General features: G+C 37.6%; 1 protein-coding gene across 1 annotated transcript; it reads left to right on the top strand.

The window, feature by feature from the left end:
- The first annotated feature begins 2902 nt into the window (after positions 1-2902).
- On the top strand, positions 2903-55708 carry NUDCD1 (NudC domain containing 1). The gene is made up of 11 exons (XM_026842610.1): positions 2903-3413; positions 6079-6202; positions 10767-10921; positions 22166-22351; positions 24484-24667; positions 28471-28656; positions 31227-31434; positions 38322-38466; positions 40633-40758; positions 49566-49725; positions 53977-55708. The coding sequence occupies exons 3-11, from the start codon at positions 10814-10816 to the stop codon at positions 54267-54269; spliced, it is 1596 nt and encodes a 531-aa protein (XP_026698411.1). The 5' UTR covers positions 2903-3413; positions 6079-6202; positions 10767-10813; the 3' UTR covers positions 54270-55708.
- The last annotated feature ends 7081 nt before the right edge of the window (positions 55709-62789 follow it).

The following is a 62789-nucleotide window of genomic DNA, read 5'->3' as shown; positions in this document are numbered from 1 at the left end:
CATTGCATAATGTACTTCTTTCCCTTCGTCCTCTTGCGGTGCTCCACGGCCCGGCCCAGCGGCCCGCGGTCCAAGCGCACCCTGAGCTGGGGGAAGCCCGGCCGCCTTACCGGGAGGCCCGCGCACTTGTCCCCTGTCGGGAACGGCGGGTGTTTGAGAGACTCGACGGTTCGTCTCGGGTTTTCTAGTTATAATTGTTTAAGGCGTTGTTATTGCTCCGCCCCCCCCCAGTCTTATGTGGCTTCATGGTAGAGCAAGGTCTCTGACTGTTGTGAAGTCACTGCCTTACAGCTGTCTGCCCCTGTGAGTTTAAACTTAGTTTCTAAATGGGTAAGAAAATCTGTGTGCTGGATCTGGTCTGGCTTGTGCACACGTGGTAAGGCCAGATGATCAGCTGAGGTAGTTCAGAGCAGTACTGTGTATGAGCGTGATGGTGAACATGCAATTTATAGAAATATATATGGAGTTAGTATATTTTACTTTAGCAAATTAGCGATTTTTCTTCCTTTTTCTGCCCACAGTTCAGAGGTGGATCTTCAGGCTATACATTCCACGCTCTGCTTTTTCTACAAAGTGTTAACATTTGAGGTATGGGCCCATTAATGGGTTTATTCACTTAGAAGAACAGTAAAACAAAGTTATGTTGGGTATGTGCCTACAACCCTAGCCATGCCCCCTGAAATCTCTCAGCATTCTAACTTTTTTATTTGTGCAATTTAGGCCTTTTGTAAGATGGATGAATTAGTTTCTTTTTTGGAACAGTTATACGCAATTTGGGTTGACCTCTCTGTCATAATTTACTGAACAATATACTTATCTACAGAGTTACCTGTTACATGTTTAGTTTCGAGTTAAATACATTGTATTAGCAGTGGGTCAGAAGGGCATGTTTGCCGTCACCAGTAAGATGGAAGTTGTATGTGAATTGTCTATTCAAGGATGAGTGAATGAGATTAAGGTGATCGTGTATGTGTATCTATGATAGGACTGGAAAATTTAATAACATTTTTGTTACATATTTTGACATTTTTAATGTCAGATTGATTTAGGTGTCACCTTTCAAACGGACAGTCCAAATGTGAGTGTATGTGTGTTAGGAGCATACTACAGCTGTGTCAAAGATAGCAACAGTTTGCATAGTGCAGGTAGTCTCTCGGTTTGTCCTTTGTTTGATCCTCTGCTTATGGTCAAGCAAGCTGTGTGGTTCTTGGATAGTCAATTTGCACCTGTTTGAAATAGATGAGGATTACAGATTTTCATTAAAATGTTTGAATGATGGAGTTGCTAATGGAGAGACGGATCTAGTCCTTGTCCATTCAGATATTCTACATAATAGTTACAGTAACTTGTGTGATAGAAGATTGGTATGTGTGCCGATGTTCTTTTCATTCTCCACTTCCCACAGCACAAAGACCCTGACTCCAGTATAACTTACTTGGCTGTCCTACAAAATCATTAAGACCAAGTCACTTACTCTGTTCTCTGTGTGTCTATGTATATATCTATATATATATATCTATATATATATCTATATATATATCAGTCCACTGAAGAGTGGAAAGCTTTTTTGTTGTTTTTTAAAACTAGTAACATGAAATATAAGCCAAACCAGGCCTGATATCCATCTTCTAGATATTTTATGTTCCATATTTCAGCCTGTTCTCAGGTCGTACAGCTGTCTCTGCTTGCTGGCTTTCTTCTGCTTACTTCAAGGCAGTTTCCTCACAGTACAGAGATGTTCTGTACCTGAAGTTTGTATTTCCTGGTGTCAGTGGTCTACATATGCGTTAGACTGAGGGCATCCTCCTGTAACGTAACTTTTATGTTGTGCAGGAATAATGGGTTGAATTGTAGAGACTGTGGATGGTGTGTAGGCTGTGTTTTTTTCAAATTACTGTATGGGTGAAGAAATTAATACTCTGTGAGAAGGCCAAGGACTTACTTCTGCTTTCCAGCACATTTGTGAGCAGATTAAAAGTCTCAGGAATGTGATGAAGAACTCAGTAGCTTGTGGGTTATTTAATTAATATTTGTCACTGAGTGAAGAGTTTGATTTTATTTCCTCAAAGTGAGAGTAAAGTACAATAGTTTTAAAAAAGGTCAAATGTTTAGGAACACTTTCAGCATGACTAATTTATGATTTTGTTCACAACTGTATGCAGAACTGTGATAGCAGAATCTGGAAGATTAGTGTAAAAAAGACTGTTGAATTTTTTGTTTGTTTTCCAGGAAAATATTTCAGCAGTGCTTGTCTCAAATGACTTGGGATTTGAACTTCTGCCTGTGTGGCAACCCAAATTTCATGGCAGTAAGATGAACACATGAGGTTTAGAGTACCTTGAATAAGTGACAATAAATAGAAATAGGTGTTCCTTCTTAAGTAGAACTGAGTTAACTCAGCTGTAGTTGAAGTATTTATGCAGTATTATTACAAACTTGTGTATTAAGCATTAATCTTCTTTGTCAATATTTCTTCTTTGTCTTCAATATGTCTTCTTTGTCAATATGTCAATTTATGTTTTTATAATTATCCATTTTTATGAATTTCACTGCTAGCTATAAAATGAAATGACCGAAAAAAATTGACACATGGAATTGATGCAGGCTACTACTGGAGCAGGTGGATAGCAGCACGTGGTATTGTGGGGCAGCTTCTGGTGGTTGTCATGCTCATGTGGACTATAATGAGCTTAATTTTCTGACCGTTGTGTAAAACTTAGTATTCAGGTCTGATTTGCCTTTAACTGTCAAACTGTGGTTGCCAGGAATTTGCTGTGGTCAGATGTGCAGCTGAAGCAGAAAAAATTGAAAACATTTATTTATTTATTTATTTATTTGTTTGTTTGTTTGTTTATTTATTTATTTATTTGATCTGTGGTAGAGGGGAATTTTCTAGTGAATTTCTTAAATATATGGTCACAGTGAAAAAGAATGGTGAAATTTTGATATCTCATGTTCCCTTTTAAATACTCTGATTTGTATGTTCTTGTATTTCTTCCCTACTCCTACCCATTCTGTTTTAGTTAATCTACACTTTCACAGTCATTCTCTTTTCACATCTCTCATCCTGGTAACATGTTTCAACTAGTAAAGAGTCCCACGCTATTATACATTTAATTCCAAACTCTTAATCCTAAATTGTCTATTTTTCTCCTTATTTTCCTTAGTTTATTCCCATAACTTATTTTCACATTCTTCCTTTGCATTGAGCTTTGTAATGCTTTTCTTTTAGATCACTGAACCTTTGGAGAGAACAAAGAGCGTCTCATTTACTGTCACCTCTTCTGACCTGATCTGATCTCAGCAAAGCCCAACACAGTGATTGTGGGGCAAATCCTTGTCTCCAACAGGGAGCATGTGTAAGATGCACAACATTTTTAAAAGAATGAGAACTGTGTTCTTGACTTTCACTGGTCAGATGTAACAACGACTCCTTTTCGTTTTTTTTTCCCAGAGTCTTAGAATTTAAAATTTTAGAATTTTTAAATTTTTAAAATTTAGAATTTTAAATGTGGATATCTCTCATGCCTTTCCTCTTTATCTTGTCTATTTGGCAGAACCATTATACATATGATGTAGTGTATGCTTTTTGATACAGTAACAGCTGAAACGCATAGTAAGCATTCACTCAAACATGGAGCTCTTATTGCAAACCAGGAGAATATGCAGACGGTGCATTCCTTTCACCATGTGCATTTATTGTTTTTTTTATCACTTCTTTTAAAAAATGGTGTTAATAAATGACTGCCCTATTTGCAGCATGTTTAGACTGGAAAGTCTGTACTTCAGTGAAAAGTAGTTGCCCATTCACATAGCTGCCCATTAGTAATGCTACATGGAAAACATGTGTTTATGTCTTTTTATGGAGCCAAAGGCACTGATGTGTTTCAAACAAATTTCCATTTGCATTTTCCATTTCCATTTGAAAAATTAAATATAGAAAAAAGTCTTTAATGTATGGAAAATACTAAAAAACTGTGAGCCACCTTCAGACATTTTACTCTGGAGAAGAGGAGGCTGAGGGGAGACCTCATCGCCCTCTACAACTACCTGAAAGGAGGTTGCAGAGAGCTGGGGATGAATCTCTTTAACCAAGTAACAAGTGATAGGACAAGAGGTACTGGCCTCAGTTTGCACCAGGGAAGGTTTAGACTGGATATTAGGAAGTATTTCTTTCCAGAAGGGGTTGTTAGGCATTGGAATGGGCTGCCCAGGGCAGTGATGAGTCCCCGTCCCTGGAGGTGTTTAAGAGTCGGGTTAACATAGTGCTGAGAGATCTGGTGTAGTTGGGAACTGTCAGTGTGAGGTCAGTGGTTGGACTGGATGATCTTCATGGTCTTCTCCAACCTAGATGATTCTGTGATTTACAGATGTAGTTCATAAATCTAAGTTTAAGTCTCAGGCACATGTGTATCTGTTCTTGTGTTGTACTTCAATTTCTTAAGAAAGAAAAAGATAATATGGAGGCAGGTTCTGCCTTGGAACTGTTGTTAAAATGGTTCTTGCAGCTGGCACAAGTCAGCTTATAAATCAAGGCATTGTTGTAATGGTACTTTCACAAATGCCTTACTAGTTTTTGGATCTCATTCAATTTTTTTTTTCAGTTTAGTGCATGATAGATGTCATTTACTTTTCACACGTGTGTAAGTATTTTGATCAGGCAGAAAAATACTTCATTGCATGGTATCTGTCTGCCTGTTCTTGTTTTCAGCAAGCTATGTGTTTACTGAACAGTAAATTTTTGTGTTTAGTATACTAACACATAGCAGTAGAATAAACAAACCTTGCACTTTTACTTAACGATTGCAATGAAATGATGCTGCCATTAACAGTAAAAACATATTTGTTAAATAGATTTGTTAGCATTCAGATATCCTTCTATCCCTCATACTAGAAAATAATGTGATCTCTTCTACTAGTAGATAAATGTGTATGAAGTACTAAATTGTGTCCACTGGGTGGCATTGCAAAACAAAGTATGACATACAAGCATGAGATACATAAGTATGATATATAAGTATATATAAGTCATACAAAGTATGACATACAAGACATAACATTCAATGCCCCAAAACAATATGTTGATAAAATTTTTTTACATATTTTTTACATATTTTCCGATATTATAAAGTTGGTTTTATGTATTCAGTAACACATCTAAAAAGAGGGAGAGGGGCAACTCTCATCCTTTGTTCTCTACTTCCCCCCCCCCATTTCAGCTTCTTAGTGTTTGATGGCAGATCTAAGATTTCACTGTTCATTTAAAGTATAAGTCCCTTGATAGTGTTCTTTATTCAGAGGGGATTTTTTTTTCAGTGCGGAGTAATAATTAAAATAAAATCCAGTTAGGTTAGCACGTCTTACTCCTGTTGATTCTTGAGGTTCTTTGTATTTAGTGTTTTTGCTTTTAAGTAAAGGCGGTGTGAGTGAAAATTATCTTTGAACTATTTTGAGTCTCTTTTTTCAAGTATGGAGGTGGAGATAAATACAATCCTAGAAAGGTGGCGCTTTTTTTTTTTTTTTTTTTTTTTTTTTTTTTTTTTTTTGGTACTGGTCTCAAATATACCACCTAAATGGGGTTGCTGGGAAATAATATTGAAAGCTGAGATTTAATTTATACATTCTTTATATTTGCTCTCCTTTCTGGTATGATGGAGTATGAGTAAATATTCCTGGGTTTTAATAGTGCAGATATATTTATCAGAAATTTCAAGGAGGCCATGTATCATTCTGTTGAATTGCTGTTGCTAACTGCTGCTTGTTAATTGAACCTGAAAAACTGAAGCTAGCAAATTAGTCTGACTCTTAAAAAACAAAAGAAAACAAAAAAACCCAACCAAACAAACAAAAAATCCCCACAACCTCAGACCAAATAGCAAAAAAAAAAAATTAGTAAAACATCTGGACCAAACAACCAAACAAAAAACTAAAAGTTTGTAACTGTGACTGAATAAGGTGATAAAATGATTGAAGTATTTCTTCTTTTCCCTTTATATTAACTTCTCTTTTTCTGAATTTACTTTATTAAAAGTCTTCATTTCTTCTCTCTTTTGTTCCTTATTTTTTTTTTGCACTCAGCTCTGTTGGTTTTCTCCTCATTTGTCCAAGGACCATCAAGAAAACTTGAACCTAGAAGACTGTAGAAAGGAAGGAATGAACTTCATCCTAGTGTAAAACCTTCTATAAACTATCTGAGCACATGGTATGTGATAGCAAGTGGCATTTGTGCACAGATTTCACTCAATGACAAAATGGGTTTCAATTAATTGAGGATGGAATATTTTAATTACGTCTTAGCAGAGAGCTATCTGTACAAGATACATTCTGCAAGCAGTTGTTAATCTTATTTAAAGTGTATCATGACATTACAATACACATTTGTTTAATTTCCTGGTTTAAAATCACCTACAGATTGTATAGTTTCTGAGTTCTACTTATGAAGAATTAATTACATACTGCAATTATGCAAGGGATTTGGATGTCCTGTTCCTGACCCTTTGTTATTCAGGGCTTGTCAGGACTACAGGCTAAAGGATAGAGGATTTATTTATGTTCTTCCAGGTTTTAGAAATTTGTCACCTTACAGTCAGCTAATCAATAGTATATTGTTCCAATAATTTTCTTGAAAGCTTATACATTTGCTTTAGGAAGCATCTAGTTTGGACTATTTTCACTATTTGTATGTGTTTTAGTTACAGTTCTGACAGTAGCAATGTTTCGGTGGGGGGGGTAGGCAGAGGAAAAGTGGAAAAGGGCAGCTTTACAAAATAAGACTATTTGAGGTTTTCTAAAAAACCTTCAGGTTTGCTAAAAAAGCTTTACGTGCTTCTGCATGTGTATTCTAATTTCAAAAGATCAGTTAATGTACAGGAAGTAGATGACGTTGGTTTCGCTGGGGAATAATTATCCTGGATTATATTTGGGTTTGGTTTTAATTGTTTACTCACGTCATCTCTTGGTGTTGGGAAGAATATATCTGATAAAGCTTGGTTGAGCAAACAGCTTTAAAACGTGTTTTCACAACACATTCTTCTAATTTCTTTTACAGTGTAATTTACTGTAAAATATTCTAATTAGTTAAAGTAGAAGTTGGAATGGGTAGCAGTCTCTCCCAATATGACAGGTATATTTTCTTCTCACTTCTTTGTTGATATTTTAGCTTTTTTTTTAAGGGCCATGACTTGAGAAACAGTAATTTATTAATTGCAGAGGTATGGAAATCCCTCCTGTGTACTGAATATGAATAATTATTTTTTATACTGAATGGAATTAATGCTGTTGGTTTGCACATATCAACAGTGATTAGGAGACTAATTGCTAATTATACTGTCGTTTTGCAAGCATTTTGTATAGTATGACTGGATTTTTTATTAATCAGACAGTATAATCTTGTACTGTTTCCTATAGCCACTTTTATGTTAATAGTATCTCTAATGGGGTCAGTTCTGAGCCATTTAGTGACTATCTGATTAATGGTATTGTGTTAGCTATTGCACTGGCGCTGATTGCTCTGCAAAATGAACTACTGTTTGCAGTAATTGGTGTTCTGACAGAGTAGAATAAACTACTGCTTCTTCAGTAGATGTTAAGTAGATGCTAAAGAGGAGTGTAAGAAATCTAAGATGAGGACTGCTGCATAGACTTGTGAAGGGCTCCTGTTACAGGGGTGGATGCAAGTGAAATACTGGAAATAGCTTTGCCCTGTTTCTGAGCAGAAAAGAGTGGAAGTTGAAGAAGTAGGAACTAAAATACCTGTTGCCATGAGAAATATCAGCCTTGAGGTGCTTCATCCATACTCCGGGTTTGAAGGCTAATCATGGTGGGCTCATGGAGTTTACTTATAACTTTCTAAAACAGAGATTCTCAACCTTCCCTTCACCACAGACCCCCTTTAAATATCTTCTGTGGCCGTGGACCACCAGGACTTAATTCAAGATTGAAAGCACTAGACTGCATCAAATATTTATTTCAATTTTCTCATGAAGGATCTTCAAATTTGGAGAGAAGGGGAAATAAGTTAATCTGTTAATGCACACACTCTTAATATCTTCATTTCAGTGGTTCCATATGAATTTAAAATAATAGCATCAACACTCTTCTTGCTCAAATGGCCCGTATTATGGTATTTTAACATGCTAATTCTGAATTTGATGCCAGTTTTTACATGAAAATTTGATTAAAACTTTTTACAATTTTTCTCACCTCCCCCCTTGTTTGTCTGTGTTCAATCACCATATATTTTTGTTTATGGGCCCACGGCCACCACTTGGAGGAACAGACTTCAGCCCCGTTGTGGCCCTAAAGAGGGCCGTTGGGTTAAGAAAATGTCTTTAAGAGAAAAACCGCCTAGTGAAAGTGGGTCCCACAAACAATACTAGCACCGAATATATTAGCATGTCAGCGCAGGCAGGGGAAGGGGCTTGAGTATGAGAGGAGCATTGAGGAGAGGAGGCTGTGAGAGAAGGAGGCATAGTGCTTGCTGCGGGCCAAACCAAACGTTTCTGGGCTGGATGTTCTCCACTCCTGCTTTAAGCCTGTGATGACATTGCAGCCCCCCAGGGGTCCACAGACCACAGGTTGAGAATCAGTGTTCTAAAAGATTTTGCTTGCTGTGTGAAGTTCAAGATAAACTTCCTGCGGGGAAGCTGAGGACCCTGGGATGACTGTAGTGGAGAGTTAACTGGAGCTCCAGTCTGTCTGAGACTATTTGTAGAAGGATGGACTAGACCTCTGCTAATATCTTCTCTAAAACTTGAGCATTTTCTGCATTTTGATATGTTGGGACTACAGCTCCTTGGTCTCTATACGGAGTAGGAAGAAATTGCTGCATCTAGTTCAAATAAAACTTAGTTAGTCTTAGAAAGATAACCCCAGTTCTGATTACTGGTAGCTGAGGAGAGGATTTCTATGTGGAAAAATCTTGCTCAAGTGGATGATTGTAGGTAGCATGCTTCTTGCCTTGAAGAAGGTACCATTATAGTGAACAGCTGTTCCTTGTAGCCTCTTTCAGTTAGAAAAAGCTTAGTCTGCAATTTTGATGGTATGGACATTCCTCGAGATTTCAACCTCAGTGGGAGTACTAAAGACTTTTTTTTTTTTTTTTTTTTTTTGTAATGACCATGTATTAATTCTGCTTTGTACTGTTTTAATCTTTTTCCTTGCAAGTGTTGATAGCTTGGTTCAGAATTTAAGCCTATGAAATCCATGCAGTTAGACAGGATATTTCTTTTGCCTGTTTTTTTTCTTGGAGTTACCATAGAGCAGACTTTTTTTCCCCTTACTGTAACATCAGGTATGTATGAGGAATGATGTGTGCTCTTCCAAAGCAGACTTAAAAGGATGTTTTACATGGTTGTTGCATGTGTGTTTCATCTTGTGAGGGTTATTGACAAATTCTATCTCAACACATGATGGGAAGAGACAGTGTAAGTGTATTGGGTTTTGATAGTGGGTGGGCTACAGTGGTGGCTTCTGTGAGAAGATGCCAGAAGCTTCCCCCGTGTCTGACAGAGCCAATGCCAGCCGGCTCCAAGACAGACCCACCGCTGGCCAAGGCTGAGCCCATCAGTGATGGTGGTAGCGCCTCTGGGATAACGTATTTAAGAAGGGGAAAAGCTGTGCAACTGCAGAAGAGGAGAGGGGTGAAAATATATGAGAGAAACAGCTGTGCAGACACCATGGTCAGTGAAGAAGGAGGGGGAGGAGGTGCTCCAGGTGCCGGAGCAGAGATTCCCCTGCAGCCGTGGTGCAGACCATGGTGAGGCAGCTGTGCCCTGAGCCTGTGGAGGTTAATGGTGCAGCAGATCTCCACCTGCAGACTGTGGAGGAGCCCATGCTAGAGTAGGTGGATGCACCTGAAAGAGTCTGGACCCTGTGGGAAGCCCATGCTGGAGCAGGGTCCTAGCAGGACCTGTGAACCCATGGAGAGAGGAGCCCACGCTGGAGCAGGTTTGCTGGCGGGACTGGTGACCCTGTGGGGGACCCACGCTGGAGCAGTCTGTTCCTGAAGGACTACACCCCGTGGGAGGGACCTACACTGGAGCAGTTTGAAGAAGCCTGTGGGAAGGACTCATGTTGGACAAGTTTGCGTAGGACTGTCTGTTATGGGAGGGTCCCCACACCGGAGCAGGGGAAGAGCGTGAGGAGACCTCCCACGAAGAGGAAGAAGCAGCAGAGGCAACGTGCGATGAACTGATCTTAACCCCCATTCTCCATCCCCCTGCACCTCTCGGGGGGAGGAGGTAGAGAAAACCAGGAGTAAATTAAACCCAGGGAGAAGGGACTAGTGGGGGGAAGGTGTTCTAAGATTTGGTTTTATTTCTCATTATCCTACTCTGCTTTGATTTGTAATAAATTAGTTTCCCCAAGTTGAGTCTCTTTTGTCCATGACAGTAATTGCTGAATGATCTCTCCTTGCCCTCATCTTGACCCACAAGACTTTAGTTATATTTTCTCTTCCCTGTCCAGCTGCAGAAGGGAGTGATAATATAACCTGCCTCCAGCCAGGGTCAACCCACCACAATAGGCCACTGTAAATGGTTGTATTTATTACATGATCACAGTGAGTGACTGTAGTGACCATCAGTGTGGGTGACCTTTCCAAGTTTATGATGAAATTTTGAACTATGTATACATAATGTATTTTTATTCAAATAAACAGATCTATGGACTAAAGAAGGATTATTTTTAAATTATTAGTTTGAACTTTAATTTATTAAATAATAAATCAATGTTAAAATGGTATTTTCTTTTTCTTTTCCCCCCAGCTGTAGCAGAAGTGAAACTTCGTGATGATCAGTACACCCTTGACCACATGCGTGCTTTTGGCATGTATAATTATCTTCACCTTGATTCCTGGTACCAGGATAATGTCTACTATATTGATCAGTTTGGAAGGGTTATGAATCTGTCAGTGACGCTGGTAAGAATAAACTTTTTTAAAAAATTATTAAATTTGAAAAGATGGGGGGTAGATAAGGTAGAAAATCTGTCAAGTGGGATCTGAATGCAAAAACTGGGGGGAAACTATTGCCAGGAAGACAGGTAGATTAGCAGAAATGCAGTTCACTGGAAGGATGAAAGGATTTTAACTGAGGTTTCCAACATGTTTTCATTAATAATATTGCAGTAGTGTTGCATCTCCATCCATTATGGGGAAGATAGATACGGTGACAAGCTGAAGAAAAGAGTAGACACTTCTAGTTGCTGGCTTTTTGTCCCCTGCCTTACTTGGTGTTTGTTTGCTAATTTGAAAATACAATCATTGCAGATATAAGGAGAGAAAGAAGCTGTATGCGTTAGAATTAGAAATGCAAGTCTCTATGGACTAATAGGTTAATCTGGGCATCACTTGTTGGAGGCAAAAAGATGCTGGTGGCCCTGGGCAAGCTTGAAATGGAGTGTGAGCAGGCTAGGCCAAGTCTGAAAAACATGACAGTTCTCTGCTTTTATATTTATGCTCTTAAGTAGTCAAACTTTCTTTTTCGTTCGAGCCATTTTGATGCATGGATGCACTAGTTTCCGTTACAAAGCTGTTCCTCATTCTGGAGGGGAAAGACATGGCTCCATGGACACTGTTTCTGGTACATGCAACTGTGCTTGATCATTAAGGAGTAAAAGACTGTGGAAAAGAAGATACCTGTTGTCGGGCTACCAAGAAATCTGGCTTGTAACCTTGTGCGACAAAAGAAAACACAGGGTGATGTGTTTTTTTTTTTTTTTTAGAGAGAGAGAGAGTGTACCTTACTCTGCAGGGTTCTAAGGTTGGAAATTATGAGGCCAAGGCTAAGATGAGAAAAATCCTGAAATGATAGTTCTAGACTTTTTCAGGAAATGCAGGTTTCCAGAGGATGGTAGGCTGAGAACCAAAGCTACAAAATAGTTCCTTTACTTTTCATAGAACATAGAAGCAGTTGGACCCTTTGGCAGACTCTTGCTGAAACAGAATAATCTTCTGGGATTTCTTCCAAATCTTTTGAGATCATCTGGATTCCCAGTAGGAATATCTAAAAGAAAGGAACTTGTCAGGGAAAGACGCCAGTGAACAGTGGCATGTTACAATCTCATTTTTTGTGTCTTTTCCTTATGGTTTGTTAACCTTGGCTGGCTGCCAGACGCCCACCCAGACACTCTCTCACTCCCCCTCTTCAACGGGAAGGGGAGAAAATAAAACAGAAAAGATTGTGGATTGAGATAAAAACAGGAAGTTCACTTACCAGTCACCATCACAGGCAAAGCAGACTTGACTTTGGGAAAATTAATTTAATTTATTGCCAGTTAAAACTAGAGTAGGATGATGAGATACAAAGTCACACAAAGCTCCTGCTAGGCAGCTTGTTCCTGCATGGGTTTTCCATGAGCTGCATTGTCGATATCTGACCCACTGTGGTTTTCCATAGGCTGCTGGGGGACAACCTGCTTCCCCATGATCTTCTCCAAGGGCTGCAGGTAAACCTCTGCTCCACACCATGACATTGGCTGGCAGGCTCAGCTCTGCCCTGTGGCAAGTCCGTTGGAGCCAGTTGGAAGTGGCTGTGCCCAGCATGGGGCAGCCCCTGCAGCTCCCCACTGTCAGCACAACATGGACATCCAATGCATTCCTTTATTAGAAGGGCACTAAAGTGTATAAATTTATTTCTTAGCAGATTAACTAGATAAAGTATTTTACAACAGGCACTAATTTGCATGTTTATGTGCAGTAAATTGGAGTAATAAATATTCTTCCATAGAACTGGTGGGTCTGTTGTAATCTTCAGAAAATAATGCTTGTTTAATACCTTGTCATGAGTTTCAGTTCCACTGGACTGTGAAATAAGCCATCCTCTGTCCTAATACACAATACAGTGCTGTTTTGCAAAGGAAACATGTTTGCATATGTATAAAAAGGAATGTGTATTCAGAAACATCAGCGAGGTGTCTCATTACAGATGTGCCTGGCCATATATTAGTTCAATGTATATTAAAAATAATATTGTTTTCAGCCAAGTGTAGCTTACAAGTCAGCAACAGCCACAATTAAAATTAATATCAGTTGTTTTTAAAACAGAAGGTGGAACCAGGTTAACATGCTTATCCTAAATCCAAAGTGGAAGAACATATAGGCTTTTTAACACATACTTATTTCTAGTTCTGCCTCCTATTTTGGTTGCAACTTTGATTCTAATATGGCAATGTGTTAGTTATCCAGAAATCATGAATTATCCCTGTAACTTAGGTGTTTTACATCATTTGCAAAGGCAAAAAATATTGTCACTTGCTCAAAATCAGATGTTATTGAAAAAGAAAAGTGATCAACATAAGCAGTTTTTCCTAAATCAGTGGATTCAGAGTGGGTTTTTTTATAACAAGTTGAAAAAACTGTTACTGACTTTTCTAGAAATACTATATAAAAGCTTTAACACTCTTCCATTACAGCTATCATACTTCTTTCATTTAATAAGCCATCATCAGTACTTTTTTTTAAAGACCCACTGAGTAGTGTAGAGACAGGACTACTGAGTTAGATTTTTTTTAATCTTTGTGGGGTTTTTTGTGTATTACTCGACTTTTTTAATTGCTTGCTGTTTGTAATACTGGAATATAGCTGGAAAATATTCAAAGTTTACTCCACCAGCAGTTAAATATTGGGCTTGATTTCTAGACCTTCAACTCTTCTTGCAAAGACAACTTTCACAGAATCACAGAATCAACTAGGTTGGAAAAGACCTTGAAGATTATCCAGTCCAACCATTAACCTAAGTTCCCAACAGACAGTTGAAGTTGAAGTTGAAGTTGAACAGACAGTTCCCAACTACACCAGATCCCTCAGCGCTATGTTGACCCTACTCTTTATCACCTCCAGGGATGGGGACGCCACCACCTCCCTGGGCAGCCCATTCCAACACCTAACAACCCGTTCTGTAAAGAAATACTTCCTGACATCTAGTCTAAACCTTCCCTGGTGCAATTTGAGGCCGTTACCTCTTGTCTTGTTGCTTACTTCTTGTTTAAAGAGGCTCATCCCCAATGAAATAGAAACTTTGTTTCTTTTTATATTCCAATAATGGAATATAGAAATTGTGGCAGCAGTAACTCTTCTCACACTTCATTAAAACCCTTAATGGTATCTATATTTTCATCTTTCTGAATTCCAGTAAGAATTAGCTGTGGCATGCTGTTTCCATAACTTTCAGTTAACTTCAATTCAGAACAACTATTAGTGGCACCAGAAACTGCATGGGAATTCTGGATAAGGAAGCAGATGAAGTGAAGAACAATAAATCTTTTAGACATCTATATCAGGGTTTTAAATACTTGTCTCTTTGCTATTCAAAATGCTGGTTGTGGACATTTTTTGCTCAGAGACATGTGTCAAACGCCTAGGTATTTTGATTTTTCCATAAAAATGAAGCTTTGCATTTGTTACGGCTACTTCATGAAAATTGCAGTATAACACTGGCTGCCTTATTCTGAGCAACTAGAGTACACCCTAGCTTGATCTGCCTGGCTTGGCCTGTGAAGGAGCTGTTTGACCAGAATTTTTACACAGAGTTGAAACCTGGGTTGCTTAAAAGGCTGAAAATCAGGGTTAATGTTATAGGCAGCTGAGGCAAAAGAACTGCTTAAAGGAAAGGGGTGGTTGTAATAGTGAAGACACACAGATGGAATCTGAAATAGCAGAACAGAATGACAGGCCAAAAGGAAGCAGAGTATGGTCTCAAGAACTATACAAGTGTGCAGAGGTAGAATTAAACACCAGTGAAAAAGATGAGAGAGACTTTCCAGGAGGTTTCTGGGATGTTTTGATGATGACTTTCTTCTCCAAGGGATAGAGGAAGGAGCCAATGAGGACAGGGGCTTTGCTGGACCTTGTTCTTACTGCAAGGAGAATGTGAAGCTCAAGGGCTCCTTGGCTGCAGTGATCAGGAAGTCCAAGAACCTTAGGGCAGTGAGGAGGGTGCTCGGCAAGCTTGTTAACTTGGACTTCAGGAGAACAGACTTTGGCCTCTTCAGGGTTCTACTCTAGTAAAGTAGCATGGGGTAAAGCCCTGGAGGGAAGAGGAGCCCAAGAAACTGGTTAATATTCAAGGATCACCTCCTCCAAGCTCAGGAGCAATGCATCCCAACAAAGAGGAAGTCAGATAAAAACACCAGGAGGCCTGCATGGATGAACAAGGAGCTCCTGCACAAGCTCAAACAGAGAAAGAAAGCCTACCGAGGGTAGAAGCAAGGATGAATAGCCTGTGAGGAATACAGAGAAACTCTCCCAAGAAGCCAGGGATCAGGTTAGGAAGGCCAAAGCCCTGACAGAATTAAATATGGCTAGAGACATTAAGGGCAACACAAGAAGCTTCTGTACGTATGTAGGTGGTAAAAGGAAGACTAAGGAAAATGTGGGCCCTCTCCAGAAAAGACTACAGGAGACCTGGTTACCTGGGATATGGAGAAGGCTGAGCTACTCCATGAATTTTTGCCTCTGTCTTCACCGACACGTGCTCAGACACACCACCCAAGTTGCAGAAGGCAAAGGCAGGGACTGGGAAAATGAAGAACTGCCTTCTGTAGAAGAAGATCAGGTTTGAGACTGTCAAAGGAGTCTGCAGGTGCACAAGTCCATGGGACCTGATGAGATGCATCCGTGGGTCCTGAGGAACTGGTGGATGAAGTGGCTAAGCCACTATTTATCCCATTTGAGAAATTGTGACAGTCTGGTGAAGTTCCCACTGACTGGAAAAGGCGAAATACAACCCCCATTTTTAAAAAAGGGAAGAAAGAACTCCTGGGGGGAACTACAGGCCTGTCAGTCTCACCTCTTCACTCAGCAAGATCATGAAGAAGATCCTCCTGGAAACTATGCTAAGGCATGTGGAAAATAAGGTGATTGGTGACAGCCAACATGGATTCACTAATGGCAAATCATGTCTGACAAATTCGGTGACCTTCTACAAGGGAGTTATAGCATTGCTGAATAAATGAAGAGCAAATGGTGTAACTTGGACCTGTGCAAAGTATTTGACACTGTCCCATGTGACATCCTTCTCTTTGAATTGGAGAGACATGGATTATGGATTTGATGGATGGACCACTCAGTGGATAAGGAATTGGCTGGATGGTCGCACTCTAGTTGTGGTCAGCAGCTTGATGTCCAGGTGGAGAGCAGTGACAAGTGGCGTTGCTCAAGAGTTGGTATTTGGACCAACACCAATTAACATCCTTGCTGGAGACATGGACAGTGGGATTCAGTGCTCCCTCAGGAAGTTTACTGATGACACCAATCTGTGTGGTGCAGTTGACACGCTGCAGGGAAGGGATGTACCATCCAAAGGGATCTTGACAGGCTTGAGAGATGGGCCTGTGCAAACCTCATTAAGTTAAAAAAGGCCAAGTGCAAGGTCCTGCACATGGGTCAGAGCAATCCCAAGCACAAATACAGGCTGGGCGATGAGTGGATTGAGGCAGCCCTGCAGAGAAGGACTTGGGGGTATTGTTGGATGGAAAACTGACTATGAGCAAACAGTGTGCACTCGCAGGCCAGGAGGCCAACTGTATCCTGGGCCACATCAAAAGAACTGTGAGTGGCAGGTTGAGGGAGGTTGTTCCCCCTCTCTGTTCCACCCCTGTGAGACCCCACTGGGAGTAGTGTGTCAGCTCCGGTGCCCCCAACACAAGAGGGACATGGACCTATTCGAGCAAGTCCAGAGAAGGCCACAAAGATGATCAGGGGGCTGAAGCACATCCCTTATGATGAGGACAGGCTGAGAGAGTTGGGGTTGTTCAGCCCGGAGAAGAGAAGGCTCCAGGGAGACCTTTAAGGCATCCTTCCAGTACTTAAAGGGTGCCTATAGGAAAGATGGGGAGGAACACTTTAACAGGGAGTATAGGGATAGAATGAGGTTTGAATCTTAAAAAAGGATAGATTTAGGTTAGATACAAGGAAGAAATTATTTGCTGTGAGGGTGGTGAGACACTGGACAAGTTTCTCAGAAAAGCTGTATCTGCCCCCTCCCTGGCAGTGTTCAAGGCCAGGTTGGACTTGGCTTTGAGCAACCTTATCCAGTGGAAGGTGTCCCTGACCATGACAGGGGAGGGTGGAACTAGATGATCTTTAAGGTCCTTTCCAACCCAAACCATTCTATGATTCCATGAGTTTGGAGTGAAAGACAGTTAAATAAACTAAGAATTTTTATAGAGAAGTGAAGGAAGATGGAAGAACTGGGTCTGAAGATAAATAGCATCTATTTTTTTCTTAAAGAAACTGCACTGCTGTCATTTAAACCTAATTTTAGTGAGTAAACACAAATTCTGTTAAAATTACTATAGTTGGTTTAGCCAGTTCTTGCTGGTACAATACATGATTATAGTATCTCAGCATGCACTCATACTTCGGAAGTAGAGAGTTATTGTTAAACCCTGTTAACCAGCTGGTGAACAGTGAAATAGTAAGTCAAAACACAAATCTGACAGAAGTGTTTTGAGGGCAGGCTTTGTTTCAGCTTCAAGTAAATCCATCTTTTTCATCGTTGGACTGAGATTAGAGATTTTTCTAATAAATGCCTGAATTTAAATTAGTGAAATTGCCTATTGAGAGGGAGGATTTGTAATGTGTAATTTTTTTTTCCACTTTTTTAGGAGATATATCAAGTCTTGATGTTAGTGCTCAGTACTGATAAATCTGTTATGAGATTTAGAAGATTAAATGGTTGATAGTTGATAAATTTTTTTAATGTTACATCCAAAACTATTTGAAGCTTGCTGTTAAGATTCACTTGAAAGCTAACAAAAGTGTGGTCTTCCATAATGTTGCATAGTATAGCCCTGTAAACCACTGTTAACAGGGATGATGCTGCTTCATTCCATTATAAAATGCATGGGGTTTGGTGTGTTGTGTGTGTTTGTTTGTTTTTTCCTAGGCACAGTAGTCATTGTAACATAGCTGGTTACAATGGAACATTTTTATTGTGGAAAACACTGCCTTTCAGTGAAAGCTTAAAATTAAGTAAAAGATGAGGAAGCCAAACCTCTTTGTACTTAATGTTTGTGGGATTTCTGTTTGGTTTGTTTGGGTTCTGGGTTTGTTTGATTTCTGTTTTGTTTTGTTTTTTAATTCTTTCATGCTCCCCTCCTGAATGCATTATAAATTAGTGGAATAAGGGGCATAGTAATACAACTGAATCTACAAAGTGACCTGAATGCTTCTAATAATTAAAAACCAAATTTGCATTTTCTCCATTGCAGGTTTCATAATAGCCCTTGTGCCTTTTTGTAGTACACAGTAATCTCTAATACGAATTCAAGTAGGCCCAAAAGGCAAGCAGACTATCTGTTCATCATCTGGTCTTTTTTGCAGTTGCTTATTAAAACGGTACTTACCCAAATCCAATTTCTCTTGCTTACCTTTGAACATGTTTTAAATGCACATCTGATTTTAATAACATCTGGAAAATATGAAGGATTTGAAATCCTCTCAAATACAGGATTCTCAACAATGGGGCCACAGAATGCTTTGCATGCACAAATGTGCCCTTTCTGTATTGCATACACGTGCACAAGGGCAAAGAACTGTTTTTAAAGATGATGCCTTGTATGTATATTTTTGGCTGCCTTATTTCATAGATGAGAATGAGTGAGTTTCTTTTACTTCTTTTACTCTAGTAGTTACATAAGCACATATGTATAGAGATAACTTTCTCCCCAAAGCTATCTGTTGCTTGAGTGAAAATTGAGGGACAGGGGATGCTTAGAAAATATTATAATAATTTGTGGCTGAAATTGCAGGGCCTGTAATGAGACATTGTTTTAATCTGATACTTTTTCACTGCTATTTCTTAATCTCATGTCCACCCTCACTATAGTAAGAGTGCATTTTGTGTGGCACAGAATAGATAAATACTTATTTCCCCCCCCTTAGGTTTTCAGCACAAAAATAAGCTTATATTTGTTTGTGCTTCCTTTTACATACTTGTAAATATTTTCAAAACTGTCCCTGTGATGTTTTTCTTTCAAATTCCATTTTTCTATTTTAAAAAATAATTTCTACTGAAATATCTTTTCATTTTAGTGACACTAATGCTGATTTTTAGTAACAAGGGAAGAATTTCCTTATTGTTAAGTAGAGTTTTTTGATTTGTAGAGCTTCTAAAATAATTGTGGATCAACTGACTGGAAATGAGTCTAGTGAAATAAAACTGAAAATAGTTTAATTTGCTCTATGACCATTAGTTATGTCTCAACATAGTCCATTTGTTATTGGATTAAGAAGATAGATTGAGTCTAAAAAGGGAAATGTTGATCTGTGAAGGCTAGTCAGGCACCTTTCTTCCAGAGATGACTGTTTGTTTATTCAAATATATGTAGGTACACTAGCCTACAAAATACCTATGAAACCGGTTGTATCTGATTTTGTTTCATTTATGAGATATATCTATATCTATATCTATATCTATATCTATATCTATATCTATATATATATATATAAAAACCAACTGTCTCCGAGATGAGGGGAAAGGACCGTAACCATGAGAAATGTTTCTTTAAGATACAGGACAGAAACCACAGGAATTGGTTCTCTTTGTTATTACTGGAAGACCTTTTTGGAGACCTCTAATCAGATCCTGAAACCTATGAATCAGTATAAGGAACAAGGTGGTGATTTTTTAAAAAAATTATATTTTTAGTGCCACTATTTGTTTTAGAATCACAGAGCAGCCTGGGTTGGATGGGACCTTTTGAGGACCGTATAGTCCAATATTTCATGGGAAAAGGAACGTAGATGAGATTATCTAACATCCCATACAGTTGTGACTTGCAAACCTCCAGTGGTGAGGACTCTGCCATGTCCCTGGGGAGGTTGTTCCAGTCATTGATTCTTCTTGCTGTAAAAAAATTCTCTTATGTTGAGACAAAGCCTCTCCTGGTGCAACTTTTACCCATTGTCCCTTGTCCTTTCTGTGTAACTTCTTGTAAAGAGAGAGCCTCCATCCTCTTTGTAGCTACCCTTTAAGTACTGTGAGGAGGTCCTTCCTGAATCTTCTCCAGGGAGAAAAGACCTAACTCCTTCAGTCTTCCCCCACAGGGCAGGTTTTCCAGCCCTTTGATTTCATGGCCTTCATTTGGACCCTTTCCAGTCTGTCCACATCTTTTTTTCAGCTGTGGGGACCAGAGCTGGACACAGTACTCCAGGTGCAGCCAGACAAGACTGGGTAGAGTGGTATGATCACATCTGTATCTCTGCTAGTAATACTCCTGCAGATGCAGCCCAGGATCCAACTTGCCTTCATTGCTGCAGCAGCGCACTGCTGACTCATGTTCAGCTTGTTGTCCGCCCGGACTCCCAGGTCCCTTTCAGCAAGGCAGCTCCCCAGTCACACAGATCCTAGCCTGTACTGGGCTCTTTGGATATTCTGTCTCAGGTGTGGGCCCTTGCATTTGTCTTTGTTTATCTTTACAATGTTCTTGCTACCCCACTCTTCCAGGCTACCAGGGACTCTGTGCAAGATGGCTCTCCCTTATGACATGTTTACCTCATTACCTTTAGTGTCATCAGCAAATGGGGTGAGGGTGCTTTCAATTCCATCATACAGGTGATTTATGAAGTTGTGGAACAGTGTGGGGCCTGGTATCAAACCCTGGGGGACCCCACTTGTGACAGACTCCCCGCCCATTTTATTTAGCAGCTACTTAGATCAGTTGAAAAACTTTAAGCAATTCTCTTTCAGTTATTTGAAAGATTATAAAGATGTAACCGTGAAGCTGAATCTCCAGTTTACGTCTTATGTTTTTCTGTAAGAATATTTTGTTTGTGCCCTTAATACTTCAGCCTGATTTACTTTGTAAGTAGCTGATCAAAATGTAGTACTGATAAAGCATGTCCTGACCATTTTTTAAACTGTGATACCAAGTTATTTTTAAATCATAAAGATTTGGTCAGGTCTTTTTTCTAACAAGTGTCTTGGATATGTAGAGATCACTTCAACTCAGAAAAGGGAGGTAAATCGCAGTTAATCAGTAAAGGAAGTGGCATTGCTGGCATTCTGCAAGCCAAATGAACAGAGTTACAAAACCTAATTCAGCAAAGAAAGGGCTGTCTGTGAGAGTGAAGGCACAAGATAAATAATCCCTAAAAGATATTCTAGAAGATATGCCTTTGTATTTAACAACAACAATTGGAAATCCAATTTACAGCACAAAAGCAGTTTCTTCTGTTAGAATTAGCAGGAAATTAAGGCGGCAACACAGAGCTAAATTGGAGAACAATTGCTAGAAATATAGATAAAAATGGTAATATAACATTCATTTTGCACTATTATTCAAGCAGGCTGATTTGTGTGAAGTTTATACAGCAAGAGATAGTGGATTTTTCTTACTTGTTTTGGTAGGGGGGGTGTGGTAAAATTTAGTGATATGTATTATTTTTTTAAAAAATCCAGGTCAATTCTTCACTGGAGAATTACATCATCTGTGCAGTTTGTTCACTATAGCATCTCTGTTTATTCATGCCGAAAAACTATCCATGCTTGTAGTTTGGCTTAAAAGATAAGATTACAGTGTGCCACTGATAGAGTATGCTAAATAAATTTATCCTGATGTGTAATATAATTATGGATGGGAACATTATTTGCAAATATGATATGAATTAGTACAGCTTTTCTTTGCTAGCTAATCACAATTGTTATTTCTCTAACATACTGAATAAAATGACCACTCTAGGAGAGCTGAGAAATGATATGTCAGCTTGAATATACTGGTTGTTTAAGTGAATAGGCTAAAATTCTTTTTAATGTAGAAGTTTTAATGAGCTAGTGGCTTTCATTTCTTTTAAATCTCCACATATTTACTGGGACTAGAATTATTTGAGGTAAGTGATTAATTATATGGGGTTGCTAGGGAAAAAGTGAAAAGCCTTTTTCAGTGCAAAATGTAATTAGTGCTGTAAAATGGAAGGGAAAAATAGAGTGCTGAAATATCAATTATAGAACACTCATGGTTTCAGTAAATAGAAACCAGCGCAATGATGAAATTCTACCACCTTTTCCACATATGTGAGAAAGATGCTTGCTACCTGCTTTTTCCCAGATATTCTCAACTGCACAAAGAAACTGATGAATTGCTGCTGAGATTTGTTACTCTTAATCTTACTGAAATTGATAAATACTTCATAAAGTCTTAGTGTGTGACTGTTTGCTTATAGGACACTGCTCTGCAGAAACCAAGGGAAGTTTTCCGGCTACCTACAGACTTGACAGCTTATGATAATCGCCTTTGTGCCTCCGTACACTTCTCATCTTCCACATGGGTTACCCTTTCTGATGGTACAGGAAGGCTGTATTTGATTAAATCAGGCAAGCGTGGAAACAGTGCATCTGAAAAGTGGGAGGTAGGTCTTGCAATAACATTTAAGAATTGTACATCTACCAAATAATTCTTATTCTTGCATTTCTAATGAGAATTGTATGTATGTAGTGTGAAGAATCAAGCTTTAAATCATAACTCTATCACTGATACTGGATTGTGTTAAAGTATAAAAATAATTGATTTTTATGACAATTATTTCTTTTTGCACAAAATAACGAAAATTCAAGTGTTTGAAAGGGAACAGCCTTTTGGTCGAATAATAATATGTCTTACTGAGTGTTTCTGAATAGGTGGCTAAGTGCTTGTCTAGCTGAACTTTTTCTGAAAACCATTTCCCTTTTCCCTTCCCTATTCATATGTGTCTGTCTAGGATTCCCCCCCAGTCTTTCATGGTTTGCTGTTTCAAATGTCCTGTGGAATAATACATATTTTCTTTAAAAATGTGAAACTATTGTTAATCATGCTAAAGCTACTTTCATATTTAAGTTAGTGTGATGTTTGTCTGTGCAGATGTAATTGTGCTTGAAATATTCACCATTTAATTTGCCCCCTCTTAAAAATAAAACCACAGAAATTAGAATAAAACTTAAACAAAATTTCTGATTAAAAAGCTTTGATAAGTAACACAGAGGGTTACCTGCAGAGCAGGTATAATATAAGTAATACTATTTCCACTTCCACTCCAGTAGCAAAAATTTTCATACTGTGCACTTAGATCTGGAAAATTATTGGTGCTTAATATTTTTGCTTAAAATTGATGGTTGTAACTGAAGTATGTTTTTATGGTTTTTGTTATTAAATTCTTTTCATAATTAATTCTTTTAAAGAGTCTTGATAAGGAACATTTTTTCTATCCACATCAAAGTGATCTTACTACACTAACAATGGTATTGATCATCCTATTTGAACACAACAGATACAATTAGGTTACATTTCTACCTGAGCTACTGTGAGTCTTGTGGTCTGTGGTTAGTTCCTCTTTATTCATGAAAGACGAATGTGGTATAAAGTACCCACATTCTGCATCTGTTTTCTTTATTAGAGGGCAGTTTCCTAAGCAATTCAGGAGGTTTTAGCACTGGCAGGAACTCAGGTGTATGTTCTGAAGTATAAGATTTCAACATCATGAATTAGCTCCTTCTCCTACATCTTTTGAGAGTTCAGTAACTAGGAAATAGGTCATCCTGTTCTTTAGATGGTTGGTAATAAATGCTGTTTAGATTAATTTTGACATTTTTGCTGAATTAGTACTTTTTTGAGAAAAGCTGAAATACATAGTTTCTCGAATAAAATCCTCCAGCTGTAGGTACCAAATGCTAAACATCTCAAGTTACAAGATGTGCAGTCCTTTGTATGAAATTATTTCATGTTTCCAGTGGTGCTTATTAGCCTTTCAATATGACAGTAATATTTACAAACTCTGCCTACCTAGTCCCGTCCAAATATCAAATGGACTTTTCCAAACAATATACATAAAAATTCAAAAACCTCTAACCCTAGCTCTTCCTAAACATGAATATTATACTCCTTCATTTAATTACATGTTTTTGTTTCTTACTCCCCTTCATAAAACTTTATAAAGAAGGAAAAATTGAATCTGTTTGTAAAGATAGTGACCAAATAACCCCCAGCCTCTCAGTACTGGCTGATGATTAAACACTGTCAGCAATACACTGGACCTTTTCATCTTCTTGTTTACACATGTTAAGGTCTAAAAAGATTTTCAGGATGGTAGAGTGTCTATAGAAATAGTGAGGGCCTTAGTGAAATGCCTGCATTTTCATCCTGAGTGTGAGACATTGCCCCGAGTTGATATGCTGTGTTTGTGGATCCTGTTCTGTTCATCAGTTGTTGCACCTCTACTTACTGTAAAAGTCAACAACCATAATGCAGAGTTTTGTGGATCTTTGTGCTTTGTTTAATGGGCCCTTAGAATTATTTTATAACATAAACAATAATAAAAAACATTTCAGAACAGTGGCTTGATAGACAAGGAAGGAGGAAACAGAAATGTATGACATTTGTGGATTTGTATTGGCAGAGGTTTGTGGGAAGCAAACTTTAACTCATTTGACATTCACTGAAGCCTTTCACTGCTGAGAGAGAGCAAGATTTCCAGTTTTAGCTGATTTGTACTACAATTTTGTCTTCTAGATTGTGTTTAATGAAGAACTAGGAAGTCCATTTATTATATCACACAGTGTTTCATTTGTAAAATCTGATATGCATTCAGTAGCTGTGCTACTGCTTAGGGTAGATAAAGATGAATTGGACACAAAAGGAAGTGGATTTCATATTACCTTGGAATGGGTTACAGTTGCAGAGATAAGCAAAGAGGGTAAGTGTTTTACATTTATATTACTGCTGAGTAATTAAAAAAAAATATTAAAAAATAATGTTTTTATTCTTTGTCTTAGAAATTGATTGTTCCTCATGTTCTGATATTTCCTTTCCCCAAAACTTCAGGTTGGATTTTACATACATAATTTTTTCTTACATTTTGAGATCAAGTTATTTGTTTAGACCTATATTCTGGCAAACGTCTGGAAGACACTAAAAAGTAAAGTTTTATACATGTGTGGTTAAGATAATTAGAAAACAAAATAGAACTTTGTGACATTATGAAATGCAATTCCCATTTAAAATGTAAAATGTAAAATTTTGTAAAATCAAGGTCATACAGAACTATTTCTAACTAGTATCTGTTGTACTTTTCAAAATGCTGTACAGCTGGATATGGGGTTTTGTTTGGTTATGTTTTGGGGGTTTTGTGTTTTTTTAGACTCCAATTAATAGTCTCAGGGAATTGGAATTAGTATGAGATAAATTTAAGAACTGTAGCATAAAAAGTAAACAGTGTATTATACCTACTAATTAATGTACTCTTCTAATAAAGTTTGGCAAAGGGTAATTTATCTGTTCAATATGATCATATATACTTTCATTAAATACAGTTATTTCCATAAAGGATACAAGACCATATGCTTCAGCATCTGATTTAAAGATGTGTGGATTAAATTAATTTATCTTTTTGGGAAGACTGTTATACAGTCTTGTTCATTATATTCCAAAAAGTATAGTTTTGATACTGATAGAAACAAGTTCTTTAACTGCTTGAACCAAAGCAGTTGACTGCATACTGTGGTGTTACTATCCAAGTGTTCCTCAGTCTCCTACATACATAGTATGGATAGGAGAACAGAATAGAATAGACTTCAGTTGGAAGGGACCTACAATGATCATCTAGTCCAACTGCCTGACCAGTTCAGGGCTGGCCAAAAGTTAAAGCATGTTGTTAAGTGCATTGACCAAATGCCTCTTAAACACTGACAGGCTTGGGGCATCAACCACCGCTCTAGGGAGCCTGTTCCAGTGTTTGACCACCCTCTTGGTAAAGAAAAGCTTCCTAATGTCCAGTCTGAACCTCCCCTGGTGCAGCTTTGAACCATTCCAGTGCATTCTGTCACTGGATACCAGGGAGAAGAGATCAGCACCTCCTTCTCCACTTCCCCTCCTCAGAAGGCTGTAGAGATCAGTGAGGTCACCCTTCAGCCTCCTTTTCTCCAAAGGAGACAAGCCCAAATTCCTCAGCTGCTCCTCATAGGACATTCTTTCCAGCTCTGTCACCAGCTTTGTCACCCTAACTGACTTTATTCATGTTGTCTGCTGTTGAAACCTTGGGTGATGGAAATATTTCTAAGAGAGCCAGAAGGGCATGGGAGATTGTCTTACGCTTTTGTGGCCAGCTCAACAAGAGAAAGAAACCTCTGAATATTACTGGTTATATCATGTAAGAAAAATTAAATCAGTAATACTGCCAGTCTAGAACTGAAGAATATTTCTTAGAGAGCACTATCACAGTTTTTTATTATATTTTTAATACTGTATGTTTTAATAAACAAATCCTTTTTTACAGTGCATTTTTTATTACTTACAACAAATGTTCATGGATATAAACTTTTTCCATAAAAGTGGATTTAGAAATCTTTCCAAAAATCTTGCCAGTTCTCCAGCATTTCCAAGGAACAGGCAAAATTTTTGTAATTGCAGTAATCAGAGATGTAAATAACAAGATTCAAAGCAAACTTTGATTATGAAGAGAGAAATAAGTTTTCATTTCTTCATTTCTTTTAAATAAGCATCTCACAAATCAGAGCAATGTATAAACCAGTCTTGGAAGGTAAAAGCTGTTTTGAGGAACTGCAATACTTTACATCCTCATTGCCCAGTAGGCAATTGCTATGCTTAACTTTTCTTGAAACTCTGTGGGTGGAGTTTATCAAATCAGATTGTAAAAAAAAAAAAAGTAGTTGATCAACAAACCATTTCCCAAATTACCAAATCTATACTTCATCAAAGTGAAGCCTTAAAACATAGTTATGTGTCTTGACACCAACAACTGTGAGTCTCTGTCACATCTGGCTGTCTAGACAAAGTGATCACACCTACCACTATTGTATTACCAAAGAACAAAAAATGGAAGCGTGAAAATAAATATGAATGGAAGCAGTGGTTAGCTCTGTTCCCATCTTGTGTGGTACTTCAGAGGGTTGTGACAAAGGTGTACCCTTTGAAAGGTAGTTGTTTTCTTTAGTTAACTAAAGTTTTAGGAATCCGTACTATAAAAGCTTGATACAAAGAACCACTATGCTACTGTATTAGACTCAGAAAATGTTACATGCTTAGCTTTCTTGTGACCTTCTTTACAAGAAAAATCATGTAGTGTAAAGTGACTGAAAAGATCACGAAGACTCAAATGTAAAAGTGTTGAGGATTGATTGAAAATAGGTTTGGTCACAATGACATGTTATGGAGATTTTTAACAAGTGAGCAAATGCTTGTAAGAGAGACATGCAAACAAATTTGATATGTTTCAGTGCACAGTTAAATTCCATCAGTTAAATAACAGCTTGTTCAATGAGTGGCTAACTTCCCACTGACGTGTTCTTTTTGTCATGTATCTAAGATGAGCTAATTTGTTAATCTTTTAAAGCAGGTTATCCTTTTACTTGGAGTCTTCTCATTGTATAGATCTCTTACTCTGTCTCTAATTAGAATGGTTGAATCTCTTCAATTAATACCACCCCCCTGCCCTGACCAAACTTTTTAGGAAAAAGGCGGGGGGGAGGGGGGCTTTAACACCACTAAGTACCCAAATTATATTGTAGTCTGCTTATTACTCTGTACTCCACTTCTTGCTTAGCAAGCAGGAAAACCAATTGAGGACTTAAATTATACCTGGCTTGCCCATTATTACCTGTTTTCTCCTCCAGTTTAGATGTTTCTTTAAGCTTCACATTGAGGTCAAAACAGGAACACATTTTGGAGTACTAGAGTGGCATACATGGTTTTTGCCATCATAATCTCATCTTGTCTAATGTCTCTGCTAATGAGTTCCCAGTTTCTTTCAAGTGCAGCTGTAGTTGCAAGTAAAGTGATTTCTTTTAATGAAGAGATGAAGCATAAATGTGAAAAACTAAACAATTCTTGGTTATAATTTTATCACCTGTGAGAATTTTATCAAGTTGGGGTTTTTTTGCTACAAATCCATTTGTACCATCTGTTATTATTCAGAAGTTGATCAGTTATTGAGGACTCTGTGGGTAGTAAGATTCTAATGGAGAACAAATGTTGTGCTAGAACCTGTCAGTTTACTGGTATTTTGAGTAGTCATGTTTGGGAGCACAGTATGGAATGGCATGTACTTCGATGCCAGTAGCTAACATCTGGGACCTCTCTTTTACGTGGCAGTGTTTTACAAAAGTTGAGGAAGAAAAGCATTTTCCATTATAAATAAAGTGTTAGCACTAGCTATTTCATCACTTCTCAAGTTTTTACAGAAGCTCCGAAAGTATTTGGAAAGCTTGTTTGTACAGAGGCTGTGAGTGCTTTTGTGAATTGCTGGGCTACCTGTGATGAAAAAAGCCATCATGAGAGAAAAGGGCAATGTTAGATTAATTTTAGGGTCTACATATTTAACAAACTCGTTGGAAAACAGAAGAGAAATTTCTTTTTAAACTATGGTACTATGATTTAATGGTAGGATTGCTTAGTATTTTAAAGTGTAATGAGATTTTTTTATAATGACTTGTCTTCTCAAAAAATATTGCCACTAAGAGTGTAATTTTTTTAATTTTATAGGTGATCACAGATATGAAATCGTGAAAAGGAGAGTTTTACAAGGAAAATCAGTCCCCCATTATGCAGCAATAGAGCCGAGTGGGGATGGTTTAATGATTGTTTCCTACAAACCGTTCAAGTTTATGCAAGATCAAGATGACAAATTAGAAGAAAATGACAGTGCAAAAGCAGAAAATGAGAAGAAAGGTAAGACTTACCTGACAATATGATAGGCTGCTCTCTCTTTTGGCTTAGAAAATAGCTTGTCAGTTTAGCATCTGTTTGGAAACTCTAGCAATAAATGTCTTCATATCTACATTACAGATTTTTATGTTTTTTTAAGGACAGATTGGCTTTTGTGTTGTTTGTTTTCACCCTGGGAAGTTGTATTGTCCATAAACTTAAATGAGAAGCTTTTTTGGATAGATCATTAAACAATTTTGTTGTCCTAAGAAAAAGGGTATTTTACAAACAGAACTATACTAATTTTTTGCCAGCAGTTGGATTGCTAAGGTAACACCTAAATTTAAGCATCTGGCTGACTTACTCAAATTAAGAAACCAGACTTCTAGATGAGAGAGTTCAGTGTGGCACCCACTGACTCCCCCAATTAGTTGTTCATCAGAAAGCTCTCTGATGTGTAATTTACTCCTGCCTTTCTAAATTAAAAAAAATCCAGCAAACAACTTTTTCTTTTTAAAGAATGAGAATCCTGTAAAAGACTATCTCCAGTGAAAAAACAGTTCAGAAAAAAACCCTTCAGCAGAAGGCATCCAACTTTTTTTTTTTTTTCTTTGGGATCAATACAAAATTAAGTATGGAAAAACCTATTAATAAAGTTGTTTTATCTTAAACATCACTGAGCTCTTACTGTCTATGTTTATATAGTTATACTGTGTTATTTCAGATCTCATCTTTTGCTTCTAAGTATGAGGCATTGGTTAATCAACCAAACCTAACTGCGTGATACTTGCACAGTCTCTGTGAACGGTGCAAAAATCTGTTCGGGAAACAATGCAAAAAGATCAATTTTCTGGAATGTATTAATGTTACACACTGTGATAACTGTGATGTACATATAATTGTGTTAAGAACAGTCTGTATGTATCAATTTTGAGGCAAAGGAGTTCTTCAGTGCACTGAACACCACAATGCAACGTCTGTGCTGTTGTCACCTGAATTAACAAGTTCAGTGCTTTAAGGATTTTAATTGCTGCTTGAGTTGTATGCTAGGAGTGATTAAAGAAGCACAGTAAATAAAGACTATATGACACTTAGCGTAGCTCATTTCATGCATGTATGTGCACTTACGATGTTGCCAAAACCCAGAAATCTGTGTTGGGTGGAGTACTGTTTGCAGCAATACCTTTAGAAAACTTCTCATGGCATAAAAATCTAATGGTAGATAAAGTACTGAAATCTGAACTCCTAGTTTAGAGGGAACTCTAATATCTCTTTAAGAGAGAATTTATTTTCCTAAACCTAATGTAAGCTGCAGTTTTGATTGCATGGTTATATAAAATTGTAGGCATAATATATACCAGATAATGAAACAAGATGTGCTAGCAATAGAACTCTATTTCTGATAGAAGCTTACAGCAATAGATAAAGATATACTAAGGCAGTTATGTTGCACATTGGTATTTTGGTTTTTAATGTGTTCTTTCATAGTCTCCTCTGCACATTTTTGACATGAGAAGGCTGTCTTGAAGATGGGGGAGAAGGGAAGTCTAAACTACTTTTTTGGTGTCACTCATTTTACTTATAAATTAAGATTTTTAATATTAGATACCATCTGTGTTGAAGTTCAGAATTTTGAATGCTGTCGTGTCTCAGATGCTAACAGTTTCTGGGAAGTGTATTTGTAGCACCTGTGACTGATCCATTGCAAACAGGAAACTCATGGTAATGGGCAACACTGTAAGAGTCCTTCCAGAGTCATGGTTGCTGATACAAACCTTAGATCAAGGAAATCTTGTATTGTACTGTGACAACTTGAGGGCTTCCAAAGGGTCTATCTGTACTTTTTCCTCTAAATAGGAAGGTAACATGTACAAGATTGCTCTTTAGAAAGTGAATGGGTCTGTGTGTTTTCCATGACCAGCTGTGTACTACCCAGTTATGCTGTCATAGACTTCCTTTTGTATAAATATTTCTCTTAAAAGGCTACTTCTTATAGCAGTTTAATAATCAAGATAGATATCAGGCAGATCCTAGAACCAAGGGCAAAAGTCAATCATTACCTCTGGGCAGGAAGTTTTGTTTCATCTCCATCAGCTGAGGCAGATGAAGACTACTTGGTCTTCTAAATTAAATTCTGTTGAATAGTCAGTCAAAAAATGTTCACATCTGTGAATGGCATATACTTCTGAGCATGCAGTCACTTGTTAGTACCACTTCACCTGATGTCTCTTCAACTAAATTATTAATCATTAATGTTTCAGTGTGTTTAAGTACATTTTGGTTATCAATTTTGTAATACTACAATAAACTTAGAGTAATAGTTAATGCCCATTGTATAACTCTATCAGCATACTTGAGTATAGACATGAATATAAACCTGCTCCCTAGATGACAGACACAAATGAAACTTATTGATAACAAAATGTTTCTCCATTTTATAATCAGAATATATTTTATGTATATTGTTCAGGGTAAAAGTTAATTTTCACTTTTCCACAAACTTCCTATTCCCTGTCTCCCAACATTGCATGCTATGGAATACAGGACAGCATTTGTAATGTAGTTTATATTTTTCTGCATGTTTCCAATTGTAGACCCTCTCTATTACTGGCAGCAGACTGAAGATGATGTGACAATAACAGTTCACATTCCTCAAGATATCACTAAGGATGACATAAAAGTACTCTTTTCCCCTGATAACATATGTGTTATACTGAAAGACCAACCTCCTCTGATGGAAGGAAAACTCTATTCATCTGTGGACCATGAAAGCTGCACATGGATAATTAAAGAGAACAAAAGGTGGTGTATGCCGTTTTTTGTTTTTCTGTTGATAAAAACTGATTTCAAAGTTTCAAAGTTCATAGTATACCCTATCTGACTTCTGGCCCCTGTGGGAATGGACTCATTTAGTGCTACACTCTGCATCTCTTCCTACAAGAATTTATCTCCTCTGCTGAAAACAGTTCACTGGCTTTTGCAATGCTGTCTCACAATACCATTTCTTTAGCTAATTGTGAAAGTAATTCCTTTTTCTTACAGTTACTTGCTTGTAAACTGTGTGTCCAGCTATTTTCTACAACATAGAACAGCCTTTCCAAAATAATAAATTGTTTTATTTCAGAAAAAAAGGCATTATGTCTAACTGTCTGTACTGACAGCTAAATCTGTATCAGACTAGGAAATTAAGAGTTTCTACTAGTGAGCTGTGAAGCAGTTCTTTGCAGGATTAGGGATACGTTGATGCTTATAATGCTTAACCTCCTTACAGTATTTTCACATGTTTTGGCTGTGTTTATTGGCAGCCAGAGTTAATGTCCTGTCTGTATGGCTACCTGGTTTTATTATTCTCAAAGTGAATAATCTTGTCCATTCAATTCTAGGTGATCACAGTGGAAAAGTGAATAGATAAACTGTTAAATGATTTTCATAAAGATAGTGTATCATATAGTTATGAAATTTTGGTAATAAATACAGTAAGTAAATTCAGTAATATTTTGTAATACTGAAGAAAAACGTCATTTTTTCCAAATAGCCAGAAAACCCCCCAGATATCAAAATGTTAAACATAGCTTTGTAAGCAGAGTAAACTTAATTGGTTTAACATTTTTTTTCCCACTAAATTTTAGGATTGATTAGTCTGAATTTACCCTGCTGTGTTAATAATTTCTCTTCTACTTCAACTTTCCACAGACAGAAGCTTTTTTTGGTAATAATGTAACATAAATTCTTCTGGTTTGACTTATAAATTTCTTACTCTGTTTTCCAAATCCATTGTACATATGTACGTGATATAAAATTAATCTGTGTGAACTCAACATGCTGTAGACCTCAAATAGAAATGTGCATGGTTTTGAGACGTAAACTTTAATTGTCTCTTTCTCTCTGAAATAAAACATGAAAAAACAGAGTGGGGGGGAAAAAGAATACAGAGGTCCCTAAACCATAGCCCAAGTTACTTATTTTGTAATTTCAAAGCCTGTTAGTTCTAGAATTTTATTTCTCTGGTAGAGAATTGCAACCTAACTTTAGACACCTAATTTTGCTTTCTACTTAGGCTCTAGATTGTTAGTAGAGCCTCCAGAGGGCTTTTCAGGGCCTTAAACTGATTTCATGAAGTGTTCGACCATTGTTTTAGTTGCATCAGTACAAAAGCTTCGTATGTGGAAGGTGATGTAAGTATTCAGATTTACTTCCACATGTAAAATGGAGTATGAAATCCCTGTATGTTTGGAAATGTACCTTTCCACGTTTTCTGTTTGAGACTTGAAGATAAAAGCTTGTGTTATATATAAGTCACTTTCTTTATTGCAGTTAACAGGTGCAGTGAACACTTACAGGTACCATTCTTCCCTACCTTGTGGTTCAGGAACTGAGAGTGCTGTTGGATGCTTAAACACTGCTAAACATACTGATCCTTCCACTTACAAGAGGGATTGAAAGTCTTTGCTCTTCTTTTGCAGTTTTACTTCCCCTTGTGCTACCTGGTCAGAACAGCTAGAACTGAAGCACCGTCTGAATGGTTCAAAGTAAAACTTGAGGCGTGATGAATGAAATAGAGTATGTGCATTACAAAAAATAAGTAGCTGATCCACACTTTAATGATCTTGTTCTTATTTGTACCTTAAGCCCATAATACCTGTCAAAGTACCTTGGAATTTTTTTACCTTCTCTTGTCAGTTGCACTGGTGCATTTCTGTTTGTCTGCTTGAGGGAGGTGGGCTTGAAGGTCTGGAATTGACTAAACGTTTTCTGCTCTAAGAGCTTTGTGATAGTACTTCTGAACTTTTCAAAGTTTCATATGTTTTACAGTCTGTAACCCAGCACATTTTTTATTTAATCTAGGGGTGTGTTTCATTGTATAGAAGTCTCATGTTAGTCTCTTTAATGTTCAAGTAGGGATTTGTGCATAAGTCTACAGCTATTAGATATTGATATGTATAGACTTAGTACAAGATAGAGTTGTCCATGTTCTTCAAGTATTCTCTTTGTAATATCTGTGAATTTAGGCATCCATACATTTCTGCACTACAGGTGAAGTATTCTAACCAATTCTGGCCATCTATACATTTGGTAGTTACTGTGGCCTTAGTTAATATCACAGCTATTATAATTAATACGTAATCACAAAAGCAGTTCAGAGTAGTAGGAATGTCCATACTTAAATAAGAACTTTTTCTTTAAGCTTGTTAGAGGCCATATTACAGAAGTGGACTACAGGATGAAAAGTTAATCTTTTTTTATCTGGCTACTTCTGGTACTCCTTTTAAGGTATAGAAGCTATTTGGATATAGAAGGCATCCGTGCTGGTTTGTTCACTTCAACCAAAAGACTGAGCTGCCACTGTAGTGTGTTGACCTGTCAGAGTTCAATACTCTCCGACCAAGTTTTTTTAAATATTCCACACATGGAGAGTGTAATGATCGAATTTTTTTGAGGAGAGTTGATGCCACACAGAGTTTCTGATTTAGCAGGGTGATACAAAATACACTGAAAACTTGATACAAATTGAAGTTACAGTTAGCAAAATATAGCAATTGCAATACGTGGTTTAGTCACCATACCAATGTGATTTCCATTACCAGCCTCTGTAATATGCTCACCTTCTCAACACTGGGCATCCCTAATTGTCTGAAAGGAGCAAGTGGCTCGAAGTCAGCTCCAGCCCATTGCTCTCTTCCAAATTATTTGGTTTTCTAATTTTTATACTGTGCCTGGGCTGAGCTGTGTATTCACTCCCCCCCCTTGCTGGTCTGGCTAACTCAAGGAGATATTCATACTCCTTTCATGAACTCAAGAAGCATTTACATCACTGGTTGATCCACTCAGCTGTTGATAGCCACCCTTTGTGTTGAGATAAGGTCAGCTTCTTTGCATTGTTTCCTGAGGGTCATGGGCACATCCCCTTGCCAGTCTCCACCAGGAATCTTCCATTTTAGTGGTTTGTTCAATGAATCACATTCCACCCCTAAGGTTTAGTCTGTCACAAGCTCTGTGACGTGTAACACTGGTTGCAGACTGAAAACAGCTTGTATTGATCGTTCTGTAAATACAGAACTACAGGCTAAGTTCTGAACCAAAGAAATTATTTAAACATGAGATAAAGCGTGGGAAAAGGGATACAGACTGATAGGGGAGGGGGAATGCAAGGAAATGGGTCAATAAGTTAAACTGTTTGAAGTTTCATATTTTAGATATGGTTTATGATGAAATTTGTCTTGGATCTTCCAACAAGTATAAGAAAAGCAACCAGGTCTGTCAGTATATAATACGTATCTGGACATTTACTGCTTTTGTTCTCTTCTAGGATAAAGTAATTAGCCACTATTTCTTGAAACAAGCAGGTTTGGTTAAATGTTGCTTAACGAGTAATTTCCGTATATGGTATCATCATGAAAAAATGTAAGAAGAAAGGAGTTGTTTCTGTGGAAATAGAGGTATTTCCTTTAAATAAGATAAAAATCCATTTTTCTCACTGGGAAAGTTTTGCAAATACTCTGTGATAAAGAACATAAATTTGGCAAAATATAAACTTGCCTATATCACTAAGCATATTTGTCTTTTATCCAAATCCAAAAATCAAATGCAAAACATATCACACGAACTACTATGAAGAAAGTTAAGTTTATCCCAGCCAAAGCCAGTACATGAGTGCAACAAAAGTACTTAAATCTATTAACTACATTTAAGGATCAATAATTTCTTCAGTTAAGAAAAACTCTGCCTTGAAGTTCCTAATGTAGTAATGGCAACAGTATACCTACCTCCTGGACATGGGACAAGAGTGAGGGGAATGCATTAGTTGTGTCCATTTCCAAGGCATTTTGATATGTCTTCTGTTGTTCTCTGCTTGGCCTCTTCTTTTCTAATACCAGTCATTAAAATCCAATATAGTTTTACTTTGAAGCACTATGGGTTCTGAAAAATATAGAGATAAATACCAGATAACAGTATTTGCTACTTGCATTACAGTCCATTTTGCATTTAACATAAACTAAACTTACTAATGAAAACTTATTGAGTTCTTATTTCCTGACTTTTTTTAGTTTTTGAACATTCTTTGATTAACAGTCACCAAATACTTGCTCTGAGCAAAAATGTACAGGTGTTAAAAGAAATTCCTAATAACCTAGTAGTGTAGAAGTTGTTGCTGTGCATTCGGCAATAAAATATGATTGTGCTGTAGTGGTTTCTTCTGAAGAAAAACTGTCCCTTTGGCCATGCATATTTCTTGGAAATAATTTTTGACTCCAGCAATTCAAGAATCAAATTTCAGCAGTATCATTTTGTAAAAAAATCTTTCAGTCTGTCTTACCTTTTGTTTTAAATTCAGCACTTCTTTGGGTTTTTTTCCCTTTTTGCTGTAGATTTATTACTGTTTTTACACTTCAGTTATTCTAGATGCAATATATTGTAATAAAGGTAATCATACAATAGGAAAATTTCAGGAGTTGTTTTACCAGATAAAGCTTTAGAGCAGGGCAGATGGTTTTATTGATCCCCTTCACTTTTCAGTATCTAATACCTATTTTATGAGAGTGTGTGCACTTCAGTTTTCTGTCTCAGAGTCCCAGTTCAAGTATTTATTTCTGCATATTTGAAGCTTACTGAAGAAAAAAAGCCTGTAACTTTTTGTGTAGTTCAGATCTGTCCTTGGATCTCCATTTGACATTTTTAGTCTGCAGTTTCCAGTTTTGTTTCCTCTCAGAGGTTTTGAGATGCACAAACTTTATTCTTATAAACCTGAACCAGCATACAGTAAGTGGGGAGAATACAGATTTGTTTCAGTGGCACAGTAATGTTCCCAGCCATAACGTTATGGAAAATATGGCCATCTAAGGAGGTATTTTGAGAGGACTCAGTGAACAATAGACTTTATATTAACTGTAGCTTTCTGACACTCAAGTCTGAGTTTCAGGTAGAAAAAAGGGGAAAAAAAAAAGTCAGTTTCAAATTACAACTTGTAAATATATACATTTTCACTACTGTTCCCCATGTATGGAAATTGGGGAGTAGTGTTAAAGGTTTGAGATACTGTATCTTATGATTGTTTTGCATATTGCTTTGTATGTAATACTATGATAATTACCATCATAATAGTTTAAAATACAAAGTGAAAAACAAATATGGTAGAGATAATACTGACTCTTGAGTGCTTAGTCAAGCTTGATATTTTTCATTATTGCATTGTTTAAACTTCTATATGAAGTGTACAGGTGTGTAGACCTTGTGAGATTTGGTTATAATAATAAAACTAGTGTGACATTCTCTGCAACACGTTCCCAGTTAAAATTTTTTTTCGATTTCTTTTGATAGTCATATGGTTTATTTTTAGGTAGTCCTGCAAGGAGCAGGGATTTGGACTCCATGATCCTTCTGGGTCCCTTCCAACTTAAGATACTCTATGATTCTGTGATTTTTCCTTAAGCTTCCCTCATCAAAAGTCTTGGCTTTTTCCCAAAAGGTTAGTTATAAAAGATAGTTATTTTCCAAAAGTATTAAATAGAGGGACTAATATTTGTATAGAGATTATACTAATACTATATACTAAAATGTGACTTTTCATTCATTGATTATTAGATATCATAGTGAGAAATAACTCAACTGAGTAACTCAATTTTTTAATTACTCAATCGAGTGAGCAATATTGCATGAATCTCAGACTTCTATTTAATGGGAAACAGTAATTACACATTTTGAAGTAGTAAGTTGCACTCTGTTATTAATGTCTAAAGGTATTGCAATGCCACTTCAACTCTGTTGGTTAAAAGTCTAAAATGTGCTCCAGATGTCTTCTGTAAAAGTCTGCTATTTCTAATACCAATGTAATTGCTTCAGGAACTGATTCAGAATTCACCAAATAGTTATTGCTTTAATGCAGGAGTTAGTAACTTGGAAGGTGTTCCTGTTCTGTCAGGTAAAAGACTGTCATTGTAGACCCTATAAGTGTATCTAAAAGTGAATATTATAAAACTAGCTCTCATTTTATCATTATATCCATGTGTTGGTCTAATGCAATAATTAAATAGAATGAAATATGTTGGTACTAAGTCTCTTGTTTTATGTTTGGTTAGTTGTTCCTGATGGTTATACAAGGTTCTCTTCAATTTGTTTGTGGTTTTTTACAGGTTACAGAAATCACACCTCTTCTGAGATAATGATTTTAGGTACACAATGTAGATAATTAACTATTGTGGTATTTCTGAGGTCTATAAAATAAAATATTTTTGTCCTAGATGTTATATAAAGGTAGTGCACACTTAAGTAGCCCTATTAAGCACTTCATAGGTTTCAGATAAACCTCTGTAGGTACTCTGTAGTTCTGTTACTCTTTGAATAGATTTCTTTACAGGTGATCTTCTACAGTATTTAAACTATTTTAATAAGACTGCTTCAGGGGAAACTGTATTTACATTGAAAACCCTGAGGACACTTACATGAATACATTTTCTCTGTTCTTAAACTTTTAAAAATCTCATGTCATTGGTCTGTTTTTCTTCGGAATATTTTCTGTTAGAATAGTTTATTTTATAAATTGAATACTAATGGTTTCTGTTATGTGATTTTTCATTATTAATTCAGTTTGGAGAGAAGAAGTGCTCAAACCTACATTTAGAGCTTTTTGACTAATGTGAGAAATGGATGCAGTATTTTTGTGTACTACTGTTTGTCTTCTATTTGCATTTTAGTTTGGAAGTTTCTCTAATTAAGAAAAATGAGGGACCCCAGTGGCCAGAGCTAATAGTTGGTGACACAAGAGGAGAATTCATTATGGACTCTTCCCAATGCTCTGAAATAACTGAAAGCCTGATGCATCTTACCTCTGAAGTAATGGTAAGGAGCTGAAAATAAAACATTTAAAATTCTTGTACATTTGCATGTTGCATTCTCCTGATAACCTAATTTGCACTTCATTGACAGAGCTTATCTGTCCATTTACTATTCAGAATTCTAACTCTGCATTAATTTTCAACTGAAACTTTTAACAAACTAATGACACTAGAGTTGTGAATATACTTTGAACACTAATATAATCTTCACTGGGGACTGTATTTAGCTTACATGATAGCATCTGCACCAAAATAGAAGTTTGATTAAGCATTGAAGATAAATTTTGTTCCCACCACTTATGTGGCAGTTTCTTTTAATGTAGTTGATTTAAGTAATTTTTAATCTTGTTTAGCAATAGGTTAGCAACACTTTTATACTGTCTTCCTAGGAATACTATACTTGACTTATAAACCGTGAGTGTAAATGACGCTTTAAAAAAGAAAATTTAGGAAAGCATAAGTATGACTCATTAACTCTCTGGCATTATTGTTATACAAGTAGTCTACCTAAACCAAAATAAAATGTAATTTTTAGCTGTTGTTTGCTTGATACTTCCCCTTTTGGATTAATCAGAAAATGGCATCTCATCTAAAACTTGTGAAGTGTGACTCCCTATGGGTCTTGATATATTACTTTTGGATTATTACTTTTTTTAATAAGGCTGAAAAGTGTTATTAAAATAAACTGTTTAGTACTATAAATTGAGTTCTTCCCTCTCACCCTCGCTATCTGTGGGCAAGATATTGTAGTACACCTTTTGACCATGGATTCATTGGGAACTTCAAATTTCTTTTCTTTTGTAACTCATACTGAGCGTAAAGTGTGGAAAAAAAAAATCAACTTTTCAGTATGTGTGCAACAATGATCATGTAAAAAAATAAAAAATCTTTCCTTAGGGAACTGTTCATTTAAATAAATGTCATGTATTTTGTTATACTCGAACTTCAGCTACTTATGTATTAAAAAGGCATGGATTCTTTTTGGTCATCTCAGTTGCTTGTGGTAATGATGTTTACCTGGAAGTTTTTTTAAAAGCCACCCAATAAAACAGTAAACCAGAGGGGAACCCCAAAGTCTAACCTATAAAGAGACAGATACCCTGTGTGAAGTCTTGTGGAGTATATTAAGCCTGCATTATATAACACTCAATTTTCCTGGCTTCTGTCATTTAAGCATGTTTCTTTATCTCTTCATGTTTGTTTTCTTTGGACTTAAATTGTCTTACAATTAAAAAAAAAAAAAGTGCTGATCTCTTTCTCTTTGTGGACTAAACCAAAATAAAGTTCTTCATAATCAGCTGAAATGGTTGAAGAAATGAGCACAGGAACTCAAGAACTTCTCCCTGTCAGATGAATTGAGTCAGTACCCAGTCTGATCTTTCCTTACAAATTCTGTTTGGCCTCAGCTTTCAGCTTATATTAGTTGTCAAGACAATGTCTTTTTTGTTCAAGAAGCAACATTAGTTCATACTTAACAAGGAAGCGTGTATTTTTGTCTTCTATTAAATAAAGGTCCCTTTCAGTTATCATGAAATTAGTTCTTTAAATATATGATAAAGGTAACATAGCTTGGTGATTTTGAAAATTCTCCAAGGAAGATGTCATTAGCAAAAGTAAGCTGTTTCTGTCTACAGTAGCGTTGTATCTTCCTCTCAAATTAGTAGTAAAAGTGACTTTTTTTTCTTGTTTTGAGTGCATTAGAAATATACATAACAAATTGTTAATTTTAAATAATTATTAGCAAAGCTAAAAGGAGGCATGTATTTAGAGCTACTTGCAGAATGACTTAATCCATTTTTTAAATAGCATTTCTCATGGGAATCTAAAAGAAGCTTACACTAATATAAATTTCCTAAACCTGCATAAGTTTTCAGGCTCGTATACTTTTGTTACTTACAGAAGGGAACTTTTTGTCCATATTTTAGTGGCTTACATACCTTTCCTTAAACTGAAACGGATTTTGTTGTACCTACTACTCATGCTGTCCTCCACAACAGAAATGGTTTTGAGTAAGTACATAATAGCTTGATCTTTCAGTATGTAAGGATATGCAAATGATTCTTCCTGTTCTACTGAACCTTTTTTGTTATGAAAAGGAATAGATAGATAGACAGACAGACATTCAGTTGCTTGGATTTCCAGTGTAGTTCATGGTCTTTTTTTATTTCAGAATCCAAACCCTGAAAAGGAAAACCCACCTTGTAATGCTCAAGAATTAGAAGAATGTGATGCTTTTCTTGAAGATAGCGCAAGCTTGTGCAGATTTGATGGTGATACCATGAAAGTCACTCATGTAGTAAGTGCTGCAAAATTGCAGAAATATTTAAAAACATTTTTAAATGATATACATTTTGAATTCTATTATCAGAACAAAAATCTGTGCAAACTCTTGAAAACACAAATTTCTTCCATAATGTAAAATCACAGCAGCAACAGAAATTATCAACTGATATGTTCTTCGGTGTCATTTTAATATAAAAACAAGTCTCCTTTTAATCTGATTTTTAAAAAATACATATTTTCACAGGTGAGCCATTTGAAAAAGCAAAGTTATGTCAGAATAATTATAAGGAAAGGGTCTTTTTCAGTGGCATAAAATTCTTCTAGATTCCTTAGCTTGCATTTTGCTCAGTAACTTTTCAGATAACCTGTCAGAAAGTCGATGCTTTTTACTAAGGAGCTGGAGCATAGATCACCTTATGATACTTGTTTGTCAGTCGCACTGGAAATAACAGATTGTAAGCAAAATGCTTTGATGGGAGGCTTGATCTGGGTTGTAAGCATCTTTGACTAACAACAGTATGTTAGGACTTAATCTGGTCCATTGACTAAAGTGGGTAACAAAATAATCATGAAAGCGTCACAGATTAAGTTGTCATCTTGGTGGTTTGTTTGGGTTTGGGTTTTTTTTTCAAGATGACTCTACTAAGCTTGTAATAAACATGGGTGTTGCACCTCATCACTACCTTGTGTCATGCAAAGCACTTATAAAATAATCTGTTTTTTACAGAAAATGTCATAGTTACAGGTCAAGATTTTGAACCAGTTTATAATTTCCCATTTCCTCAGAAAATCTCTAGAAGTCTTAAGTCTGTGTCTTGCAGATCTTGGTTTGTTCTTTTTCTTGGAAAAAAAAACCCAACTTTTTCATTTGCAGTATAGATGCATATGCATATGTCTGTATGTGTGTGTACGTGTATGTATGCCTGTACATGTATCTGTGCTGCCAAAGGAAAAAAGATTAATTTTAAAGGCTAGCATGTTTCACCAAGAAAGTAGTCTATTTTGTGGGTACGTGTGTTGTGATAGTTAACATTTGTCAGAAGACAAAACCTGTAATTTTATAGCAACTCAGCTCAAATAGATTTTAGCTGTTCAGTGATGGGGGGTAAGAGAAGAAGAGACAGCAGGCATAAGTAGAAACAAGAGGCTCAAACTGGATGGAAGGAAAATCTTTCACACCATCATTGTAGCATGGATCAGGTTGCTTAATAAGGTTGTGCAACCGCTGTCCTTGAGGTTTTCAAGACCAGACAGGATAAATTTCTGAATAACTTAGCCTAAAATACTGTGTCTGGCCTTGAAAGGTAAGAAGTTTGTGCCCCAGGAGATATTTTACAGGCCAGGACGAGTATGATATCACAGGATCAAGAAAAGCAGATCTCGCATACTGCATTCTAGCAGGCAGCAAGACATTGTGGAGCAAGTGTGAACTCCAGGGTGTTTGTAAAGAGCTCTTAAAAATGGGAGGCATAAAAGTAATCTGGAGGCTAATGTGTTTAAAACATTATGGTCAAAGGAATAATTACTGTGGGTAGGAAATTTTCGTGCACGTATAACCTGCTCTAGCTGACCCTGCTTTGAGCAGGGAGGATTGGACTAGAATACCTCCAGAAATCACTTCCAGCCTCAGCTATGTGATTTTGTGGTTTTGGTCCTTGTTGGAGGACATAGGAACATGAATAATTCAGTAGATTTTTCACCATACAGGAATATATTTTCACTTTGATTTAGTTCTTTCAAATTGCTTGGGGTTTTTTTGTTAGCAGTTCAGTGGCCTATTTCCTTAAGAATTGTTGCTTATACATTTTTTTTCTCCGTTGTAGTAAACCATCATCAGTAGGATACAGTTCTAATATGTCTTCTTCCTCTTTAAGTTGGAGAGAAAATTGTGAAATGTATGTTCAGAATCTTAGAGAATCGAAGACTGTGAAATATGTATATAGGAACATTTCCCATCTTGAGTTATAACTTAAGGAAATAAAACATTGATAATGCATTGATGTCTGTTCTATAGAGACTTGATTCTGTTCTTCGTGATGTTTTCTAGTGCATTTCAATGGCAATGATCCAGCTGAAATAAAACAACCAGCAATTTTTGTCAAATACATTGCTATACTGTCCTGTTCTTGTGTGCCAAAATTACATTTGTCTCCTCTAGCTCAAATGCAGTTGTGAAGTTTTTCCTATAGAGAAATACTTGCTTTATTAATGTAAGTTCTTTAAGTTAGGTCCTCAGTGATGGCCTAAATTCCAGCGTATTGTGTTTCCAAAACATCAGAAACTAGAGATGCATGATGGACAATTTTTTTTGCTGTGGAGGGGAAGGGGCTTTGTCAGGTCAAGTATAGGCTGCCTAAAAACACTACCTTATTTCTGGAACTGCTTGCAGTAGCATTTGCAAGATAACGTTTGCCTTCTGTGTTATGCAGATTAATATATATACTACCATATGCTTGAGTTCTGTATTATGATAAAACCAGTTGCAGGCACATGTATGACAAAATGGACAGAAATTAGTAGTTAAAAAAATTGCTGAAAGATGTCTGAAGTATAAAGTGATGCTGTGTGCCTGCAATGGGGAAGCCAAGGTATCCAGATACTTAGAATTGGGATGCCTTAAGGGAAGAGGATGCTACTTGGTTTTTAGATACAAAAGATGAGAGTATTCCCTGTGATTTGTGGAGCAAGCAGAAAATAGGAAATGGACTCTGTAAACCTAGGTCTTTGAATAGCTAATTGCAGTAGGTAGTTTCAGAGAGCAGTTGATCTGTGACAGAAGACTTTTTTGGTTGATAGATGGATTATGGAAACACAACAGAAGAACTTCTGTTCATTTTCCACTAGCTGACATATAAGGTCACTCTTTCCTTGCTCGTACGCCTATATAGAAGCATGACCTTGGTTAACTAAAATGGTGTGTCATGTATTTGTATGTTTGTTGGAGTGGAGATGCTCTCTCTAGTGGTGATAGAAAAAGAGAAGAGGCAAGGCTTTCCTCAAGAGCTTTTCTGGTTCTGAATGCTTTGCCTGAATAACTGCTTCAGGTTGCATGTTTTTTCATTGCAGTTCAGTTTCTCATGTTCTGTCAACACTCATAAAAACTTCTTTTGCATTTGGGCTCTCTGTCCAAGTCATCTGTATCTCTGTTGCATGTAAAATAGGCAGTTAATGCAGCTTAAATAGCATTTAAGCATTTCAAAATAAAAAAATTACTTCTGGGGGAAAAAAGTAATCAAAGTTCAGAACTACTTTGCTGAGGTGCTATACATTTACAATATTTCTCTACATATTGCACAAGCTTACTAAAACCTGGAAAAAAACTTAATTCCTTTAGTCTGTTAGAAATGGTTTGCAATGTAAAAATTAACAATAGCTAAGTAACATGACACTTTCACTTATCATATATGTAATAATGTTATTGTTAGGACACACGTAGATTTAAATTGCATGTTGGGTGTTTTGTTTATTTAATTACAGATGTTTATTTTTACTAAAATAAAAAATTTGATGTTTGTAAAACTCCCACATTTCTGACATGGTACCTCTAAAAGGATATATTTTTTTTAAATTCTGATGTGTTCATTTCTAAATAAGGGATTTACAAAATACTAAGTGCTTCACCTTTAAAAATATGTGTGGTTGCTGTTGAAAGACATGCACAATTTACTCAGTGCTGTCTGCTATAAGGCTTACTTCTTGTCATATATAAATAACTTGTATACTGTTGTACATTTGGCTGAAAATGGTGATTGCTGGTGACTTCAAAGCTACTGTTGTGCTAATGTTGGGGTTTTACTGTGGTGTCATAAATATTTGTGCAGTGTTTGATTCTCTATGAAACTACTTCCTCAGTGCAAAGCAGTTTCATAAAAGTTGATTCCTCAGAGTCTAACCCTCTCCCTTATCTAAAGGACTGATGCATAATGAAGTGAGCTGTGGATGAGAAGAGTGCTCTGCCTGTTATCCATCTCAAGGATGCTTCATTTCTGTCAGTTCAGATACAATAAGAAAGAGGAGACACCTATGCACCATGCCTCAGCTTGTAGAGCTGTATTGGGTGTTTTTACACAGATGTTGGCAGCAGGGCAGCTGCAGAGGTGGCCTCTGCAAGAAGAGGCTGGGGCTGCCCTGTGCCACGCACAGCTGGTTCCAAACAGCTACAGTGGGCCCACTGTAGGACACAGCTGAACCCATCAGGAATGCTGGTGGCCCCTCAGGGAAAATATACTTAAGAAAGGGCAAAAAATGCTGTGCAGCAGCAGTGAGAAGGAGGAGTGAAAAAAATATGAGAGAAACAGCACTGCAGGCACAAAGAATAGTGAAGAAAGAGGAGGGGGAACAGGTGCTCCAGGTGCCAGAGCAGAGATTCCCCAGCAGCCCATGAAGAGCGGCATGGTGAGTCAGTTTGTCCCCCTGCAGCATGTGGAGGACCATGGTAGAGCAGATATCCATGCAGCATCCCATGAAGGACCCCACACTACAGCGGGTGGATGTTCCCTTGATGAAGCTGCAGCCAGTGGAGAGCTCACACAGGAGCAGGCTCCTGGTAGGAGCTGTGGCCCATGGAGCAGAGCTCACACAGGAGCAGCTTTTCTGGTAGGAACTATGGCTCATGGAAGACCCGTGCTGGAGCAGTCTATTCCTGAAGGACTGTACACGTACCCTGTGGAAAGGACCCATGTTGGAGCAGTTCTTGAGGAACTACAGCCCATCAAAAGGACCTATGTTGGAGCAGTTCATGAAGGACTGTATCCCATGGGAGGGACCCCATGCTGGAGCAGGGAAACAGTAAGAAGAGGAAGGAGCAGCAGAGATGAAGTGTTAAGGACTGACTGCAACCCCATTCCCCATCTGCCTGCATCACTCTGGTAGTGGGGGAGGTAGAGGAATCAGGAATGAAGGAGTGAAGTTAAGCCAAGGAAGGGTTTTTTTAAATCTTTGTCTTTGTTCCTCATCATCCTACTTTATTTTTAATTAGCAATAAACTAAATCAGTTTTCCTCAAGTAAAGTCTATTTTGCCCTTGACGGTAGAATTGGTAAGTGATCTCCCCATCTTTATCTCGACCCACGAGCTTTTTCATCTTAGTCTCCCCTGCTGTCCTGTTGGGGGGGGGCGGGGGGAGTGAGAGAATGGCTGCATGGGTGTCTGGCAACCAACTGAAGTCAAACCCACCTGTCCTGGTTTTGACTGGGATAGCTCAAGAAAAATTAACTCTATCACAGCCAAAGCCAGGACACCACCACAGTAACTTAGTTCATATCCAGTTTGAAAGGCAGTAGCTGTTTTACACGTAAGCACAGTCAAAGCTCAGGATTAGTTATTGACTGTTCTATCTCATACTCAACAAAGCAGGTAGGGATTAATCAGAGGAAAGAATTTAAGAAGAGATGTTTTTTACAAGGAGTTCTGGGGTAGAGAACCTTGTGGAAATGTAATTCCAGTCTGTATGAAGCCAAGCTTCATTTCCTTCTGGTGCTCTGGGAACAACTTGCTTTTCGTACCTGGGAGGTCAGGGAATGAAATAGAAGTAATAACGATGACTTGTGGAGATCAGCAAAACAGAGGTCACATTGACTAAAAATGGCTGAGAAGGCTGGCCCTTCTAGCAGGTTCTTCTGGTCAAATCATACTGTAATTGACTGTCCATGGCCCCGTGGAGTGTCATCACATCAGTGTGTCTTGATGCACAATTCCCATGATTGACTTTTTCCCAGGTGTGAAAAGCAGGTGGTGCCACTGTGGGGGCCCACGTGAGTGAGTCTTGAGCTGAATGTATGAGAAATCTTGTTTCCTTTCTCAAGTTGTTTCCCCTTCATTCTGCCTGTTTTTCCTGTGCTCAGAGGTGTGTTCCACTCACCTTTGGTGTCATCTGCCTAACCTCTGCTGATTCTTACCTTTTCCAGATTTTAAGGAATTTGAGGGACTAGAACTGCATATTTTCCCTTTTGCTCAGTACATTGCACCAATATAACACCTGCCTCTTGTTTTCTTTGTTCTCCTTAAGGCATCTTATTAGTTATCTTGACATTATCTTCATTAGTGTTTCTTTGCCTCTTAGTTGCTTAGAAAATTAGTAACCCACATTTCATGACTGCATCTGGCCCTAATGGAGACAGGATTATTTAATCTATTTTGTAGCTTTAATAAAACAGAAGAATTTGTATGCCTGTTGAATGGCATAGTAATAGACGGCTGTTTTGAAGTTGAGCCATTAGACTTGAACATAATCAGCTGAAATAACTGTATTAGTTCTGCCATAGACTGTATGACCTCAACAAATTTCTATGTCTTGATAGCTTTTGTTTCTGTCCGCTGGATCTTATGTTAAGATTAAATTAGGGTCTTCAAGGCAGACACCCCATCCTGTGATATTTGTACAATGGTAGAATAAAAGGCTTGCTGTTCATAGTTATTGTCACAATACCTGTAATAAAGAGCGCTGTGACAACTGTTTAAGAATGATTAGTCAACAACTGTCAGCATCTGAGATGCTCATTGAGAAGTAATGCATCGTGCTATGTATTAGAGTGTAATCCTGCATGTTGCTGTTGCAGACATAGCTTCTGGATATAAAAACTAGTTCAGACATATTTGTTCATCCAGTAACATGAACAATATAGATCAGCTGCAAGTACAAACAGGCATTCCTGATCATCCTTTTCTTGATGGACATTAAGGGAACAGATTGTTCTCTCCTCTGTGCATTTGCTAGTCATAGCGCTACATTAAAAGTATTGCTATTAACTTCATTAAAGAAGGCTTTACATAGATGTTATGACCCAGACTGGAAGCCCAGGGAGTTGTAAAGGTGCATGATCCCCTCGAATTAAACTGAAGTGAAACGACACCAAACAACCAGTTAAAATGTTTTACTTGTGGTAGAAACATCTTGAACTTAGTAAAAGGATAATAAGGGATGTGGTCTCTTATTGATAAATCTGTAGGGAAGGATCCAGATCACCACCCCAGGTTCCAGCATTGTCTCACGTCTGGTAATCTTGGGTGGTGGTACACACACAGCTAAGTTTTCTGTTGCCTTTTAAGTTCATCTGATGGCTGATTTGCATACTAAATAAGGAGAGCCATGTTTTAAATGGACTCATTATCATGAGAGATGAGGAAAGGTGGAGCATGGGTTCTTCTCAGGCATTGAGAGGGTATGGACTGCATTAACCCTTTCATCCAATTGAGTAGATGGTTGCAATCTCCCCCTGCCACTTTTACCTTTTCCCCAGTTACCGCTGGTTTTTGCTGACTTCATGCTTCTTAGGCAACCATCTAGTCTTTGTCTCATTCTGGGGCAGGTGTTTCACTCTTACCAATCTTCTTCTCTTCTTGAAGATGGTAGTCACTAGCAAGGCCTGCATCGTTTATACAAAGTATCAGACTTACACAATAGAGCCAGTGGTCCTCCTTAGAAGATCAGTGCAGCAGACAGTTCAATGAATGTTTGAGGCATTAACTCCTTCAGCTCCTCACAATAGAAAACTCAAAATATGTGTTGTTTTATTGTGTATTCTTACTATTCTTTATTCAGGTAGCAGAATATGCTTGTCTATCTTACGTAATTGGTCATTCCTGGTGAATAGAATCAGCTGTCTGGAAGAGAAGGATCTGGGGTTTCTAACTGACAAGCAGCTGACCATGAGCCAGCAGTGTGCCCAGGTGGCCAAGAAAGCCAACAGCATCCTGGCTTGTATCAGAAATAGTGTGACCAGCAGAAGTAGGGAGGTAATACTGATGAGGCCACACCTGGAGTATTGTGTCCAGTTTTGGGAACCTCAATACGAGAGAGATATCGAGGTGCTGGAGCGAATGCAGAGGAGTGCAACGAAGCTGGTGAAGGGCCTGGAGAACAGATCCTGTGAGGAGCGATTGAAGGAGCTGGGACTGTTCAGTCTGAGGAGAAGTCTGAGGGGAGACCTCATCACTCTCTACAGCTACCTGAAAGGACATTGTAGAGAGGTTGGTGCTGGTCTCTTCTCACAGGTGATTAGTGACAGAACAAGAGGGAATGGCTTTAAACTGCAACAGGGGAGGTTTAGACTGGACATTAGGAAAAAACATTTTCACAGAAAGAGTGGTCAGACAGTCGAATAGGCTGCCCAGAGAGGTGGTGGAGTCACCAACCCTGGATGTGTTTAAGGGTCATTTAGATGAGATGTTGGGGGATGTGGTGTAGGGGAGAACTTTGTAGAGTAGGGCTGATGGTTGAACTCAATGATCTCAAGGGTCTTTTGCAACCTGAATGATTCTGTGATTCTATGAATTGTTTATTGAATGGTTTTGGTGATCTAGACATATTTGATGAAGAATATGATAATCTGAAATTTAGTAACTATTTGATTGTGAGTAAATAAAATTGTTGACATTTCATAATTTTAATATTCTAAGTAATTCTTGTTCCAGTGCTTTACCAACTTTTCCTGCAGAGGGACAGTATTTCCTTCTCTATTGGCACTACAGAAAACCAGATGTGATTACTTAGAGAGAATCTTTTTCTAACATCAGAAGTTGTAGGTTATGTTGCTGTATCAGAGAAAATAATTTCTACACAAAACATTCCCATTTGTTTGTGTATTAGACATCATGTTTCCCTGACTATTATCCCAAGAAACTTAATAGCATCTACTTGATATGTATTAGCTACCTGTAGTGTATTGAGCTGTTGATCAGTGGGATGCAGCGTAATGTATTCAAACATTTTGTCAACTAACAAACATGAAACTGTTGATCATTTCACTTTGGCAATATGTGTGACAGAATCTGCTATGTATGCTGTGAATCAATATTTTGTGTTTCTTTGTTTTGCTTTCAGATTAATCTTGGAAGCAACCAGTATCTTTTCTCAGTTGTTGTGGATCCCAGAGAAATGCCATGCTTCTGTCTGAGGCATGATGTTGATGCTCTTCTCTGGCAGCCCCACTCTGACCAACCAGAGAACATGTGGGAACACATTGCAACTTTTAACGCTTTAGGTAGGAAATAAACTTCTGTGTCACATTTGTCTGTCTAAGACTTTTTACCTGAATACTCTTAGTATGACTTCTGTTGATATTTCACTTCATTACATTTCAGTTGAAAGGTACTATAATTTTGTTGATAGCATCATGGTATCTTAATCTTAGAAATATTAGAACGTAAGAAAACTTGGGAGGAAAATAAGCCATTTCAGACCATATACAGGATGCAAGCACAGTATTACACAGTAAAAATGAGACTTCCTTGGATAGGTGAACTTGAGTTAAAGCCTTAAAAGCACAATCACTACCTTAACACTCATACAGAAATCATCAGGGAAACAACTGCAGTGTATGTATGCTTATGGTATGATGTTTTAATATGTGACTTTAGATTTTTCCTATCTCGATGTCCCAGGTGACAAGTCTGAAGAATTGGACATGATTGTTCACTATTTCTTCAGTTTTAAGAGCATCAAATGATGCTTATACATAGTAGGTTGAAAAGAAGCTAAAATAAATACTTCACATAAGCACTTTTAAGCTCTGGAACCTTTGTTACAAAACTTGATGGACGTGGAAATTTTTTATGGATTTGAAAAACAAAAATAAATTCATTGTGACAGGAAAAATCATTCAGGAGCGTAAGTGCCAGCTCTGGCTGAAGAAGCCCCTAACTCTTCTGAAATTACAGACTGCCAGAAGAGTAGAAAATGTGATTGTGAGGGATTCTTAGTTATTGCTGTAGTCTTGCAATCAGAACTAAGAATTTGTTTTTACACACTGAAGCAGAATCCTAAAGCTCAGAATCAGAAAGTACTTTGAAAAATATGGATGCAAGAATAAGAATTGCTCTATTAAATAGGATGGTCCACATAGCCCAGTATTATACCTTTAAAACAAGAAACAGATAGATTGGTTTTCATGAAAATTAATCTGGTCCAGAATTTACTTCTGATGTCTGCTGTAGTCTTCATGTTTTCTAAGTGTTCTCTAGGCCCATTCCTTCAATAAGGTCATGAATGTGACAATTTATTCCCGCCCTCCCCAAAACACATTTGTTTGACCACACCACTCTCAGCCTGGGTCCAAAATGAAAGGAAAGATATAAGGTGCTCGCATAGGTTATCACCAGAAGTATCCTGGGCTGCATCAAGAGGACTGTGGCCAGCAGGTTGAAGGATCTCCGTCTAATCCACTCTTGTGAGACCCCACCTGCAGTATGGTGTTCAACTCTGGGGCCCCCAACATAAGAAGGACGTGGACCTGCTTGAGTGGGTCCAGAGGAGGCCACAAAGATGATCAGGGGGCTTGAGCCACCTCCCCTACGAGGACAGGCTGAGAGAGTTGGGGTTGTTCAGCCCAGAGAAGAGAAGGCTCTGGGGAGACTTTACAGCAGCCTTCCAGTACTTAAAGGGGGCTACAGGAAAGATGGGGAGGAACACTTTCAGAGGAAGTGTAGGATAGGATGAGGGGTAATGGTTTTAAACTGAAAGACAGAGATTTAGATTAGAAATAGGGAAGACATTTTTTCCTGTGAGGGTGGTGAGGCACTGGAACAGTTTGCCCAGAGAAGCTGTGGCTGCCCCCTCCCTGGCAGTGTTCAAGGCCAGGTTGGACGGGGCTGTGAGCAACCTGGGCTAGTGGAAGGTGTCCCTGCCCATGGCAGGAGGGATGGAACTGGATGATCTTTAAGGTCCCTTCCATTCTGTGGTTCTATGATAACACATAATTGGTTTTGTTCTGAGTTTTTGCAATTTATTTAGTTTTGTAATGTGAATGATTTTTTTTTTAATAGCCAGTTATTTTAACTTAATCAAATTAAGCTGTAAGCATCTTAACAGATCCTCTAACGAAAGAGCTTAATTTCACAATTTGTTCTTTGTTTACTCATTTCAGATTTTATTATGCTGGGAAAAAAGTGGATGATAAGGAATAAGATTTTTTTTGTCAAATTATTATCTGTTTCTATGCTGGCTTTGTAGTACTGTTTAAGTATGTGTTTCTATTGTTTTGAAAATAACAAGAAGGAAATTATGGTACCTATGAGCTTTTTGTACCTAAGGTGATAAACCCCAAAATTGTTCTTTCTCCTTATTGTACTATTATTTTACAGTAACATATTGAAGTTTATACTTCTGTACTAATCTAGTTCACCTTTTATGTGCCAGAGGTGATCTAAGTAATTAGCTAGTTTATCTACAATCAAATTTAAAAGTACTTTGGAAGAGCTAGTAGTAACAATTAGTATTTTCTAGCTTAAAAGGCTAGTTTTCCAAAGCCTACAGTATTCATTATATTGACCAAAGCAATGGTAATAGCCTTATTTCCTTCTTCCTCTACTTGAACATTTGGAATTTGTTTTTAACAAGCTATACAAAGATGATGATTGAAAAAATAATATTTTTCAATTCAAGTCTTGGACTGAAAGCTAGGGAAGGAGCTGAAGGGAAACTGACGGAACCAAGTTTTTTGTTCTGTATATCCATTCTAACAACTTTCTGTTGAAAAAAAGCAATTGGTCTTGAATAGACCTTTGGCTGTTAGGGTCTAATCATTTGCTTCTGGTTGAAGGAGCATTTGTGTGATCTTGCCTATTCTTACCACAGTTTGCTGAAGAAGCCTGTATCTTTCACTGACTGCTCATTTGTCTTGCTATATAAATCCTCTGCTCCTAACAGTGTCATATCTATAGACCACAAAAATAGAGGACAGTGGCTTTTTAGATTTGTTTTTTAAAAAACTAGCCTATGATTTTCTTTCTGGGAAATCCCATTTAAATACAAGGCCCCTGGTTCAAAAGCTGCTTTTACCTGCAAACCTATACTTAAATCCTACTTTTATTGTTAGTGACAATTTTTTAATATATTAATTAAATTAATGAGGTTACACTTAGAAAGTTTTTTCTCTCTGTCCTAATATTTCCCACTACAGCAATCATGTAAATTGATAGTCTAGCTTTTTACTAATTGTATTGTGGTGAAAACTGTCAAGCTGGATTTGAATAGAGATCATGTTTTGAGGACAGTAGCAAGCATTTGTAAATTTAGAAGTTTTAGGGTTAGCATTTAAATAAAACCTTAAACCAACCAAAAGACCCTCAAGGCATGCAAATGGAGTGTTGAAGCTTGATGGTACTGTGGTGGGTTAGCCTGGTGGATGGCTTAGCACCCCACAGCTGCTTGCTGTCCTTCAGATCCCTTTCCTAGACCAAGTGGAACAGGGAAGGGAACCGGAAAAGCAAAAGCAAGAAAGCTTATGGGTTGAGCTTGTTGGTCAGTTGGGGTCAGATGCCCTGGTTGTGTCCTCTCCCGACTTCTTGTGTATCCCCAAACTACTGGGGGGGAGCAGAGTTGGAAAAAGAGCAAGTGTGACAGTGTGCAAGCACTGCTCAGCAATAGCCAAAAAATAATGTGGTTATTGACACTGTTTTAGTCACAAATCAAAACACAGAACCTTATGGTCTGCTGTTCAGAAAACTAACTCCATCCCAGCCAGCCCCAGTACAAGTAGTTTGACTACTCCCCAAGAGGGAGAGCCAAAAAAAGTAAACTCTAGCGTGCTTGCTGTCTTTCAGCGACTATCACTGCCATGCATTGTTCAGTGGAAGTGAAACACGTAACTTTTCAGAAGGATGGTAGATCACTTTGCAAAGATTGTGCCTCACGTTTCTTTATATAAGTGTGAAAGGAAATCAGTCTGAAATAAATTTGTTTACTAATTGAGTTCTCTAACGGCAGAGGAAAAGGAAGCCTTTCCCTTCCGAGGGAATATTAACAAAGATTACAGTGCATTGAAAAGTAACAAATGTTTTTTTCAGTCAGTTCTAAATAGAAGACAAGTTTTAAGTGTTTATTCAAGATTAGATAATCGCAGAAATCTTAAATTATAACCATAATTACAGACTGGGAGTTGAGGGGAGAGAAAAGGGTTATTCTATTTAGACTACTAATATTGGGCCAAGATGTATATCTGTGCCTTATGATCGTGCTGAGAAAATGAAAGACTGTTTGAGGCGGAGGGGGGCTAGATGTAGGAACATGTGCATCAAAAACACCAGTTAGGAAGAATGTATGTTGGTATTAAATTGGTTAATACATACCTCCAAACACTATTGGCTTATTTTGTAACAACATATATTTCTTTCTTTTTTTTTGTTACTAATTGTATATTATTTTTTAAGATAAGCATGATTTTGTCTTGGCCAGTTAAAGTGCTGTTGAAACTAATACATTACTTATCCCTTCTACTGCTTTTCGGGTTACACAGGTTATGTCCAAGCATCAAAGCAAGACAAGAAGTTCATGGCTTGTGCTCCAGATTACTCCTATGCTGCTCTTTGTGAGTGCTTGCGACGAGTTTTCATCTATCGTCAGCCAACTCCTCTGTCCACGGTTCTCTACAACAGGAAGGAAGGAAGACAAGTAGGACAAGTTGCTAAGCAGCTAGTAGCAACCCTGGAAGCCAGTGATCCTATCTTAGGCTTTCAAGCTACAAATGAGAGATTATTTGTTCTCACAACAAAAACGTTGTTTTTAATAAAGGTGAACTCTGGAAATTAATTATTTAGTATATTCTGCTGTAGTTTGTGTTAACAATTTGTTAACTGGCTGGGTAAATGATCTGAGAAGTTCAGTACAATTTGCTGAAGTTTAAAAAGGAGATATTTTATAGGGGAATCAAAATTTTTCATTAGAATTTGTCTATAACATAGTGAGAAAGTTTTTTAACTTTGCTGTCACTGAAGTAAGCTTTTTCAGAGCTATGGGAAAATCTCTTCTGCACTAACAGCTTTCTCAAAGAAATTGTCAGAGGCTGCTATTGCGTAGGTGAATGTTTTTTCCAAATGACTGTGTTTTGCCATACTTAGGAGTTTTGAGAATTCACTTCTGGTTTTAAATGCCACTGTTTACCTATGAAACAAATAGTCAGATAAAGAAAATAAAGCCTTGAGTTACAAGCGTATGATGTGCAAAGTAGTATGTATCAAAGGAAAAAAGAATATCTCAAATTCATAATACTGTTGGCCAAAGAAATTATTTAATAGTTCAATATTAAGCAGTATTGAGTGACATGTGAATGGCGTGAATGCAGTATTAAGTTTCTTATACAGGTAATTAATTCAGGTGGAATAATTTCCTCGAATATGTGGATTTTAGATTACTGATTTGGGACTCAGTCATGCTTGCAGTGAAATTTGTTCACATTCTGAGAGACAGTAGATAGCTTTTAGTAGCTTTTTCCTGAAGCAAAGCAAGGGTGAATGTATACCTGGTGGCTGCATATTGAATGGTATTAGTCAAGGTCTGTTATACTCTCGGTTGTGTCATTTTCATTTGACATTGTACTTCGCGTCAAGTGAATAATTTACAATTAGAAAATGGCTATCAGAAAAAGCACCTGTATTGTGCCCTGAGATGAGAAACTCAGAAGTGCTGCTTCTGCCTCAGATACCACTGTAAACACTGTATTAGTTAACCATTCTGTCTGTGATGCACAAGTCCAAACATGGTATATTTGCAATGTAAGAGTACAGAGGCCATGAGGATGCTTCAGTTTAACAAACTGGAATGGTTAATTGTATTGAATAGTTGTATCTGAAGATTTTTATTTCTTATTTTAAATTGACATTGTCAATACAGTTAAACCAAAAAAGGGTCAGTTGTGACAGCTCCACCCTAGGTTATTTCTTTTTCATAGCTTGCAGCTCCATAGCTAAGAATGCCTAATATATTGTGTACTGGCAGGAAAGCTGCTGTGATCTGTGGTACCAAAGTACTGAGACACACAAGTACAACAAGTGGCCTAGCAGTTTGCATCTCTTCCAATATTATTTCAGACCTCTGTAAGAATCTCTTGAGAGAAAAATAAGTGTTCTTTTTTTATGGACTAGCAGTTTCTTAGTTGCGATTGTTTTGACTCGTACATTCTGCAGACTAATATCAGTAAAATGATTAAGTAATATAGTGAGAATTTAAGGGGGAAACAAGCAGTTGGCTTGCAAAAAAAAACCCCTCCAAATGCAGGAGCTTTTCAAGGAAGCTGATTTTCCTCCTCCTTACAGCAGTTATTGTACGTATATCCAATACTGAAAAGTTTTTCTGTACTCCTACCTGAGTAAGTTAAAACACAATTTGCAGACCTTCCCTTCTCATTCTGTTTTTTTAAATCTGTCTTGAAAATGCTTTTTAGGAAGGCTCAGTGAATGTATTACTGTTTCATGATTGTTTTTTCATCTAAATTTTCATTGTTGGGCAATAACCTCAAACAGGTGGTAGAATTCAGGCAGAGGTGATTAGAAAAGATTTTACGTAGTTGATTACTTTGCAGCATAAAGTAAGTGCTTTGAGATTTATATGAATATTACTTAGTAACCTGAGATTTAATCATTGGGAACACAGAGTTAAGAACACATTGTGAAATTTGGGGAATGGAGTAATGAAGGGGGAGTGAAGGATTCATAGCCAACATGCTTTTGTCATCTCTTGAAGCTGCAGGAAGCTTCAGTGTAGATGACAATTTCAGCTGTTCTTGTCAAATTCTCCTTACTATGAGTTAGATATCTGGAAGTATAATTTTGCTGCCTCCTGCAACAGAGGAGGAAAGGTCAGTTAAACTGGTTACCTCTTCTGGGGCCATATTACAATATGTAATGACTAAAACTCACATTCTGTCCAAATGTGTGTCTGTTTCAAGGGAGTTCTTGTTTGGCCCTGGGAACAACTGAACACAGGGAAGAGGTTCATTCCTTTTTCCATATTACTTGTCTATTTGCAATCATGGTGTTCTCAGAAAGGATATGTCAGGTAGTCTCTCTTTTATTTTGCTTTCTATGAGAGTTAAGGACATTGTATTATTTAAATGATTTGTTGCCTTAAGGAACCCTGTGTGCTATTGCAGAGTAAGCTACTATAATTAAATGGCTGCAAGCCACAGGGAGGCACTTCTATCAGCATTTCCATTTCTGGGTCCACTTAATTTTAAGGCTTATTTGTTCAGCATATTAATGTAGGCTTATACAAAGTATAGAAGGTGGATATTTAAAAGAGGTGGTTTTCTGAGAGCCATACTTCAGTTTTTCTTGGATTTTATTTCATTAAATCATACATTTTAAGAAACAGTACTTCCTGAGAGGTCCTAATCACAATCTGTTTACAGAATTTCTGAGAAAATATTTGGCTATTGCAGACTTGCATTATTTATTGCTAGTATTCTTTTTCAGTGTTTTCCTTGGCTGCATATTTGGAATGTATCTTCTACAAGTTTAAATAAATGGAAGGAATGTTAAATTTATTAATAAAGCGTTTTTTTAATTATTTTAAAGTACTTCTGTTAATTTCAAATGTGCATCCTTCCTATGCTACTGGAATAAAATAGAAATAAGAAATTCCTTAAAATAAGACTTGTTATGTTAAGGAGCTATCTATTAGGCCATAGTTCTGATGGGTGTCTGCGCTGCAAGGTCTCATTTGTTGCCAGGATGTGCACTGTTACACTCCTTGTTCATTTCTGTGAAAACCCCGGCACAGGAGGTACATCTACATTTATGGAGGTAGTTAACTGGGGAGGGTTGATAAGTATTCAGGTATATTCTTGTGTTAAAGTACACATTGCGTCCTCTTATCCTGTATCCTTTTTGTGTACCAGATGCAAATGATCTGGATAAACCCTTCTAGATCAAAGGAGAGAGATCTGCACTGTTTTCCTCTCCTTCTGCCTCAACCCAGGGGTGCTTTTTTTACAGGAGGGTGAAGGAAAAGAGGAAGGATTTGGTCTGTACCTAAGTCCTGTGTGAAAAAGTGGCTCTTCATTAATGAGAGTAACAAATAAGGTTGAAGCTTATATTTTGTTTGTTTGCTGTTCTTTGTTTCAGTAATGGACATTATTACCACTATAATGTTTGAAATTCTTTGTCTTCTGTCAATTTATATTTTCTGTTCTCATTATGCAGATTAAATGAACTTGAATCCTGCAGTCAATCACACATTAGTGTGTAATAAGAATTTTTAGTTCGTTTTAAAATTTTGTGCTGCCAGTCCTATGTGCCATTTGTAATAGCATTCTGGAGGTCTGGTGAGATTTGTTTCCCCTCCTCCCCATGGAGTGCATTTGCATTTGTGCAATTAATAAAATCATCAAGGTCAAAAGACAACTTAGCTGCAGTCTTTAAGGTGGGAGAACCAAGTATCAGCAAAGCCTTTTGGTCAAGACTGTTGCAGTAACTTCAGACTCAAGGTTTAGTACTACTTTGCTTGGAGAAGTAATTACCGGAGGTTTTTTTCCTCTAAAAAAGGTTTAAGCTACTTCTGAAAAAAATTCCTTTCTTTTAACAAAAATGTTTACCCTGGTGTGGTGGCTGGATAGCCATTAAAATACTATGATATAGACTTGGAAATTACCTATCATAATCTTTACTGATCTGAGGCTCTAGGCAAAATATCCTTTATAAACTCTTCCAATATAATTTTGCAGTCTAATTAAATTGGCACTTGCAAGGAATTGTCAAGAACAACACAAGAAACTAAAAAAATTAATAATTTCAGAGTGTTGCTTTTATCATGCTGTGGTGAGTATACATTATCCACTACTTCTCTTAATGTATTAGTTGCATTCTGAATGTGCAAGGGTTGTGTGTGTTTATACATTTGTATTTTCATCTATATATGCACACACATGTATGTATTCATACTGTCTTAAAGTATTAAGGAAGGTGGGGTGGATTCCAGAGGGGAATCTTTTTAACTTCACTGACCACAAAACATAGGTTCTTCATTAACCTCTTCATGAGTGTCTGTTGTGAAGCCAGCAGTCTGACCTTAAGTGTAAATATTTTGCTGTATGCTAAAACATGGATTTACACTTGGGAATAAGTTCTTGAATGTGAAGAAATCCTGATTATGAATTCAAAAGGCCCCTTGGAAACTATATTTTGGTTTTGGTTTATCTTTTTTGCTGCTTAAGTTTTCCTGTCCGTGTTGCTGTCCCACATCAAAATGCAAACACCCATAAGTCTGGCATAAATGTGTTGTAAAGTCATGATAACTGCTTTCTGTGAAAACATCAGTTATGAATCCTGGAGTTCTTCCTCTGCTGAGGATTAAATATATGATATCTCAGTATTGCGTTATACCCAAATTTAAACAGCTCAGAGGCCAAGTACTGAGCAGATGCCTTAAGTTGGAAGAAATGATGCAGGACTAATAAGCATTTATTTTTATCAAAACAAGTGAGGTTTAGTGGGAAAAGAAATAAGATCCGCTGAATACTAATTCAGGCACTTTATCACTGAAATTGCTGCTGATTGGCCTTTAATGATTTTTCTCTTTGAAGCTGTTCATTCTCCCTGTTCCATGTGTCCTCTCTAATAAATATGGAGTATCTTATGGTAATTTAAGGTTGAACAATTTAGTGGAGTTTTCTGCATAACTGAATTAGACTTGCACATAGAGTATCCAAAATATGTGCATGAGGTACAAAATAGATACGTCTAGTTATAAAGAGACCGGGAACACTGGCTCTTGATTTGATCAAGAGCTGATGACCATCTAAACAGAAAAAAAAACCCTCATGCTTTGCAGATATTTTTCTGAGTTGCAATGTCAGATTCAAAAAGGAGTGAAAACATGAGAACTGGTGCAGAGTAAGCTCGCTTAGGCAAGATAAAGTATACACAGGTTACCTTTTAAAATCTAGAAATATGTGCAATACTCCAGTCAAAGCAGTTGGATCGATCAGAAAGCGAATATGTGTGTGATCAATAATTCCCGTTTCCATTTTATATACATTTGTAAGGGTAAGTCATCATCAAAACTGCCTGGTTGCTGGTGTGATCAACGTTACTTCTTTTGTGGTGTTTCTTCCTTATGTAGCTCCAGGTGCTCACTGCTGTCTGAAAAATTCACAAGTATAATAGCTAACAAGATATTTAAATAAAGTATTGGCTGCTGTTAGCAGTGTGGTTCTGAACCTCTTTGGTTCCAATGTGACATATGATAAAATCTGCCTTTTCACATGAAACAAAAAAAAACCCTAAAACTCAGGCTGCTTTATTGTTGTTTCACTTTTTTTTCTGGGAAGAACATCAATAACCTTTTTCTCTCTGTTCTTAGAAATCTTTGTCTTGCACTTTAAAAAAAAACAGATGCAACATCCTCAAAGTTTGAACCTGGTGTGTCTTAATGCCATGGGGACATCAGTAGATCTGTCACTCAGTCTGTGTTTCAGAGAAAATTTTGTGAGTCATTTGAACTGCTAGGTATTCCATTTGGAAGTGGGGAAAAAGTGGTCAGCTTATTTTTAATAGGTTCAGTGTGTCTGTGTACATGGCTAGTCTTTGAGGTCCATGAAGTTCAACATACTGGCAGGTCTCAGGTGACCAAACAAAGGGAGCTATGGGCTAGTTAGCACAACGTTTCACTGCGTGAACACAGAATCATAGAAAGGTTTGGGTTGGAAGAGACCCTGAAGATCACCTAGTTCCACCCCCCTGCCATGGGCAGGGACACCTTCCACCAGCCCAGATTGCTCAAAGCCCCGTCCAACCTGGCCTCGAACACTGCCAGGGAGGGGGCAGCCACAGCTGCTCTGGGCAACCTGTGCCCGAGCCTCACCACCCTCATGGTCAAGAATTTCTTCCTTATATTTAATCTGAATCTACACTCTTTCCGTTTAAAACCGTTACCCCTTGTCCTATCACTACACTGCCTCATAAAGAGTACCTCCTCATCTTTCCTGTAGGCCCCCTTGAAATACTGGAAAGTTTATATATATATATATATATATATATATATATATATATGTTTATGTAAAGTCCTGACTGACTGCACCCCCATCCCATGCCCCTATACCACTGGAGGAGGAGGAGGAGGTAGAAATACTGGGGAAAAAATCTGAGCCCGGGTAGAAGGGAAGGTGTGTGGAGGTGTTTTTAGGAGATGGTAACGCTTCTCACTCTTCCATTCTGTCTGTTAAATATTGTTATTAGTATTTTGAATTAAAGTGATGTCTTTTGTCTTCCTCTAACGAGCCTGTCTTTTGCCTGTGACTGTTAATGGGTGAGTGAGTGACTTCTCTCTGGCCTTATCTCCATCCTGAGCCTTTGATTTACGTTTTCTCCTTCCCAAAGCTGTGGGGGAAGGGGTGAGTGAACGGCTGCATGGTGCTCAGTTGTCCACTGGGCTCAAACCAGGACAGATTCTATGACTTTTCTCTGAAATGCAAGGTTTATGTGTGGTTGGGTTTGAAATATAAAATATATAATGTCAGGTTAAAGCTCGATCTCTCCATTTCTCATGTCCCTCAAGCAACTGCTTTTGGGTACACAATTCCTCATGCTTTGTTACAAGCAAACAGGCAGCAGTGCTTTGCTGTCTGGAGCCTCAAGCCCCTCAGCTTTGGGATGCTGTCTTTGTAAACAGCTATGGGACTGGCAGGAAATGGCACAGCTCCAGTTTTCCTTCGCATCTGCCAGGTCATGCTCAGCTCTTGGTGTCTCTGCCATTCAGTTAAAGGAAACTGTCATGTGCTGGGTTAAAACCACACTCCTCAACCACCACTTGCTGTAGTCCTCTGCCATGTGAGATTTACAACAAAACTAAGCCCTCCTGGTCTTCAGAAAATGTGTGTGTGTCTCCAAGCTTGAACAGCCCAGAAAGGACTGTTGAATTGCCCGGTGAAAGATTTCTCCATCTAGTATACAGGTAAACTCTAAGTATGTTTTCAGAGCCAGAGGAGCAAAGACTAAATTGTGCTGAGAATGGGTTTGGGGAGTTGTTAGGTGAGTTTAAGGGTAGTATGACAGGTAATCAGCAGGTATAGTCCTAAGGGCTCCTGGGAGACAGGATGTGTTTCTGAACCATGGCTAAACTGTTGCTTTCATGTCCTTTCTGAGCCAGCTCGCTCTTCCTTCTCTATTTTAATAGAGGAAACTTTTGTGCCTTTAGCTGTGGCATGGGTTAGAGTTCCTGTGATGACAACACAGAACCCAAATTCAAAGAAACTCTTCAAAAGCCAGGTCAAGGAAGGTGCGTTGCTTTTTAAGCTGTTTTGAATTTTTCCCATTAAAATACTTGCAAGGAAACAGGATATACGGTTGCTGCCAACTGAGAAAAATGTTCAGAGAAAGCTGAGGGTATATTTTAAATAAATGGAGTATCATATGTGATTATATGTATGAAAATGTGCACAGAAGATGAGAAGTGAGCCATATGGCAGTGGATTACAAATGACTGTACTGCTTGGGGAAATTAATAATGCTAAGCATTGATACATACGAGCCTGCTGGGGTTCAGATGTTCACATGCTGGTGCTTAAAAAAAAGTAGCCAAATCAATAAACATTTGAAAGACAAAAAAACCAAGCCAGCGTCCAGCTTAAAAATTCAGAGAAGAAGCCCTTAAAAAGGACTTTAAAAAAGTCTGGACTTCTACTAAGACTGAAATACAAATGAGATTAAAAGGAGCATGTTTATTTTTATGTATTTGTGCTGCCCTGTAGCTAGTTAGAAAGTATCTGTTTCCTGATGTTTACAGTTTTCTGTCTTAGGCCCTAAAAATATTCTATTAACATCAGTATTCTTCAATTACTGAAGCAGAGTCATTAAAAAATTCCTCTAGAGCTATCAATCACTCTTACTCATGCACTTCAAAATACATGTTTTCTCCCTTCATAAAAGAGAAAAAGGCTCTGTCTTTGCCAGAAAAACCAACGTCTATCAGAAAAGAAACACACTGGAAGCTGCACAAAGGTAAGTTGAAAACAAAGATGTTTGAAACTGTCTCTTCAGGACACAGGGGCATGTCAAAAGATCATTGAGATGGGATTTGGGCATTCTTCTAGCAACATTTTTTTTTTTCCTCCTTGAGTCAGAAAAAAAAAAAAGGTTGAAAACAATTTTTCTTTTTACCTAATGCGCTCTGTGGCCCCTTTCCCTTGAAATCCTGTAACCAGTTATCATCTCCAAATATCTTATGAGGGATGTGGTTGGTTTTGCTGCTGGGACTAATGCTCTCCCTGGGAGAAAATGTTGAAACTCTTTGCTACAGCACCAGGTTGGGAGCTGCATGGAGAATATTCCAGCTACC

Source organism: Athene cunicularia, assembly GCF_003259725.1.
Source record: "Athene cunicularia isolate RWA chromosome 2 unlocalized genomic scaffold, athCun1 chr2_part1, whole genome shotgun sequence".
Classification (NCBI taxonomy): domain Eukaryota; kingdom Metazoa; phylum Chordata; class Aves; order Strigiformes; family Strigidae; genus Athene; species Athene cunicularia.
Note: the sequence above shows the minus strand (reverse complement) of the source record. Positions and strands in the feature narration are given on the sequence as shown.

Excerpts from the sequence above, each read along its gene's own strand:
- NUDCD1 (XM_026842610.1), top strand. The coding sequence starts at position 10,814 with ATGCGTGCTTTTGGCATGTATAATTATCTTCACCTTGATTCCTGGTAC. Across the intron at positions 24,668-28,470 it reads TGCAGAGATAAGCAAAGAGG|GTGATCACAGATATGAAATC; the intron begins GTAAGTGTTTTA and ends TTAATTTTATAG. Across the intron at positions 38,467-40,632 it reads ATCTTACCTCTGAAGTAATG|AATCCAAACCCTGAAAAGGA; the intron begins GTAAGGAGCTGA and ends TTTTTATTTCAG.